The sequence below is a fragment of the Ochlerotatus camptorhynchus genome, unplaced genomic scaffold (genome assembly GCF_037179485.1).
Source record: "Ochlerotatus camptorhynchus isolate MF236.1 unplaced genomic scaffold, CSIRO-AGI_Acam_v1.1 ptg000302l, whole genome shotgun sequence".
Lineage (NCBI taxonomy): Eukaryota > Metazoa > Arthropoda > Insecta > Diptera > Culicidae > Ochlerotatus > Ochlerotatus camptorhynchus.
The window spans coordinates 456181-528269 of record NW_027040790.1 but is presented as its reverse complement, the minus strand read 5'-3'; the positions used below and the strand labels follow the sequence as shown (position 1 = coordinate 528269).

The window sequence follows — 72089 nt, the reverse complement described above, 5'->3', positions numbered from 1 at the left end:
ATTTGTTTACTGGGAGCTGAACATTCCGTAGTTACAAATGTAGTTACACTTCCTATCTATCGTCAAGTAATGTCATCTCGTAGAAATGAACCATATTTTTTTAAACACATTATTATTTAATAGTAAGCAACAGGCAAAGTGAAGAAAGCACAAAAAAACCAACACAGTTCTGATGTCTGTGCTGGTTTATAATTCCAATAAAATTTACTTTTGTGTCACAAGAATGTAAAAAACTTTTAAGAGTCATGAGAGTCAAGAGCAAAATAACTGTTTGTTTAGACTCAAATGTTTATAAAGCTTAATACAGAGATTTTTAAAAAGAAAAAAACATGGGGCTTCTGTATTTGAGTTCATTTCTTCCCGGGAGGTGACTGCTTTCTGCTTACTTTTTTCAGCTCCTGCATCTTTCTTCTTTCTGAACTTTTCCTTATTTCCCTCCATTATTGCTTTTTCAACATTACATTCCAGCTAAGTAGGGGAGAACAGCCCATAATGCACCCCTGGGATAAAATACCCACTTGTAGAAAAACAACAATAGCTTTTCCTCAGATACTTTTCCGGGTAACGGATTCTGCTTGTCGTCATCTGGAGGTTTTAATAAATAATTCAAGCGTAACTATTCAAATCGACGTATCTGCTTTTGTAAACAATCAATTCAATCGATGATTTGTCTTAACTGCTAACTCACCCACGCAAACACTGTCACCAGGTAGGGGAATCTTTCCCCTACTAGCTGGTGTTGTTAGTTTCTGTGAGTGAGCTAGCAGTTGCCACAAATCGCCGATTGAAGTGATTGTTTACAAAATCAGATACGTTGATTTGAATAGTTACGCTTGAATTCCTGAAAATGAAATCATAGGGGAAATGCAGGTAATGTCGGCTTAAGTGTCCCTAATTTGGGCCCATACATAAATTCAGCAATCGACTAAATTTTCAATAGCAACCAAAAATATCCATTAGTAACGTCCCAATAACGCGTTCATCTAGATAAAATTGATAAATAGCAGATTTTTAGCGATGGGCCCAATCTTAGATTCATAGGCCAACATTAGAGACATTTCCCTTATATTGACATAAGGGAATTTACGTATTCTCGACAATCTAAGCAGCGTCCATGCTTCTATAAGCTTTTTCTCAGCGTCACGCACACATATGACGGGTTTGTTTGTTGAAATGTATCTGCTGCTTGCTTCTCTATCCATTCCAATCGACAAAATTATTCAAAACAGTTTAAAAGCGTTTTTACAACGCTCAAAACTTCTCAGGTGAGTGTGCTTATTGCCAGCATTTGAATTGCGTGTTAACCAACTGTTCTATTATCAGCAAATCTTATTCAACCACATTTTGTTGTGCGTATGTTTCATTAAAAAAACTGACAAATTGCGTTTGCACAGTCATACAAATATAATCAGCTTAAAGCTAAAAGCCTAAGCAATTGTTTGAATACATTCAGGGAAGTGTTTGATGGGAAAATACAATGAAACTAACGTTTGAATTTTGGTTCCCGACTACATTCAATAGGTGCTGAAGCCGGCATTTACCCTACTGATTTCTTTCTAAAATTATAATTTGTCCAAAAGATGACACACTTCTTTAAATCATCGACTACAAATTAAGCATACATCGCAAAAGAATGGAATGAATTTACTTTTCGTAAATTTTATAGATGTTTTAATTTATGAATATCAGTTTAACTCAAGGTTGCAAAGACTCATTTCAGCTAAAATAATGTTTTTCGGAATAATAAAACCAAAAGATGGTATGATGGCATGTTTTACTTGTAACTTACAAGAAGAGGTTACAAAGTATGCGTTGGAAACATAAAACCTGTAAATTTTGCTTTCTATGAATCACACTTTGACTGTCTATGACGGCAGTCATAGATTTTTTGACTCTGCAGATAACGCATAAGCAAAGCATAAGAATAAAATTAATTTAGATCGAAAAGTTTGAGAATTCATGTTTAACAACTGAAAAATTTAGTGAAATCTGCAGGCTGATAAAATCGGGAAAATAGACAAAATCGGGAGCTGACAAAATCAGGAAAGCACTGAATTAGATCTTGAGTTATGTTGGGATTATTGATTCAAATCATATTCATCGGGGTATGCATACACAAAATAGAAAATATGGCCAAAATTGATGCACTCACCCTACTAAATGATCCTCAACGGGAACAGGAATCTATTCCACCACTTCCAACATGGTCTTACGTTACGCTTGTACTGACTTGCCTAATGGAAGACCCTAAGAAAAATGATCTACAGACGAAAGCTACGTGTTTTGTTTTGAAACTCGAGTCATATGGCTAATGATGATTGCGGTTTAATATCCAAAAAAACATTTCCAAAGCTATTCACGACTGCTCGCAGCTGACTTTACTCCCACAATATTAACAATAAATATAACCTTCTCAACCGGTACAGTAGTCACTATTCGTTGCCATCGCAATCAGAATGAACGCAACGTCGATTCATATCATCTCACTGGCTATTTCATTGAGATTAGTTTGGGCAGTGATCGTCAACCAAAGATTTTGCCCAGAACCAATCGTTGAACAAGGTTTATCTGGTGCCGATTGTGATTTTAACGTTTTATATTGGGAGTTGGAGGCAGTTGCACAAATCCCTGCTGCAGGAAATACCATCAATCTTTTTCACATTCCGTATGGACCGATGAGCTGCGTGCGATTTAGATTCTACTGCCGAAAGGAGCAACAAGCTTTCGGTGATTTATATGTCGTACCGATTGAAAATCTATTGCTAGTTTGTCCAAGTATGACCATCTCTAGAGAGGACAATAAATGGAGGGTCGCCATAGCTAACAATCCTTATTCGCAAACGTGTAACGAGGTGGACAAATGGTTGAATTTCGATTTATTTATCTATAGTCAAAATGATTACATTTTGGCTTACGGATGCAGAGAAAACATGGAGTTTTCAAGCACGGAATTCGCAGCATGGATCTTGGTGAACGTTGACAGTACCAAAGAGCGTAAGATGGAAGTTTTGAACATCGGGATCGATATGTTTGAGCAAATCCTGGGACTAAACCGACAATGGTGGATTTACCCGGAGCAGAAATCGGATTGCTACAAGGAACCTAACTGCTCCTACTATGCAGACTGCCTGGTGCAGAATACAACAAAACAAATGGAACAGCTGGGTATGGAAATGTTTGAGTATCATTATATACTATTGGCTCCTGTGACATTCGTTCTGATTACTGCAATTGGGTTGGGCATAGTCAAAATCAACAAAATGCGCGATCAAACCAGAGTGATTCCTTATAATGGCGATACACCGTAATCAAATAATCGTGTAAAACGTGTCGTAATTTGAATTTGACGTGAAATGTTAACAATAATGTTATGTTATGTTAAGTGTTCCTAGACGGAAAAATATGCTCCACGAACACATATCTTACATTACATCATATCTTAGTTTTAATCAACTGAATTTAATTCTGAGTCATCAGTTATGCTTGCATGTGTGTTGGTTTCAGAGCACTGAAATGTAGATGACTTTTTCCTAGATTCTAGCTTAAGATAAAAGTGTGTGACAAAAGTGGTTGTATTACATATTGCTTATTTTGCACCAAAGTAATCATTTTTTTTTCACTCAGTCCAGGCCAAATAAAATTAATGATTTTCAAACTTCATTCACCGCTAGAATGCCTATTTGAATAATTACGAGGGATTATTTCTAGCGCAGGAGTCTTCTTTGGATCAAAATGCGCAATAATTTTAATAATTTTAAAATAAGTTCATTTGACACTAAACAAATTAATTGTTTTGAATTTTTGGAACTGGGTGGTTAGTGGTATTCTCATGAGCATTACCGTAGCTAATGGGGATACTTAGGGTGCCTGGCCCCTCTCCAGAATGATTCAGGTCGTCTTTAGATTTGTTTAATGATTCTCATACCGAAAATGTAAATTATATTAATCTTTTAAAAAATCAAAATTACACGTGGTTTTTAATTTAATAATTTTGGAAGAAAAACCTTTGAAGAAAAAAAGACTACAGAAGCACAAAAAATTAAGTCTGGTAGAACAGACAAATAAAAAACATAAAAAAAAACACATATGCGATCAACTGGAATTAGCCATCAGTAATGAATTTGAAGAATTGAATTCAAAAACTAAACATGAAATAAAGTCCTGTCCAAAGAACTTCTTCAATTACATAAAAACCAAATTAAAATCTGACAATTTTCCATCAATAATGCATCTTGACGAACGTGTCAGGTATACCTCGGAAAAATTGTAATATCTTTGCTATTTTTTCAAAAAATCAATACGACATTTTCCGAAGAAGATCACGACCGCTATTATTTTGCATTTTTTCCAGAATTTTCAAGGGACATTGGTGTCAATCCACTTCAAGTGCAGGATATTTTGCTGGCTTTAAAAAATTAAACGCTTAAAAAGGTCCTGGATCTGACGGAAGGAATTCCTCGAGTATTTTTTAAAAAGTCTAGCAATGGAACTCACTGCTCCATTGTTTTGGATTCTAAATATGTCAGTGGAATCTGGAAACTTCCCAAAAATGTGGAAAAGCTCATTTTAGAATAGCTATTATCTCTTGCTTTCCGAAGCTTATCGAGGCAATTGTAAAAGAAACATTATTTTTTCAAACCAAAAATAGAATTACTGACATGCAACATGGCTTTTTCAAGGGTCGCTCAACCTCGACAAATTTACTTGAATTTATAGACTATCCAATAAATGCAATGGATAATGGAAACCACGTAGAAGCCCAATATACGGACTTGAGCAAGGCATTTGACCGAATTGACATACCAATGCCACTCTTCAATCTGAAAAAAATTGAACTGAGCCAGGAGTCCTGAAATGGCTTGAATCATGTTTAACTAACCACCAACAAATAATTAAATTCAACGGAAAGAAATCTACCCCAATTCAAGTCACCTCAGGAGTCCCTCAAGGCTCTCATTTGGAACCTCTTGTAAACGACATTTCCTTCATTATCAAAAAAATAAAATTGCTAATCTATGCCGAAGACATAAAGCTCTTTTTCGAAATAAGAAATGATAAAGACATCAGTATATTCTAGAGTGAAATACACATATTCTACACATGGTGTAAAAAAACTATTTGAACTAAATGTAAAAAATGCAACTTAATATTATTTAGCAGAAAAAGAACACATTTCTATTGCATTAGGAAATCAGAATGTAGAAAAATGTTGAAGAGTTAGGGATTTAGGGATTATCTTAGATTATCTTAGATTATCTAACATTCATAGACCATTACAATACATTAATTCAAAGGGCAAATAACATGCTAGGCTTTATAAAGCGCTTTTGTTATAACTTTCAGGACCCATACACAATTAAAACACTATTTATTGAATTTATTGGAATTTTGCAGCATTGTATGGTCTCCATTTTTAATCACGCACGAAAAAAGATTAGAATCAGTACAAAATCAATTTCTATTAGGATATACCCTCCGTAAATTATGTTGGACATCATTTCCTCTTCCATCATATGAAGCACGCTGCATGCTTATTAACATACCAACATTAAAAGAGCGACGTGAATATGCAATGGTTTCGTTTGTAAACGATATCGTTTCGCAGCGCATCAACTCAGTAGAACTTTTATTAAAATTCAATTTTTATGCACCTACTCGACGACTCAGAAAACAAAGTTTATTTGCCATAACCCATCATTGCACAAATTATGTAAAATTTTGTGCCATTAAATCGCATGATGCAAGCAAGTTTGGTCAAAGTAGTCGATCGCGTTCAGAAATAACGTCAAATGGAACTCGAAAGAAGAAAAATAGTGTGAAAATCCGGAATGGTCCGGTTCCAAGCTGGCTAAAGTGCTGAAGATGCCGAAAACAATAGTTTGTCGAATGCTGAAAACCTACAAGGAAACCCTGAGTGTGGAAAGGAATCAGCGGACCTACGAAAAATCTGGAACCAGGGATCGTCAGCTGCGCAGTAAGGTGTTGAGGAGCGTTAAAGCCAACCCCAGTCTTTCGATCCGAGATGTGGCCAGAAGGTACAATGCCAACTTTCAAACGGTGTGAAACATCCTTGCCAGGGAAGGATGCAAAGCCAGTAAACAACCAAACCGGCACATGAAGCCGAATCCCGTCCTCACAAAGCGTGCTAGGCTCTTGTACGACCGTGTTTTGACGAAAAACAAGGGCTGCACTTTGATCGATGACGAAACATACGTCAAACTCGATGTATAATTAATAATATTTTTTTCCGAATGGATCATAACTCGTAAGAAGTAAACATAGAATAGCAGACAATATTATTTTTATATTCTTAAGAAAAACAATCTATTTTTTTTTCCTTATTAGAGATTTGAATAGATTTTTTCTCCTTTACTTTACTTAAATCTTTGGTTATTATTAGTAGGTTCCGATTCTAAACGTTGTAGTTTCATTTTTAAACCTGTGATATTGACATTTTTACCTAGGGGATGAGTACTTAAGGGGTTTAGGTTTTTTGATAAATCTTTAGTGGGAATGACTGCACATTGTAGTCGAAACACGTATCTGTCATGCATACCAAAATTAATTAAGTGGAATTAAATGGAAGATAACCTTTTTCGCTGTTTTATTTAAGCATTCCGCTAACAACCCAATTTCATTACTTCAAGAAAAACAAGTTTGTTTATGAGTTACCAACGGCCCCATCATATCATGCATCTCACCAGCCATCATACCAGCCAACAATTTGACAATGAGCATGCATAAGGGCGTAAACACGATGATCGATTCTCTTCGTCGATTTTCTCTTTTATTAATAACTCGCTAGAATTAACGTTTCTTGGTTCGTTTGCTGTTGCTTTTGATAGCCAATACAACCTGTTACAACTCTGCATTGAACAAATTCTAAAAAATTGTTTCACTTAGCTGTAGCAATATAAAGAGAAAATCGACGAAGAGAATCGATCATCGTGTATACGCCCTTATGCATGCTCACTGTTGAATTACATCAGTCAACACACCACTCTGCACGGTCAGCACTTCGGCCAACCACCCGATCATCGCACCAGTCAGCAGAGTCAACATTCTAGCCAACACCTTGACTGCCGTTCTACGCATATCAGTCCCATGTTTCAAGAGTTGCTTCTGAGAAAATCACGAATAATGTTTCGAATCATTTCTGCTCATTGGAAGAAATATACGTTAACATAAGTTATATTTCAAAAGAATCAATATTTTTTTGTGAAAACTACAGAAATTACCTTCAATGAAATCAGTTAAGCCTATTTGTATACGAACAATATTTAATGGGACTGTTATGCCAAGATATTTGCAATGAAGTAGGATATTCTACGCATGTTAGTCCCACTAGGAACTGTTACTTTCAGTATTGCTTTGATGGCCACGTTGCGTTTGACGTCTTTAATCTTGCGCTTGCATGAGCGTGCTTGCGTTCTCCGCGAAGTTTCGGAAGATCCTGGATAGTTTGTATAGCTTTCCATCATTAAACTATACCAACAATACATTTGTTGACATTGCTACTTCTATAAAACTATTGAAAGTATGGGCATTTCAAGAAACAAATGATGAATGCACTATTTAGAACATAAACTTCTTAACATCTTGTTGAAGTCCTTAGCGTAGACCTAAACAACAAGGAACAAGATTATGTCCCTGGAATCTGGAACCTTCCCAAAAACTTGGAAAAGCTCATTCCTAGTGCCTATCTTTAAATCTGGCCGAAAATCTGACGTACGAAATTATCGTGGTATAGCCATTATCTCTTGCATTCCTAAACTTTTTGAGGCAATTGTCAACGAAAAATTATTTCTCCAAATCAAAAATAGAATTACTGACATGCAACACGGCTTTTTCAAGGGTCGCTCGAACTCGACAAATTTACTTGAATTCATAGACTATTCATTGAATGCAATGGATAATGGAAACCACGTAGAAGCTCTCTATACAGACTTTAGCACGGCATTTGACCGCATAGACATACCAATGCTACTTTTTAAATTGCAAAAAATTAGAATTGAGTCAGGGCTCCTAAAATGACTTGAATCATATTTAACTAACCGCCAACAAATAATTAAATTCAACGGAAAGAAATCGAGTCCAATTCAAGTCACTTCAGGCGTCCCCCAAGGCTCTCATTTGGGACCTCTTCTTTTTATTCTATTCGTAAACGACATTTATTTCATTCTCAAAAAACTTAAATTGCTTGTTTATGCCGACGACATGAAGCTCTTTTTGGAAATAAGAAATGAAGAAGACATCAATATATTCCGGAATGAAATACACATATTCTACATATGGTCTACTAGAATTGAATGTAAAAAAATGTAACTTAATATCTTTTAGCAGGAAAAGAACAACTTAAAATTTTTCAATTGCACTAGGAAATCGAAATGTAGAAAAATGTGAAAGAGTTAGGGATTTAGGAATTATCTTAGACTCTAAACTAACTTTCATAGACCATTACAACACAATTATTCACAGGGCAAATAACATGCTAGGCTTTATCAAGCACTTTTGCTATAACTTTCAGGACCCATACACAATTAAAACACTATATATCGCCTGTGTGAGGTCAATACTGGAATATTGCAGCATTGTATGGTCTCCTTTTTCAATCACGCACGAAGAAATCCGTACAAAAACAATTTCTATTATACGCTCTTCTTAAATTAGGTTGGACATCATTTCCTCTTCCATCATATGAAGCACGCTGCATGCTTATAAACATACAAACATTAAAAGAGCGTCGTGAATATGCAATGGTTTCATTTGTAAACGATATCGTTTCGCAGCGCATTGACTCCACAGAACTTTTATCAAAATTAAATTTCCATGCACCTACTCGGCAACTCCGAAATCGAAAGGTATTTGCATTAAAACATCATCGCACAAATTATGTAAAATATGGGCCTCTTACAATCAATACTGCGAAACCATTGACTTCACAATGTCTCGGCATAAACTTAAACAATATTTTACTCCATAAGGCATTATAACTCATAAAAAATAGGAAAACATACACTGTTTAATTTTTATTAAACAAAAAATTATACTCTTAACCTTTTGTCCAAAGTTGACGAAATAAATAAATAAATTTAAAAAAACAAAACTGTATTCTAATATGTATAAGTCTACGTTGGTTGACGAAATAAATAAATAAATAAAGGAGATTGTGCTTAATCATTTTGAGTCCAACCGTAGATTTATGGTGGCTGACATGCTGTGGACCTGGGGACCTCCCTTAGCTCAGTTGGTAATGCCGCAGCTACAAAGCAAGACCATGCTGGAGGTGGCTGGGTTCAATTCCCGGTCCGGTCTAGGAATTTTTCGGGTTGGAAAATTTCTAAACTTCCCTGGGCATAGAAGTATGATTGGATTTGCCACATAATTATACCAATGCAAAAATGGTACATGCATCGAAAGCTCTCAATTAATAACTGTGGAAGTGCATCTAGAACACTAAGTTGAGAGCACGTAATAAGCTAATATGCGATATACAATCAGCTTGAAATGCGAAGAAGAAGAAGAAGAAGACATGCTGTGGACAAAAGATCAATACGTTACACGATCGTTGATCGTGGGCTTCGATGATTTCAAAAAATACTTTGGATGATTTGACATGCAGATGCAAATTTCTTCCGTACGGAGTCGACCTTTATGCTGCGTAATATCATATTATAAAAGGAGCTTTTCATGAAACACGTAGACACTATAGGGGAAGTGTGGGTGTGGAGAGTGTCTAAGTAAGTGTATAATAAGGTATTGTTTGAAATTATAAACTGGTGTTTTAATATGAAATCCCGTTTTTCTAAATATTGATCAACATAAAATAAAACTTCCACTTCCTAAAATGGTGTAGCCGACACTGGCCGATCTCTGTTAAGCCTGTGGCTTAAGCGCCACTCCGGTAAAGGAGACCGCAGGCCACGTTGTTTTTGCCCGGATGAGACTGCCCCAGGGCGAGTCCAAGTGAAAATCTTCTTAGAAAGAAGAGATCGAGCCAGCTTGCCTACTACCGAATTTTATCGATTAGAAACCTCTATTACGAAACAGCATAATCTCTCACAACCTCGAAATGACTCCAAAAAGCTCCCGGTAAGAGAATACACAAACCCTAAACGACGTTCCACGTCAAGTTCTCCTCATCGGTAGTTTCCCTTAAATTCCGCCAGAGGCGCAGCTGCAGTAAAAGAGGTACGCAACATAACAGTCAAATTCCGACCATGCGGAAGACAACAACATAATTAAACGGACCCGAAAACAACGTAAAGATACTTTTTTCCTCCCATTCTAATCTTTGATAGGACTGATCAACAACATTACATCAATTTCAAATCAAACATTTATTTCACAACGGAAAACGGTAAGTTGAGATTTTATTATGAACTAATGCATGCTTTTACGAAATTTCCATTGTTTGTATATTTTCTACTCCTCTTTATTCTATTTCTCTATCTCGTCCTATCCTTGTGTGCGTAACTACCTATCTGTGCTGTGCTCTTGTGTCTCATCTTGACGAATCCCACGACGATGCAGCAAGCGGGGAACGGCAAAGCTTGGCACCCGGGTGTCTAACATTGATGGGTTGGGTGGGCATCCATGTATGACGTTACGTGCGCACGTTTCTCTTGCCGACACCCAACCTTACAATTCTTGGACTTCTCCTAATGTTAGCAATTCATGCTCTTCGACCTTATGGTCGGCAAAAAATGTCCTCCGTGGCGCCCTCGCCGGACGCCACACTCAACGAAAAAAATAGAATGGACTCACCAGTTGGTTTAGCTGCTGATGATTGCTGCGCTGCTGTTACTGGCGCGGCGACGATGCTACTTCGATCGATGCGCGTTCGACCGTTGGTGTTGAACGGCCAACGATTTCCACGTGGGTGGATGAACCACAAAGCCCCGCTCAGCGATGTAGATGCGGATCGCTTTCCACCGGACAAGGTGACGGTTGCCGGGATTATTCGCCCCGGGGATGCAGATGCTGACGTTGGAAGCGTAAACGTAGCCGTTGGCTGGGGAAAAGAACATTAAGCACAATGCACAGATTTCTTTTAACGAGCACATTACCTGGTCTAGCTTATTTTTCGCACACACAAAGCCTAGCCTAAGACGCACACTACGTTTAGATTTATAACTATAACTAAACAAACGACGAGGAGAAATTAGAATTGAAGTATAAAAGTACAACCACGTTGCTTTAAGGTTCAATTTACTTTGAAGCATTTTTAAAAAATTCAAAAGCAGTTTTTTTCGAAGCATTATTTTATATTGCAAAAAGCTCGCGTCATTTTGTGTAAAATATCAAAAGGAATCGAATAGTGTGAGCTTTTTGCAATCTGAAATAATGCGTCGGAAAAAACTGCTTTTGAAATTTTCCAAAAAGCATCAAAGTAAATTGAACCTTAACTCACTTTACAAAACGAAAGAATCACGCGAACAAAACGAAACACTTCCACTGCAATCTGCGGTTCGGACGAAAGTGAAGCGAAGCCGTGACCTCAGATTAGGGAAGGTGACCTCGGCCGAACTTAACGGAAGTTCGATTTTCCCGCGAACTTCTTCGAACGAGATCGGTAATGCGAGAGGTTATTCCGATCGCTGGTCCTTCGTACAAAGTCGGGTGTAGCCACACTCTCTCTTTTCCCAACTTTCCCGAAGATTTCACTGGACTCGGCCTTGGGAGAAATTGTACAAGGTCGAGTGGCTTTACTCACGAGGCATTCTATTTTTATAGTAAATCGACCAGTGTCGTTTTGCTACTGGCATAGTTTTTGGCGTATGGATTAGATCTATTTCATTCTTATTTTAATTTTTAATTTCACTATTTACAACATGTACGTACACTTGGTGTACCTGCTACAATGGTTCATACCGTTTCTTTCGATTATATAAATCCTGTTTCAAAAATTTGTGTACACAAATAGATTTGTTAATGATAGATTCAGTCAAGAAAATCTTTGTGGGACAGTTCTGCGCAGAATTTCAACATGGGACAATTAGGCTTGATATTGTTTTATACAAACCCAGAACAAATTATATGTTTTTCTATTTTCATTCCAAAGTCTACCTAAACAAGTACTGTTTTATGAACAAAAGTGAAAAATGTCCAAAAGTAACATGGGACGGATATGCGTGGAACGGCAGTTGATCAGTCCACCAGTCAGCGCAGTCAGCATTCCGGCCATGAACCCAGTCGACATTTTGTTTTCAATTGTTTACGTATAACTAATATAGTTATCAAGCTTGAAAAAAATTGTAATTAGATGAAATGAAAGAATATACAATAATGCATGGGTTGTTCAAATCTGCCAATCATAGTTCAGTTATCAGCGTAATATCAAATCGATTAAATAATTTGACATTTGATGAAAACATTTGCATAGATCACAGGATTTGTTATCAAGATGTTTTCAATGATAACTAAATCAGTTATTTTTTATGATATCCAAGGAGTACCGAGCAGGAACGAATACTTCGATTCCTTAAATTGGTATGGATGAGCCTGATATAAGAGGTAAAATACCAAAAATAATACCAAAAAAATGTTCCCACAACGTTCGAAAAATTCGTGTAAATTTCTGCGAGATATAGCGCACATAAAATTAACGCTAGATTTGGCATAAATTTACGTGATATTTCGTGTAAACTTAAGCGCGTTACCAAAAATTAGAAATGCAAGCTTATAAGCGATTTCACTGTTTATGCCAAGTATAGCTCAAAATTAAACGAAGGGAGATTTTACGCGATAGTTAGAATCCAGAATTTTTTTCTGTGCATAATTCCATATCAATACCAAAATATTTTGGTTTGTTTCTTTGGTATTTTACCTCTAATGTCATGCTGATCAATACCATATGTCGGTATCAGGTACCTTATTCAATAGTTATTTTCTCCTGCTTGGGGTATTTTCTAGTCATAAATTTTGTTATGTTGGCTGTTTATTCAACCACCGGGTATCAAAACTTGTTATAAATTTGGTATAATCCTTTGCTCGGGAAGACAACCAACCAACCATTTCATGGATCAAAGGGTTTCCGAGGAAAGTCCAGCATCAAAATGACAGCAAATTGAAATCAAATTTTGATATCAACATCAAACTGAACTCATAATTTTATTTGAGTTTAGGCGATTGACAAATTTGATGACACATTTTGTTTTCATTTTGCTGTACATTTTCTCTTGAAAAATATATTTTTGTAGTTTTGTTTTCATTGCCATCAAATTGGATACTAGATTTGTTATCAACAGGAAAATGTACATCCAATTGAGTTTTCAGTTTGCTCTCACTGATAGCTGCAAAAGGTTTCAATTTGATGTCATTTTGATATTTTAACCAGTAAACCCGAGCATTGAACGAATATCTCGATACCTTAAATTGGTATGGATGAGTCTGACATAAGAAGTAAAATACCAAAGAATAATACCAAACATATTTTCCCACAATATCATTCCAATACCAAATCAAGCAACTTTAATATCTCCCAAAGAGCAAAAAATTCCCTGAAATTTGGAAATCGTCTCATTTGGTGCCTATTTTCAAATCAGGCAAGAAATCTAACATCCGTATTTATCGTGGAATTGCCATTATCTCTTGCATCCCAAAACTTTTTGAATCAATCGTAAACGACTAAATGTTTCAGCAAGTAAAAAATCAAATTGCAAACAAACAGCACGGCTTTTTTAAACGTCGTTCAGCTACCTCTAATCTTCTTGAATTTGTAACCTTCATTTTTAACGCAATGGACAATGGCAAGCACGTGGAAGCTCTTTATACTGACTTCAGTAAAGCATTTGACCGAATCGACATACCATTATTACTCTTTAAATTGCAAAACTAGGAATGGAATCTAGACTTCTGAATTGGCTCCAATCATACTTAGCGCAACGCAAACAAATAGTTCGTTTTCTGAATAAACTTTCAGAACCTATTTCGGTCACCTCTGGGGTGCCCCAGGGCTCTCATTTAGGCCCAATTCTTTTTATTTTGTACGTAAACGACATTTCCTACATGCTTAAAAAAAATAAAAGTTCTTATATATCAAGAGCCACATGTGAAAAGGGCTGTCGATATCAAAGTAGAGAGCAGTAGAGGTTTCAATTTACTTCGGGCACTTTCTTCACAGATCACTCAATCTTCAGTTTAGTTCAGTTCATTTATTAAATTTTACTTCGTTTCACTTCATTCACTTTATTTGCAGTTCAATTCATTTTACTTTTAGGTTAAACTAAGATAATCTACTTTTATTTTTGCTTAATTTTACTTAATTTCAATAATTTCAGAAACTATGGACTTGGTTCACTTTGGTTCTTCACAATCGGTTTCGTCCTCGTTGTCGTAGTCGAGAAAAAAAGAGTTTTTCCCATGCGGGATGGTCCTTTTATACAACGGGGCTATTCATCGGCGGCGGAAAAAGGAAGTAAACAAACGACAACACTATGTTCAATGAGTTACTCTGCTCCGTTGGGACGACAGCGGGGATGACATCTTGTTGGGACGACAACTCGTAGAAAATCGACGAACGAGGGATCTTTATTAAGGGTGATGATCATTTTCGACAACTAGGCGGCGCTAGTATATTCGTACGCGAACAAGGGCATACAAGCTTTTTGTAAACAAACCTTTGTAGGCCCTTTTCTCACCAACCGACGGTCGTCCACGCAAACAAACAACATCATTGGGAAGGGGAAAGCTTACTCTACCCGCTAATGCTAATGGTTTGCGTTGGTGTCATATGATTGGCGAGAAAATGGCATAAGAAGGTTTGTTTACAAAAAAAGCTTGTATGCCCTTTTCACATGTTGTTCTTGATATGCAGACGACATGAAGCTCTTCATGGAAATAAGTAATTCTAGCGACACAGAAGAATTCCAGAATGAAATCAACTTATTCAACACTTGGTGTAGTAAAAGTCTACTCCAGCTCAATGTAAAAAATGCAACGCCTCTCTTTGAAATATTTTTAGGTAACCAAAAAGTAGACAAATGTAAAATTGTAAGGGACCTAGGTGTTATCCTAGACTCTAAACTCACTTTTGTAGAACATCATAATACAATCATAGCGAAAGCAAATAGTATGTTGGGCTTGATTAAGAGGTTCAGCTATACTTTTCAAGACCCATACACTATCAAATTATTATATATTACATACGTAAGACCTATTCTAAAATACTGTAACCTGGTATGGAATCCGTACATTGCCATACACGGGGAACGCATAGAATCCGTCGAAAAACAATTCCTTTTATATGCCCTTCGGAAATTGAATTGGACCGCATTTCCTCTTCCAAATCACACAGAACAAATTACGCAAAAAATGGCTCCTTTAATCGAAAGATTCGACAGTATAATCTACACTGTGAAGTCATTAGCATCACTATGTCAAAAGAAGAAATTAAAACCAAACTAAAACATTATAAAAATAATGCATATTATGTAAGTAAAACATTGTAACCATTGTATATAGTCTACTTTGCTTGACGAAGTAAATAAATTGCAACCTGAAATTTTTAGCAATAATTAAGCTATACTCGATGAACAAAATATCAAAATTTGAGAGAGGTGTATTTTGATGTTTTTTTTAGATTTCTTCATTTTAGTGGAACATGTTTTTTATTGCTTTGAAATGGCGTTTTGAAGGTTTGATGACTTTGGCAAAGTTGTTTACCTTGATAAAATAAACAACACTTCTAGAGACGCCAAAACTCCATAGCCTACTGTCTTTGAGTTTAAACAATATACATATTTAAAATTAAAACTCTTGATTTCAAATTTTTTTTCTGTAATTCCATATAACTCGAAAACAGTACTCTGTGCAGTTTTGACGTCTTAAGAAGAGTTGTTTGTTTAATCAAGATAAACAACTTTGCCAAAGTCGTCAAGCCTTCAAAACGCCATTTCAATGCATTAAAATAGTTATAGAAAAAAAAAAACATGTTCCGCTAATATGAAGAAATCTAAAAAACACCAAAATACACCTCTCTCAAATTTTGATATTTTGTCCATCGAGTATTGCTTATTTTTTGCTGAAAATTTCAGATTGCGATTTTTTGCGCTATTGGAGATATTACAGTTCAAAAATTGTTGTTTTTTAGGTTTTTTTCCAACAATATCTTTAAAATTTGAAGCTTAAACCAGCATGTTTCTTTACAAAAGTTATTTATTTAATACATTTGCCTATAAGAAAAATATAGCGTTATATGGTTGTAAGCAAAAAACCGAAACAGAAAGAAAAAACCATATTTTCGACATTTTTTTTTTAACTCCATATAACTCTGAACCAGTAGGCTGAGAAAATTTTACGTCTTCACCGTCTTCACCGCCTTCACCAAGTCGCGGAAATGCTTCGTTTCGGAGTTATTAATTTTCCTCCGCTAGATTGCATTCCTGGCCCAGTGTGCAATGGCGCGTTCATTTATATAAAATTGATAAAATGCAGATTTTTAGCGATGGGCCCAACCTTAGATCCGTAGGCCAACATTATAGCCATTTCCTATATCAGTAAAGTTCAAGGTTATCTAAATCGCTTTGACTGTCAACGCCCGCTGAACGCAGTAATCCATTTTTTCCCAGCAATCAAAAAGTCGCATCAAACCGTACATTTGGAATTTGAAATCAATAGCTTATGTATGACAAACATGGCCTAATGTTGATAATCGCCATCCTGGAATCTATTACGAATGGTACGTGCCACTCGCGGATGTCCAAAATACCCGCACACTCCTCGCATGACAAATCTACACACCACGCGATTATCCGCACAACCTAACCGATTGCACCGGGGAAGGCGGTTTGCGTTTAATGTTTAAAACTCAATTGACCGTTGATTATCACTCTTCCCCCCGGGCTCTCTGTTTTGTCACAGCGCAGCGGGTTGCTCTTCAGAAATACCAGTATGATTTGTCGCACATGGCAGTGTGGTAGATCAAATCGATTAGTGGCCTCACTCCAAAAGCCATTTCCACCATTCGTCCGGCCGTTCGTTATGTAATACCTACATTGTGCGCGAACCTTTACTAACAACCGTGTGACCGAAAACAGCTCACGCACCTGCTGCCACCGAAACGGACGAGCCTGGTGCCATTGTGGTCCGCTCGATTTAGTGTGCCATATGATGATTTTAATTGTGTAAATGATCGCTTTATCGATTGATTGACAATGACACTTGCTGCTCCGGTTGACGGGTGGAGACGTGTGAGTGCAGTTGCAGTTGCAGCGCTGCCGACGTGAAGACGCGTCGATTCTGTGCTGCAACACTTGACACCGATAGTGTTGGGGAAATTTTGGGCGTGGGTTTTATTTCGGAAATTTCACAAAGCAATTGACCATTAAAACTAGCCCGTCCGTGGCCATCTTGATGATGCAGATTTCAAATTTTTGCACGGTTTGGATTTGGGTTGACATATTAAAATGCTTCTATTTCTCATTCAAATCTTTTTTCGATGATTTTACGGGGGATAAAGACTAAAGTGCTTCTAAATAGACGTATTATATTAAAAATTCAACATTAATAAAAAATGATGAAGTGGTTGAAATCTAAAGGTAGATTTCAAATTCATATCCCCTACAGTAACAATCAAATTAATTTAAAGTAGTTGATTCGATAAATATAAGTGTTTCAAAACTGCTCTCTCTTGAAATCTACATCATTTAACCGATTTTCAATGTATAATACGAGAGGCCAAGTTTTAATGGCCTTTTAACTAAAAGGATAAACTATGACACTTGATTGATGTGCCCTTAAAAAAGCCTAACGAATGTTGTAATCATTATAGAGGATTGTCGGCCTACATGTCCCTAATTTGGGCCCATACATAAATTCAGCAATGGACTAAATTTTCAATAGCGACCAAAAATATCCATTAGTACCGTCCTAATGACGCATTCATCTAGATAAAATTGATAAATAGTAGATTTTTAGCGATGGGCCCAAATTAGGGACATGTAGGCCGATATTACCTACATTTCCCCTATTACTTTGTACATTTTTTTCGGTCATTAATACATGTTTAATTTTCCCTCGAACGGCACTCGCTATCAGAAATGCATTCTACTGTCAAACCAGTTGTCAAATGCAAATAAAGTGCACCACAGATGACTTTTCTTGACATTTTGATATTGCACACGTTTGATAGGTTCTTCATTATTACCACCGACGAATTATCACGTCCCTGCTAGGACTTTACGCCAGCTCGGTTTTTTGACCACATCTACAGCTTTCCAAGCCAGTGCCATTTTTGCATTAGTACAGTATAAGTTCGATTAAGGCAACAAGCCCGCAAATTTAGTGTTGCCAATCGAACGGTTCTATTTTGAAATTTAATTGATGATTTCGTTGATTTTGGACCGCCGTAAATAATGTTTTATTTAAAATTGCAATCACAAGGAGCAAAAATACATTATTTTCAAAACCTATGCATATTACAACATATTACATATTACTTAAAACATATTCTATGTTCAGGGAAGTCGAAAAATGTTCCAATCCCAAATATTCCTAGACCAGACCGGGAATCAAAACCAGCCGCCTCCAGCATGGTATTGCTTTATAGCGGCGCCTTTATCGACTGAGCTAAGGGAGGTCCGGAAGCTTGAAAGATTATAATTTTTGTACTAAAGTTTGTTAAAGTGGACTTTCATTTCATTTAAAATTTTGCTAATTTGATAATTCTTATTTAAGACATATTTGGATTTTTATATACCACACGTTTGGATGAATTTTCACTATGAATTATGTTTAATTTTTTTAGCTTAAGGTGTTTCGCTGTGAGATCATTATTCTAGTAACCTTTCACTGCTTCCTTCGCTGGTTTGCAACGGACGTGTAACAAATTCGTTCCTTACGGTTACAAAATCGATCGTCGGTGGACATGAGTATTTGACGAATAAAAAACACTCTAGTCGTCGATTTCAGTGTTCCCTTCCGAAACGCCCGGATGCTGGAGAAGTTCATAAATTCCTCGCAAATAAAGTGGAACTTTAACTCGTGGACACGACAAACATTCAGCTACACAATCTGCGTAACTGTGTATACATCAAGACAATCGATGGTGAAATCGCCTTACGCTATAAAAGGGCAAATCACAATAAGCACACTATTGTTTGCGATAACAAGGAATTCAAGGTTCCTGTGTATGTTGAGAGTGAAGCCACACGCAGCAATTTCATGAGGCAGTATGAAGTTGTGATATCTATCACACGGGAACGGTGGAAGTACCATTTCCCGGGAATCTACAATGGTGTACGAGTCCTTCGGATGAAGCCTAGTCGCCCCATTCCATCATGTGTGACCATCGATTGCGAAACAACGCTGGTGACATACCGGAATCAACCCAAAACATGTCGTCACTGTGGAAAAGCAGCCCATCCCAAACAAAAGTGTGTGAAGACTCCGAAAACAGCTAGTAACTCCAAAACACCACCACAAGCAGCACCCAGAAGGTCAAGTGATCCAAAGTTGAATTGAGACGAGTTTCCACCATTATCATCAGCATATAAAGAAGAGGAACTGAATCTGGAGCCAGACTCTCCACTAACAAAAACCACCGAAGAAACCGAAATGCAACAGAACAAAAAAAAAAATAACAAGAACAACACAACCAGTGATAACGACGATGACTGTGATGATGACTGCAGTGATAATGATGGCGGTGACGATAATGACAGCTCGGATACCAACGATTTCATCGAAGCCAGCATTAAAAGGCGACGGATGTCAACAAGTGAATTGACTCAGAAGGCAAATGAAATGAAGAAAATGTGTTCAAGCCAGGACTGCCAGAACTTTTTTTTTTTTTTTTTTTTTTTTTTTTATGAAGATATAAAAAAAAAGTAACCGCTTTCAAGCATTAGAAGAAATTGATTCAAGGATTCCGTTCTAAAAATAAAAACAAAAAGTACCAAATTTTCTAGTATTTTTTTTTAAGAGAAAGTCGATGAAGAGATTCGATCAAAATCACTTGCATCCCTGCTTCCAAGTTTGGTTACAAGATTACAACTCTGGAGAGCATTTTGTGTGGTCGTTGGGGGCATGTGGTTCTGAGTATGGACCAACAGGCAGATAAATTCTATTCTAACTTTTTACTGTAATAAACTTGTTGGCCCTAAAAAGGGCCGTTTTGTTGCCAAAGTTGGTGATGATTTAACCTCCGAAACTGTACAGAGTTCGTCTGTCACTTCAATGCGTAGACGACGTCGATGGCCGGAGACTCGTTTGACATCGCCACGGCGCTCTGATCGCGCCTTCCTTCTGAAGGGAAGTAAAGCCGTTGGTCCCGGATCATGAATTGATGGATCGAAAGGTAGGGTTCAGGTGTGGGAGCTGCCTCCCTGGCGTCGGTAGCATTGGTGCTCAGCACGGAAAACAAGATCGACTGAAAACAAATCTCGCGTCACTTTTCAATAGGTCCTATCTACATTGATCGATTCTCATCGACTCTCTCTTTCGTAAATAACTCGGCGTAAAAATTTTTCCGAGGAGGCTGTGCGTGTGATCGAACCTGACGTTTGTTTTTTTCCATGGAGTTTTTTTTATCTATAATCTGTTGCTGATTTTGCCAAAACCAGGCCCAGGAAACAATTTCTAGTTCCTCAGTCCCTATTATTTGCCGCTGAGAAGCTGTTCCGAAGACAAGTAAAACCTCCACGAGGCGTCCCATTATTCGTTTCGTCCCATCATTCGTTTCGTCCCATCATTAGTTCCATCATTCGTTGAGTCGCAGCGTTGAACCTGACTATTGGCCACGAAAAGGCTTGCCAAAGAAAGAAAGAAAGTTTGTCGACAGCCAGGAAGTCTGGATCGGGGGGAAATCGAAAACCGGAAGCCGCTGAGACGACAAAGAGAGTTGCCGGTAGTTTCAAGCGAAACCCTAACCTCTCTCTCCGAGATGCCGCAAATAAGCTGGGTGTATCGTCTACAACCGTGCATCGAGCCAAAAAACGAGCCGGACTATCGACTTACAAGAAGGTAGTGACTCCAAATCGCGATGATAAACAAAATACGACGGCCAAAGCGCGATCCCGGAGGCTGTACACGACGATGCTGACGAAGTTTGACTGCGTGGTAATGGACGACGAAACCTACGTCAAAGCCGACTACAAGCAGCTTCCGGGACAGGAGTTTTATACGGCAATAGGAAGGGGAAAGGTAGCAGATGTTTTCAAGCACATGAAACTGTCAAAGTTCGCAAAGAAATATCTGGTTTGGCAAGCCATCTGTACCTGTGGCTTGAAAAGCAGCATTTTCATAGCTTCCGGGACTGTCAACCAAGAAATTTACGTGAAAGAGTGTTTGAATAAACGTCTGCTGCCTTTCCTGAAGAAACACGGTTGTTCCGTACTGTTTTGGCCGTATTTGGCATCTTGCCATTACGGTAAAAAGGCCATGGAGTGGTACGCCGCCAACAACGTGCAGGTGGTTCCCAAGGACAAGAACCCTCCCAACACGCCAGAGCTCCGCCCAATTGAGAAATACTGGGCTATTGTCAAGCGGAACCTAAAGAAGACCAAAAAAACTGCTAAGGGCGAGCAGCAGTTCAAGGCAAACTGGCTTTCTGCGGCGAAGAAGGTGGACAAGGTGCCTGTACAAAATCTGATGGCAGGGGTCAAGAGTAAGGCCCGGCAATTCGGATTTGGAAAAGCGGAAGCCTAACTGAATATTTTTCCTGAATTTTAAACTAATTGAACTTGAAAAAGAAATTTAATTTGATTTTTTAAATAAACGATTTCACCGATTTACACGCGTTTTCCCTTGACCAAATTTTGACCGTATCACCCTTTAAATGCACATCAAAAATCGACTACATACATCCGAATATGTATTTATCTCAAATCAACGGAAGACATTCCGCACAACTACCATAAACCGGACTAGTTCATATTGATCTTTGTCAAGCTTCGTCTACAATTTGAACTTCTACATCAACACATGTCAGCCAGCCTTCAGTTCAATTGACTAAACTTGGTGAGTTCGTTCCATTTTGTAAATTTTGATCTTTTCAACCCAGTAACGTTGGGAAATCACCTTTTTGTGGTGTGTTACTGATATAAGATCTACCACCGAATCCTAGTCGTGACAACTTCAAACTAGGGAATCAGGATTTTTCAGTAATGAAAGGATTACATTTTAGTGCTTGTTACTTTTTATGACTTGATAATAGTGACAAGACTCGGGTAGTGACCACCGCTGATATGCAAGTCTATATTGTATATTTCAAATTAAAATATTGATTATGTTCATAGAGTTTACATAATCCTTTTCCCTTTGTCCTTCTCCTTTTCCTTTCCCTCTTTTAATTTCAGAAAGCGAGTAATGGCGCTATAGCCATAAGCCATAAAAGGCTAGGATAAGAGTTAGTGCTCATGTCCCAACCGTCAGAAGAAAATGGAGCATAACTTAACCTTTCTAGCTTTGATGCTTCCAACGACCTACCAATCATATAATTACCAAAATCGGAACGTACGGTACAAGTACGGTACGTTTCATCCTTTTATTGGATTTTGAAACATCGTGTTTAAATTTTCGATTTAAACAGGCCCGATGTTTTCTGAATCATCTTGCCCTTTAAATGCTGCACAGTAGGCCTGCCCATTTTGATATGTGTGACGCATCTTCGATTTGAAACATATATCAAATAGACAAGCAAAATTATGGAGGTATATCCATTATTTTCCAGGATGCTTTCAAGAACTGGCTGTGTTGGAGTTAGATTAGATTGGATTAGATAACTCGGCTTCAAAAATGTTTCCTGTCGTCTTTGTCGAATTAGATGCTAGATTGTTGCTTCTTCCATCGAACTGTGTGTTGAAAATATCCGGCCGTGGCAATTAAAAGTTGATGAAGACAATCGATCAAAATCATTTGCACCCCTGCTTACAAATTTGGTTACAAGAGCATTTTGTGGGGTCGATGGGGGCGTGTGGTGCTGAATATGGACAGGCAGATAAATTCTATTCCTACTCTTTACTGTAATAAGCTTGGTGGCCCTGAGAAGGGCCGCCAAAGTTGGCGATGATTCAACCTCCGAAACCGTACAGAGTGCGTCTGTCGCTTCAAAGCGTAGACGACACATCCATGACCGCTTACGCTTGGCGTGTTCAGTGTAGGTGGCAGCATCACGGATAGAGCTTCCATCCCGGGATGTCCCGGGATGAAAATCCCGGGATTAATACATTTCCCGGAATTTCCAAATCCCGGGAAAATAATTTAAAAATCCCGGGATCGCGTGTACCCCAGGATTTTTTTTTATTTGAGACTCTTTTACCACTATAAATCTTTCTTGGAATATCTGTAGTAGAATTTGAATCCAGAACTTTCACATCTTATGAAATATATCTCTTCCCTTCGTTTGCCATTCATTCTGATTTTTCGAAAGAATTGCACACAGACATCACTTTTTGAATATGATCGTTGTACAAGAAGCACTCGTGAAAAATACGATCTAGCAGTGAAACAAACCGTGGACATTTTGATTCAATCAGGTTGAGCGTCGTGAGATGACCATCATTCATAGTTGATCAAAAACCATTGGAATGCATTGTTAAGATGGTTGGAAGTACGTAGTACTAGTCTAAAGTGATGAAAAGGCTCAGTATTTGCAGTTTTTAGAGTCACCGACTTCTATCTTGGCTTCATTTGTTACGTTGAAAGGTATGCATTACCTTTACCCGTTAGTATATAATCTAATCCTAAAGCACGGCAAAATAGTTTTTATAAATACATTCATGAGAGAAATCATCCACCATAATCATCATGATCTGCACGGACTATTGTGAAATTTGGCTGACAAACATAATATCACGTCCCATTGGGGAACTTCTAAGATGTCAAGAGACATTCATTTGATTTCAGATAACTTCATAGAAATTCGTGCAACCTCGTGAAACTTCAGGGACCATCATAGATCTTCAGGATACTTCGTAGAATGTTAAACAACTTCGTGGACGATGATTACGGAACATCGCATGAATTATTTAAAATTCGTACAAGTACAACAAGCTGGGCAGAAATTCAGTTGTACCTATCGAGAAATTAAAAGATGTAAGCTATGGAAAAATCTTCGAACTTCGAAGAAGTTGACGAAAAATCCCAGACTTTCGTAGAATATTCTACATATTCAGGGAACTTTATATAGGCTTTGAGTTCATTGAACTGAGTTTAAGTTCAAGAACCTTCTTGAAAGTACACGAATCTTCGTATAACTGATATTCACGAATTTGTGATGATATCTCTGGATATTATTCAAGACTTTCCAACTTAATCAAGTAATGTTCTGAAGATATGAAAGTGTTCAAAAATTCAAAAGACGTCTTGTAGATATCCTTCCCAGACGGAAATGTTATTAGAGAGCATTTAAAGGATATACAGCTGGTCGGAGATTTAAAGACCTGTGGATATTTTTCAAGACTCCAGGTCAATCAATTATTATCCTTAAGATATTCAACTGTTCGATAAACTCAAATAACGTCTCTAGATAGTCTCTCAAGATTACTGGTTGGTCAGATATGAGTAAATTCAGGTTGATCAGGAAATCTAAAGATCTTAAACTGATCAAACATTCAATCGGCTCTCCCAAGATGGCAGATCGGTTAGGAAGTACTTAAAAGGTCTCCAGCTGATCGAAGATTTCAATTAGGTCCTCTGGATATTTTTCAAGGCTTCAGGTTGATCAAGCACTATTGTGAAGATATTCTCCCAAAACTGAACGTTGATCAGGAGGTATTCTAAAGATCTCCAGTTAATCGAATATTTCCGTGAAGTCCTATGCATATTCAATTGGATCAAGTTTTATTCTGAAATATCCGATTTTGGATACATTATTCATATTCAACATATTCAGGAAGAAGCTTAAAATATGAAATCAAAAACTTTATTTATTTAACAAAAATCTTCATATGTCAGCTTAAAATTAAAAAAAAATCCATCGGAAGTCTGCGTCAGCTTCCGCATGTCTTGAAACAACTTCACATATCATGAAATGTTTTCAAAATATCTGCATGAAAAAAATACCTTCACAGAATTTTAAATGTCTTCAAAATGAAGACATGTTGTTAAATCTGGTGTCCCTAGTATTGAATAAATCTCCTTTTTTTAATCATTCTTCTAGGGAGATGAAACATAGATTTCAGAACATCGTTTAAAGAAACTACGATCATACGAATATTAAAACAATATACTATCTTTATTGACTTCCCGGGATCCCGGGATTTCCCGGGATATCAAATAAATATTTACCCAATCCCGGGATAGTGGAAACCACCGGGAAATGGAAGCTCTAATCACGGATCTCATTTTCCAAGAACACTTTCATCACACCTCGTAGATCAGACCGGAGACACGTTTGACACCGCCACGGCGAGCCAAACGACTGCTTTTGCTGCTTCTGCTGTCTGCTCACCACGGCGTCCGAAGCGAAAATGAGTTGAGGCTAGACAGCAGCGTAGTTTTATATCTTTTCAGGTTAAATCCGAATGATGTGCAACCAAGTGGTACTCGATTATGACGACTGCGTTTGGAAACAACGTTTATTTCATGAAAACAAAGAAAAAATATCACTTTTTATTTGTACTTTGGATAATGCTTGACATTACCAATTTTTCAATAGTTTCTTGTTGAAAATCATCAAATGGAAGCATTACGTAAACATATTTCTGATCGATTGGTGATAAAATTATTGAAATTGATCCAGAGGCAGCTGAGTTATTAATGTTCAAAATCTTTCATAATTTTGTTTCATGTTCCATTTTCGGTTTTCACAAAGTGTACCCCAGTATAGAAATTAAAGCCGTAGTCCTACGTCAAAAGTGTAATATTAGTAATTAAATTGAACTGCTATGAACTACAGTCACAAATGACCTTTAAAGTGTTAGAGTGACTATAATAAATACACTCAGGTCTTTTTTTACACGGGGCATACGTACCGTGTAAAAAAACCTACGAGATTTTGATTTTTCACATGCTTAAATGTTTTTAAAAAATCGGATTTTGATGCCATTTGTAATCATAGTACATATGGAGATATTTTTAAAATGTCTGTATTTACACCAAAAATTGTGATTTTTTTTAAAGTATGCCATTTGATTACCTATAGCTTGAAACGGATAATGTGATTGGAATCAAGTCGATGGGTTGTATCGTTGTCGAGAAATCGTTAAAAACGTACCGTGTAAATCGCGAAAAACCGTGTAAAAATAACCGTGTAAAAAAACGCGTAAAATAAAACCGTGTAAAAAATGACTTCAGGGTAAATAAATAAATAAAATAATATAATATTCGCGTAACCACTTCGAAACTTTAAGTGCACAAAAACCAGTTTCTACGATACGTACCACAATGAAACTGTTACTCCACGTTTGCTGTACTGCAGCATACATGAAGTAGCAATTTCAGGTGAAATGGGGCATTAATTTCCGAGATGTGTGTTATTTAAAATTTGAAGTGGAAGTGCATGTATAGCCTACGTGATGGCCATTTGTGGACTCTACAAGGAATCACCTTAAGTAAAGGAAGTGAAGTTCAATTGGCGCATTGTCTAGGGGCCATCAATATGCCTTTTGGACATAAAAAAAAACATGATTTTGACTCTCCCTCCTCATTCGTGCACGAGCAGGGACGTAGGCTCAATCCCAGGCACGTAGCTATGGGGAGGGGGCTATGGGGCTGAAGCCTTTCCCTGAAATTATTATCATCATGAGAAAAAAAAAAACTGACTCAAGATAATGGATATCTGTTACCTGGATGAGTTTTTTTTTTATTTTTCACATTATAATAAAATAATTTATGGAAGAGGCCTTATAGCCCCCTAGCTACATGTTGTGCGTGAACAATTTGCAGTAATTCTGTTAGAGATCATGAGACCATCGAGTTTTTATGACAGATCTGCCTCGTTTCACTTCCGTAGGAACTAGAGTGTGGACCCAATTTGTAGCCTACTAAACACAATCCGCACTTTACCCCTCTTTTTCAAGCAGGATTTCACACAAAATAGAACGTTTCTACAAAAAATGGCTTCTTAATTAATTTAACTTTCCATATGTACCACTGGATTTAATAAAGAGTCACACATTGTTTCAATATTGTTTTTAGCTCTTTATTTGTTTAAAATTCAAAATAAATTACGTTTCATTTTAACCTAAGTGCTCCAGCCACTACAGTAACTTACCAGCTATGGTGTTTTAACATTGTTCCTGCTTTGGTAATTCAATATTTTAAACAGGTTTTCTAATCCTGCATGTCAGTATAACAATTGACAACTAAATCTTATCTTTGTATAAAGGGAACTAATCGTTGCAATTGAAGATTGCAATGTTTTTTCCGCTGAAATTATTAATTATTTTGTTCGAAATTTGTTCTAAAGTCTAAACCTTCAAAATGTTCTTCGGTAGTTCTGTACCAGGGACCTCCTGGTCCCTCAAAATCATCTTCAGAACTTTGTTCTTAATCATTTGAAGTGCTTTTTACTGGTAGTGCAAGATTTAGACCATATTGGCACAGCATAAAACAAGGCCGGTCTAAAAACTTATTTTAATATTAGAAGTTTATTCTTCAGGTAAAGTTTGGATTTTATGTTTATAAGAGGATACAAACATAATGTTGGCAACAATCAATCTTTTGTTGACGATTTTGGAGACACTCCTGGTCACTACAGCCAGTGTGAAGAGATCTTTCTCCACACAGAAACGAATTTAAACTAATGGGAAACCAGTGACTTTCTGACTTGAATATAATATCAATTAACTGGGATTATGTCAATGCCCCGAACTACGTGTTTGATATGCTACACAGATAAAAATTCTGAATTTTAATTGTGATGTAAACATTCATTCACGTAAACTTTTATTTCATTTCATGCAACCGAGCAACTTGTAAACAATGTTGTTTACAAATATGGGCTTTTGTATACAATATTTGCTACATTGCATGAAATGTCTCAGAACTTTACATGATTTATAATGTAAAGTTATATGATATGTGACGCTCCATTTATGTGCATCATATTGAACAGAAATTTACACTACTTTTCCCTGTGTTGCAAAGAGTAGAGCTAGAATATTACTTCTGTAATAACCAGGTTTATGTCCAGGATGTGCCCCTACGTTGTGTTTAATTTGTTGCACAGTTTTCTGGACAGCAGTTTGGAGATCCGTAATTGATTCAAATGAAGTAAAAGAATACATTTCACTTTCACTATTAGCTGCCTCCGTCAGGCAGCACCCTGATCGGATTTAATTTAAGCTTAATCTAATTACATTAAATATTTGCACTCATCAATATAAATATCAATATCACAGAATAACGATCAAGTCAAAAACAAAACAAAAACACAGCGATGACTAAACAAAAACATAAAAAGCATACAGAATGATGAAGGCAACAGTAGCCACTGTTCTCTTCGTGTGGATCACATTGCTACCACTACATCGAGGGACGTTTGTTTTTACCGCCTTCAAAAATTTAAATGAACTAGGATGCGGTGCCGATGGTGCGATTCAACATCATTTTATTTGTAAACCTTAAAATAATATTTTTTCTCTAACAATTTGTTTTATTTTACTTCTGCGTGAAGTCAAAGATTTGCATAGTTGAGGATGCTAATTTCAAATAACAGACTATAGTGGTAATTTTTATGCGATAGATGAGGTTTTAAACTAGTTGATTTAACATCATATACGATTTAATCTGTAATAAAAAAGTTAATTCTAAAAGTCTCATGATGTAATCCGATTTAATGTGTGATACAGTATGATGAAAAAATGATGAAATATGTTGGAAATTTGCATTCTTTACGATTTACCTTAAACCTAATGGGAATATGTCATTCTTATGTGCGATGTTGACTTAAACTGTGGAAATTTACGATAATGTATTTACATTGTTATACAACTTCTTGTTATATGGGTTGTTTCAAACACCCATCAAGTACTGGTTCCCGTCGAAACGTGAACCGGTGCATAGCTCTATCAGAGGCACAAACCTTTCTGAAAATCTCCAGATCGGTAGATCAAGTCGATCGTCAGTTGTGTGTCAGAGAAAATGCGAAAAGTCAATAATTCTGGAAAGTTTTTTTGACGGAGGACTACGTCAGTGATTTCTATATGGGGGTACACTTTGTGAAAGACAAAAATGGAACATGTAACAAAATTATGAAAGATTTTGAACGTTAATAACTCAGCTTCCCCTGAACCAATTTCAATAAATTTATCACCAATCGATCAGAAATGTTTCTACGCATCTGTTTAATTTAAGACGTTATCAAATTTCAAAATGTCACTATTGAAAATTGCGCAAATGTGCAACTGTTGCCATGATAATTAAAATTATCAGCGATTTCCTGCGATAGCGATTTTCCTAACACAGATTTCAAAGTTGAATTCCATCCGGTCTCACCAAACGGTGTTTATTCAATCACCGCGTGGTGTTCTCCAATACATAACGAAAGGTTCCCCGCAAGCAGCTAGCTACCAAGGCTGGCCTCAACCGCTGATCGGATTCAGTTGCAATCATCGTGTGTGGTAGTGTCCGGTCGTCGGCATCAGCTGCAGCAGCAGCAGCAGTGCTTTCGGCGTGTGGGGTTGAACATGGTTCTTCAGTACACGACAAAAAGCTGCCTGCAAGCAGTGAGCTGCAGGCCACACGAGCATCCATAGAAGGATGAAGAAGCCGCACCGCTATTGATCAGAATCAGTAGCCTTTCGTGAGTCGCTGTGGGCCATCCATGTCAAGCGCGTCATACTAAAGAGCATAAACAGAGAGAATCCTGCTCAAATTCCTATTCTTACACAAAACACAAGCTCCTGCTGCAGTTAACAAGTAAGATTTATTATATAAGACCACGTAGTCCTGCGTCACTATTGCGTACAACCCCATAGGGCTGTCCCTTGTAGTTTTTTTTTTTTAATTTTTATTAAGGAGATACTAAAAAGAGTCTCCATAAACCAAGTTCTTAAAACGAGAATCTTTCATGAAAAGCTTTTCAAATATTCATCAACAATTGCTCCATTACAAACTAGTATGCCTCTACATTATTGTTCACAAAAAAAACATCCTCATTTACATTTCATCAACGCAGGACTTGTGACGCATAGGTGACAATTGATGACTGACGACGATGACGATGATCATGATACCCTGGATACGTATGCATGTGCGGAGCAGTCTAGTTATACATACATGCACTTCAACTAACTATTTGTCGCTACATGCAGCACCTCGTTGTCGTCAGCATGCGGAGCAGACTTAGCATGGTAATGGTTTCGCGAATTGGCTGAATTGAATTTTAATATTTAATTGAACCGTACCTGTATTATAATCAGTTATTATTTACACTCGATTACGGTCGGTCGCATGCATCGTTGAGAGCGATTCTAGAGCTCTGGGCAGTGTCGAAGGAGATGACAAGTGCTGTTTGTGTTCTAGTTGAGCGAGGTACAAAGTTGAGGGCTGCAAAACTTCAAAGCAACACACCTACGTAGGACAGTCCTGCATCACCCTGCATCGTCTACAACATAGTGTCGCCTAATGCACATGGTGAGCGTCCCCCGACAGTGAAATGAAATTGAAAGTAAACATTGTGCAATTTTGTGTGTGGGTTTTTCGGACGTGTAGAATGCGTTTGATGCATTTTGGTGCAGCCTAAATCCAATGTCGCAGAGGAATCGAACACATTGCGTGACGTTTGATGTGCTATGGCCGATGTGGTGGTTTGATTAATAGAAACGGCATCAATTATTTAATTTCCGAGCGATTATCGACGCTTCCTGGACATTAATTTAATTAGTACTATGTTTATCTAAAAGATTGGATGCACGTGATATAAACACTATGGTGCCATGATTGGTGTATCAAAACGAGCTATGAATTTTTCAGTAAGCGTTTTATGATTTGAGTCTGCGAGTTGTTTTCCGATGCTACATTGGAAATGATTGTTTTTTAAATACCAATGCTGCCACATCAACTGGTCAACAAGGTACTACCTAATATAAAACTGTATAGCACGAACAAATTATGGTTTATCAGAAACTTTGAATATTGATCGTACGACCAGTGATACCCTATCACTAAGGATCTAGTGATTAAACAAGTTTTATTTTTATTTCACATGTAGGCTCATGAGATTCCTATAACCAAAGTTAGAACTATATAAGATATTAGAAATATTCGACATAATCTCCATACAAACTTCGAACCGTTTTCGTGGCCTCTAAACCTTAATCAATCTTTATCATTTTTTGCACAGGCTTATATTTTTAGGTTATGGAGTGATTTTTTTTTTTTTTTTTTTGTAAAATGAAGCACATTCACTACTATGTTGGATAGAATAACATTTGAACAACAAAAGGCGACGTACCCGAAATCGACAACACTTCCTTAATTTTGTATATTGTTCCGTTGTTGAAATAGTGAAGGTTTCTGGAATATCAAAGTGGGTGGTTTAGCATTACTCTAACTAACACACTGTGGAACCTACAGCATTGATCTGCTTGTGTGTTTCAAATGCATTCGGTTAGATCGATTTCGCATAGAGCTTTCCGAGGCATACAAACGCATCGGCAACCACTGCGTCCCTCATGGCTGGTGCACCTTCTTCCAGTTCTCCGTGTAAATAAGCGGTTTTTACATCGGCCTGCTTTACCAGCTTACCTAGCTGGCCTGCAACTGTCAATGGAGTTCTCAAGGTGACGGGCGTATAACCTGTTGGAATCTGGTCGCAAGTAGGATCTAATAGAAAAAAATAACAACATGTTGGTTCTAGGGTTGAAGTCTAACTTACTTACATTTGTATATGCATTATGGATAGGGAATTCCCAGATACGATTTTAAAAAGGACCACATTAGTTTACCATCTGTAAAAAGCTAATTAAATTTTATTTCATAAGTTATACAGAGGCCTCACACTCCTATCGAAACTCCTGACTAAGCATTATGCAGTTGCTAAGTGTATGGTATGTGTCGGTGCCGGTACCTGTTGACTCTGAATTCTTGGTGCCGGTACTGACGTTGGTATCGCATTCCAGGTTGTTTGTTAGATTTCCTTTAAGCTGTTACCAAGCCGTTTGCGTTGAATGATTCTAATGATGTCAATGTTGTTGCTACTAATTGTTGTTGTTGTGTAGCCTCAAATATTTCTGGTAGGTGTTGCTCCTGGGATCCTAAGCTGGTATCCGTTTCTTTCAAGAGGTAAGACAACTGTACTCAGAGTTAATATATTTGCAGTGAGTGTATTTGAGTAACTCATATTTACTCAAAAATAAACAAAGTAGTCTAATAATTTCCATCAAATTGAATATGATTGATATGAACAATCGCCCCCTGACAGAATGTTTTGATTTCAAGATTTAGTTTTCATTCATTGAAAGATCCAAGTTAGATTGCTCTTGTCCAGGCCAGGGGATGTTTAGGTTTCTTTTGCTTTCTAGGGATGGATGGCTAAAGTGTAATATCTAGGGATGGATGGCTAAAGTGTAAAGTTTTTGGTAATGTGCCGGTGTTAGTGTTTTCATTTCCCAGATATTTCTAGCTACCCTGGAATCTTAAAATAGCTTAAGACTCTGTCCGGGAATTGGGAAATATTTTTATTCTGTAACCAGTTATATATTTCGGTAGCTATTTATTAAAACTTGAACTTCGTCAGGATTTCCCCCGGAAGATTTTTCAGACAATTTCTGGAAGTTTCTTCCAAATTCCCCTTGAAGATTTCGACCAGCTTCTTCTGAAGGATTCTTATGATTTCTCCGGGAGGTTTCGTCTAACTTTGCATGAAAGTTTCTTCCAACATCTCCTGTAAGTTTTTTTTTAACTTCTTCCCCCTTCTCCCGCAAATTTCTTCCATTGTTCAACGGATGTTTTATCAACTTTTCGATCCAACAGTATCTTCAGATTACTCTTAGAAGTCCTACTGGCTACCACTGGACGTGTAAACTATTTCCCCTTTTCATCCGGACTTTCCACGGAAAAGTTTTCTGAATTATTTCTTTTTTTTTCCTTTGGTTTGTTTTTTCCGTCGATCTTGTTTTCCGTGCTGAGCACCAATGCTACCGACGTGCCAGGAAGGCAGCTCCCACACCTGGACCCTACCTATCGACCCATCAACTCATTAACCGGGGACCAACGGCTTTACTTCCCATCCGAAGGAAGGCGTGATCAGAGATGTTATGCCAAAGAACATCCCGGCGGTGCCGACTGGGATTGTACCCAGGTCTGCTGGGGTGATTTCTGAATTATTCTGAAAGTTTCATCCGGCTACCTAAACTTGCATGAAAGTCTCTTCTAACTTCGCCCGGGAATTTCTCACAGATTGCGTCAGAAGCGTCCGGTTTCGTTTGGAAGACTCATCGCCAGGAAGCTTTCCTGACTTCGCACTAAAGATTCGTCAAACTTTCTCCGGAAATTTCTATCAATTTCCACCAAAAGATTTTCCAACTTTCTCCGGAAGTTTCTTCCAGCTTTCCTGACGGTGGTGTATTTCTAAATCTGGATAGGCTCTTACATTTTCGCCAAGGAAGTCCTGGGTTGTGTGGTCATTTTTAATATAAAATATGTTTAACATGGTTTTTGTACAAAAAAAAACTGCTTCTCGGGAAGTCAAGCTAGTTTCCTGGGAATCGGGAAATGATAAATCTGGTAAATTTCTCGGGCAGGAAACACTAGATGGGGTGATTTTAAGTCCAAAGAAGTAGGAATTTGGCCAAATGATTTCAGAAGTATAATTTTAGCTCATGAAACTTAGTACTCAATCTCTCAAAATCGGTCAAAGAGGTTTCAAATTTTGTTGCACTACATGCCTGAAATGAGAAAACTCATAATTAATAATTATAATTATCGTGTACCGTGATTAGCAACATTTTACTAACCAGTATTCATGAAGGAAGAGGCATTTAAATCTCTGAGAATATTTAGCTGGAAAAAGTCAGAGTTAGGGTCAACTTTTCCCAGAAGCGTTCGTTGTTTCCCCTGATACTCCTGCAAAAATACATCAATAGACACGAGTTGAAAAAGGTTGAACAGGAACGGGTTGAATTTTCATCGTCTGATGTTGTTGTGATGCTCAATATTTAGCACAAAAGGAGCATTCTTGAATGCGGTCTTTTATTCAACTTTTCATCCCAGGTCAAAATAGGTTAGTTCTGGCCAACTTCATAGTTGATTCTATTCTGAAACTTATCTTATATGAAGTTTGTTAACGAGCGATTGTCGAAGGGATGTAGGAACCACCACATTCCATTTTTTTTCATACTGGGATTTTCCAGAATCCCCATTTGGATTGACTGGATTATTTTAATCCCCCTCATTATTGAATGCAATCCTTCATGTGATTGTGTGGAATCTCCCCTGGGATAGTCCATATTCCTTCTTTGGATTTTCCAAAGTGCACTTTGATATTGTTGGGAAGCCGAACTAGGATTGTCTGAAATTCCCCTTAGGCTTGTTTGGAATCTCTACTGAGACTGTCGTAAATCCCCTTTGCGATTGACTGGAACCCTCCTAGGGATTGTACAGAATCCCCCCTGTAATAGAATGTCATCGGCATGGCAGTACAGCAAGACAGCTCCGACATTCAGTAAGTTCACTATAAAAATCCTCCATCGATTTTGAGAGGGCAGCATGTAGTTCCTTTCGTACACGTGCAATTTCCCTTCCATTGCCGCAAGATCTTCCCGGTTAAGCATTGCAAGCGCACCGTTTAAAATGTTGTTGCTTTGCTTTGCTTGACAGTATCGGTTGCTATGTGTATTTGATGTTGAGCGAGTTACCCAGAGCTACTCAAAATTAACTCATATTTTACTCATGATCAAAAGCTGTCTTGCCCCAAGGTTTCTTTGATAAACTTTTTAAAAAAGATCATATTGACAAAATGATAACACGCTGGACTCTTCAAATCCATTCAGGGCATGTTTCTAAGCAATCCCTACGAAGAGAAAATCTAAGAGTCTTATTTTAGTAAAAAAAAAACAGCTCCGGAACTCATTTTCTAATCATGGAAAAAATCCAACAGTCATGCACACGCAAAAACCACACTATTTAAAAATAATGTTTGTAATAAAATTCCTGTATTTTTTTTATAATATTCGATTATTACTAGAAACAGGAAGAGTTGATCTCATAAAAAATAAAAACCTGATTAGCTTAAAATGCAAGAGTTCGTTTTTTTTAGTAATTTATCGCGACTGCTCTTGAGTAAACGATTTCTTATGCAAATATCACTTTTTATATTATAGAATTCAGCAAAGAGCGGCACCGGTGGTGTAGTGGTAAGCGTGATCACCTCTCAGCAAGCCTGGGTTCAATCCCAGTCGGCGCCATCGGGATGTTCTGAGGCATAACATCTCTGATCACGCCTTCCTTCGGAAGGGAAGTAAAGCCGTTGGTCCCCGGTTCATGAGTTGATGGGTCGATAGGTAGAGTCCAGGTGTGGGAGCTGCCTTCCTGGCGTTGGTAGCATTGGTGCTCAGCACGGAAAACATGATCGACGGAAAACAAATCAAGGAAAAAAAATGGTTGTGATCTCGCGATAATCTTCACTACATTTACGTTGCAGAACATTTTAAATTTCATAAATGTTAATTTTGGGTCAAATTGACCCCAAGGTACGGACAACGTGAGATTTTTTGACGTAGAACTACGTCTTTGTCGACTATACTGGGGTGAAAATCAAAAAATATGTGTGGAGTCATTTATAGATGAAATTAAAATCCAAATACGCCAATCGATAGGAAATTACATTACAAACCTGATTAAATAAATATTTTTTCCTATTTTCCGTAATAAAACTTTTGAAAAATGTACAAATGATAGTTTTATCACTGGTTTCATGAAATAAGCATTTTTCCCAAACCCAGTCATCATAATCGAGTACCATTTGGTTGCACATCGTTCTGAAAAGATATAAAACAGCGCTGCTGTCGCGCTTCTGCTCATTACCGCTTTGGACGGTCAGTGGTTAAATGTGATTTGGGTCCGGTTAAACTAAGGGGCTGTTCATTAACTACAAGGGGGGGGGGGGGCAAGAGTCCCAAAAATTGTCTACGTAGTTAATGAACAGCCCCTAATACGAAACGCGGAAAAGTTATTTATGCAAAACACCCCCTCCCTGTCCCCCATAACGACAACCCGAACCTGAACTACAATGTAACAAATAAAAGTTGAATTCCGTTAATTTTTTTACCTTTTTTTAGAGCTTTGAATTTGAGAAAAAAAAGTCGCCCACAATATTTTGATTTTATTCTGTGGGTTTTTTTTTTTTTTTTTTTCTTTATGATAGAGTTTTTTTAGCCATGGGCTAGTTCATCTCTTGATTATTATTCTGTGGGTGATTTACCACCAACTGACTGTAAAACATATCTGGTAGCAATATATATGCAATTGGATAAACATCCGCAGTCCATCCTTTTTTTTACATATTCTGCAAAAAAGATACTTTCTGCCACGCCCATTCATAAAAAAAAAAAAAAAAAAAAAAAAAAAAAAAAAAAAAAAAAAAAAAAAAAAAAAAAAAAAGTTGGAAATCTTGCCAGGGGCGGGACTTAGAAAGTATTTTTTGTGCAGAATATGTAAAGAAGGAGGGAGGTCGGATGTTAACCCAAATGCATATACCGTGCATCATTGAGTAAGAAGCTCTATCTGCTGTTAACAATTATCGCAATTGCTCAGGAATGTTTGTGTGATTACGAACTCACGTTTCAATAAAATCCTATTTTGAGAATATTGTTCATTCTTTAGTATTTTTAAAAACTAGAAAGTTAGACCTTTTCACCAAACACACCTTTTTCATGTCCATATGTAATATTCTTAGAAAAAACACGGCATACATTTAGACGCAGACGCGAAAATGACATGAATAGGTCCAACCAAAATCCATTACCCTACATCGGGGCAAGTAGAAACGCGTAGGGAAGTGGAAACGGTAGATGTAGCTCTTAGCGGAAGTGAATACTCATTGAGATTATTTCTAATATAGTTTTCGGTAGTACACAATGCCTCTCAAAAATAATTACAGTGAATATTCACTTCCACTAAGAGATACACGTACTGTTTCAACTTGCACCGGTGTACCTTAACTATGATGTTTACTATCAAGCATTGCTCTGACTTTGACATTTAATAGCTGAATCCCCTAATTTTCAATTAATGTTGCATTAAGCACCTGCTTACTGGAAACCAAGCGTTAAATTTGAGAAAAGTCACAGTATTCTATTTTGCAATCATTCTACGAACACTCTGTAAAGTAGATAATGATGATGCATGGTAATTTTATGTTTGGGTTGTCCTCCAAATTGGAGAACAAAGAGGTGTTTAAACCTCGTACAATCGTTATACCCCTTCCTCCCCTACTTCGTTGACATATGAACCAACATTTTGTTCAATATTTAAAGTACCGTCTTCTGACAGGTTATCATATAATGCAATCTTCACTTTCTTCTCTGCTTCAGAAACCTAGCTTAAAACTAATGATGGAGCTACTGAAAAAAATTAATGTATGTATTGGCAATTGTTTTATCTCACAACATGCATGGCGTTTTTGTGTACTATACTGAGGTGCAAATCAACAAAAAATGTGTGACGAAATAGTGTCAGTTCCTATTGTAGCCGATGTCGATGTCAAATTTAATGTACATTGATCACAGCAAAATAACTCAACATTGATCAACCCAAGGTAGATATGTAGGGGAAATTCTGTCAATAGTTAACCATTACATTAAATTTGAAAACATTATCTCATGCGTAAGATGAACCGTGGTCTGATTATGCTAACATGAATTGTCGCGAATTTTGAACTACAACCGAAACATTGAAATACTTGAAAAATTTAAGATAAAGTATAATAATCAAAAATGCATGACATACATCAATTTTCCGTACGTCATACTGCGAACATAATCCTTTAATTTTTTTTGGCATAGACGAAGGGTTAAACTTACTCTTGCCATGCGAGTTTAGGCAGTATGCGCCTCGAGTGAATGGCGGCAGGATAATGGAAGCAGCAGACACAAACTCCCCGAGAGAAAAGGAGAGTGAAATCAAGCGAATGGATGATTTGACGTGACGTGCGGTTTTTGAGGCTTTGGATTACTTTTTTGTTCGAGGCAAGGGGCTCGGAGTGCACCTACGTTTTATTGAAAATAAAAAAAAAATGCCCAAAAATCTATCAATTTCTCAAAAATTCACTAAACTTCCCAAAACATCTCGGAACAGTGCTGAAATTTTTAAAAATTTCCTAAGAATTATTAAAATTTGGTGGTAGTTCCTGTAAATTACTCGAACATAATTGACCTTCCCTGAGGTGCTCTGATTGTCCGTGATTTTCTTGAAGCTACCGTGAAGTTCCCGTAATTCTCCTCAAGTTCTTGGTATCCCCCTGAAAAAATTGGAACAATTCTTTAACTCTTTAAACTTTTCTGGACTACTCAGGAGTTATCTGGACTACTCTGGCAATTCTGGATCCTCTATAATTTTCTCAAAATCGTCCTTGAGTTTATGGAACTGTTTTGAATTTTTCGCAACTAACTTTTACAGATATTTAAACTTCTCCAAAAAGCTCTTCCAGTAGTTATTAGAACTGCCCTTATGATCTGTGAGCTTCCCTGAAGATCTGTAGACCTCGCTCCCCTTGAGGTAATTGGATGGAGATACAATTTTCTCAAGTTCTCTGAACTTCAAAAAGAGTATCCGTAAAGTTCTTCGGATTTCTTAGAACTTTTGTAAAGTTTTTGCAGTTTCCCTGGAGCTGATTTATCTGAACTTCTGTTTCAAATGTTTTTTCGTAAATTTCTGAGATGTGCTCTAGAACACGGACAGAAAATTGTTGGCATTGAACAAAAAAAAAACTTTATTTGTATTTAAACAAACAATTTCAGTTGAAATTAAATTGCATTTTATTGTTTCGATAATACTTATTCATATAAATACAAAATAAGATTCTATTTGTTTTAATAAGCCACGCTTCAACTGCAACTATTGTTAAAATAACAATATTCTTTTATTAAGCCAACAATAGTTAATTTTAATTCAGTACTAATTTCTCATGAATGCAAAAATAACTACCAACCATTCCCTCGTTCTCGGACAAAAATGTAAACAACAACACTAAGCTATTCTCGTTTGATTCAGCTCTTTTTCGCGTTCTACGTAAATATTGTTTTTAACAGTTAATTTCGGGAAATAAGTGCAAGATTTCCGAAAATCTTGAGACTTGAGGTAAGTAAGTATGCTGCAGTTGCTAAATATAAACAGTTTTTCTTTATTTTTTCCGTCGATCTTGTTTTCCGTACTGAGTACCAATGCTCCCGACGCCAATAAGGCAGCTCCTACACCTTGACCCTACCTATCGACCCATCAATTCATGAACCGGAGAGATTTTATGCCTCAGAAGGGTTTTTTTTTTAATTCAATTGGAATTCTGTTTGTTTCTAAAAGAAACAAAACATTATTCAATCAATAAACATATTTTTATTTCTACTGCGTATATTTTCAGGCTTAATAAAATAAATATGATTGAATCAACAAGAAATCTCTTTTAAACACAAACATATTTTGTTGTTGACCCAGCTGCCAAAATTGACATCTTACGTCAAAACCATGAAAGCTCTTCTAAATTCGAAAAGATTTTCTTTTTGATTTCACAATCCATGGGTTTTTAGAAACAAAGATACTGGATTGTTGAAATAATAATGATTTCTTTTTGCAGCCCAAACAAAATGAAATTCTTATTTATTTTACGTCGATTATTATTGCGTTTAAAATATTTTTTTTCTGCGTGAATATTTTTTATTTTAAGAATGACATGAAAGTTCTTACTATTCATCTGAATTTAATAAAATTGCTCTAAAATTTTCGAAAATTAAATTTACTAAGTCCAAGTAGCTTTTCCTAAGATCATCAACTCAACTGAAGTTTTGGCAACTTCTGTTAATTGACCTGCTCTGAAAATCTCAAATTTTTCAAAACTGATCTTAACAGTTTTGAATTTCCTTTACGTTTTCTGAACTTCCCAGAACTTCTATACAGTTCCTGTAATTTTCCTGATTCAATGTAAAATAATAATTTAGATGGATTTAAAATTGCGTTTTAATAGAATCGAGTTTATTCCAAAAAGGCACATATTTTTTTAAAGATCCGGTTATGTACAGTACACACAGCAATCAGTAAAGGGTGGAACGGTCAACAATTGTAAAAATGATCAAACTGTATTTCTTTTTTGATGTTTAACGACTACAAAATACAGGAACATTATTTGGTTAGGTTTCTGATTATCCAAATGCAAATTGTCGGGCTTTTCGTTTCACACCATCCATTAGATTTTTTACCGCTGTTGAATCAACCTTATTTGATGCTAAACGTCAATTTGCTTTGAACTATTTCTCATTTCCAACTGTTTTCTGAGTTTTCTTGAGGTTCCGCCTAACGATTACCCAATATTTTTCAATTGCGAACTTTGACAACTTTTTTTGGTTAAACTCTTGACCTGGGAGCTGCCTAAAATCTGCTTTGATGTATATTTCATCGTTCATTATAAAGGGTGTATTCGATAAAAATGGCACATCGAAAATTTTATGTAACTATTGAACCGTATGAGTAAAAAATCTGAACATTTGAGTAAATCTTATTCATAGTGTATTGTTTACATCTGTCAAGTTTCCCAGTTATTCATACAGTAGTTCCAATCATGGCTTCGGAACAAGAAATTGTCCGTGAAAAAATGTTGTACACTTACAATCAAAATCCAGAGGCGTTCCACCGATGGATCGCTTAAAAGCTTGGAATTGCAAATACATCTGTGTCTCGTGTGATAAGAACCTTCAAGGAGCATCTGAGTGCTTCAAGAATGGAAGGGAGTGGTCCAGTAAATGGCCCGAAGAAAGGAAGGGAGTGGTCAATTAAAAAGGCCAAGAAAGTGGTGCAACAGTTCAAGAACCGTCCAAACATGTCAATTCGAGATGTCACTAAAAAGTCCAAGGTGTCAGTCGGTTTTGTGCAAAAAACCATGAAACGTGTTGATTACATGTTTACAAGGTGCAAAAAGCCCTAAACCAAGTCACCAAATCGTGGTGCATCGTGATGGATGACGAAACTTACGTCAAGGTCGACCTCTGTCAACTTCCTGGGCAAGAATATTTCGTTACCAAGTCTAAGTTTGATGTTCCGGAGGATGATCAAAATTTGCAAAGAAGTTCCTGATCTGGCAGGCGATTTGTGGATGTGGTGAAGTAAGCGCTCCCTTCATCGCTTCCGGGACAATCAACGGTGCGATGTATACGGAAAAGTGCCTTAAGAAGCGTCTTTTGCCATTCATAAGGAAGAACAAAAGATCAACTCTGTTTTGGCCTGATCTAGCATCCCGCCACTACGCTTGAAACGTGTTGCAGTGGTACCGAGCCAACGGAGTCAGTGTGTCAAAAGATATGAACCCACCATATTCACCGGAATTTCAACCAATTGAAAAATTCTGGGCAATTATGTAGACGGTACTTCGCAAACATTCCAAAACTATTAAAACAGAGTTAAAACAACAAAAACACCGGGAAAATCGGATTTACAAAATTTGAAAGGTGGAGTGAAAAGGAAGGTGCGGCATTCGGGATGGGAAACGAAATTGAATAAAAAAAATTTTGTAAATCATAATTCATTAGTAGTTTTTCATTCCCTGAAAATTTCAAGAAAATCCGTTGGTTTCTTTTTGGGAGCAAATATGTGTGTGTAATTTTAATCAAATACACCCTTTAGCGCAATCAAATTTCTGCGTGGGAATAATTTGAATTTTGCTTATGTGCGAGCAGAATTTGTATAGAGCTTTTTGACGTTTAATCGGCGCACTCTACTGTACCATTAAAAACGAACGAGTGCGAGCAAGAGGGAAACAGATTAGTGGGGAAACAAACCGTCCATTAATTCATGTGTGCTAGATAGAGAAAGATGATTAAACGTCAAAAAGGTCTATACGCTGCAATGACGTTTATATAAGGTCTGGGCCAAAGGGCTTATTGGTGTTAGTGAAATGTGCAAATGGTTAGTGGTGTTCGTATTATATTGCAATGTTTATCTTTTTACACGAAACAGCTGTTGGCAGTGACGTATTTCTATCTGTTCTCAGTATGTCGGCAGTGACGTATATCTATCTGTTCGCAGATGTTCAGCAATGTTTACAACATTTTTGCTTCTAACACCAGCAAGCTGCCTGTTGGTGCAGACCTTATATAAATGTCATTGTATACGGTGTCCCTCTTGCTTCGACCATGGTGGGTATATAAATGGTGAAACAGCTTTGTCACTATATATGCGAGGAGGTCGCGGGGGGGAAAAATGCGGTTTAAGAGCAAATTGTAAACAAACTCGGTCGCTGTCCCATACAAAAATCCAACATGGCTGAATCACGAATTTGACACATTAGAACACCTATATGTAGCTACCTTGGCTTCGACGCCATTTTGACAAATGAATGGAAAATGTCAAAAACAAAATAGAAGAAACATTCCATACGCACAGGCCTACAAAATGAGGGGTGATCAAGTTTTTAAAATGCACGATTAAAAAAACAAATCGCCTAATTTCAGTCGACAAAATTTTTTACGGTGCCGCGCTTTGTTATTAAAATTAAAACATCAGAATTTTAATAACAAAAAATCTACACTCTAAGTTTGAGGTTAACATTTCCTTTATTTTTGAGTATGCAAACATTGCAATTTGATTTTTATGTTGACTGTTCATGTGTACCTGTTGTATACAATTAAATCATCGGTTTCTAACAAACAGTGGCTCAATCATCCAAATGGATACGTCTTGTTAGCTTAGTGATAACCGTTTCAGCATATTGAGCAGAAGGTCGGGAGTTCAATCCCAGGTCCGTAAATTTTCTCGTATTTGCCAGTTTGCCTAATTAAGACTGAGTGAAATTTTTGTCAATTTTCCTCATTTTCCGGCAGATTTTTTTAGGATTTGCACATGAAAACATGAGGTAAATTTACTCATCGTTGAGCTCCTGCACTTTTTGCGGTTATGAGTAAACTGAACTCAAATATGGATTGATCTCATTGGCCGTGCAGAGGTAAACACGGTTGTCATCATTTAAACCCTTCCCTAAAAGACCGTGTGGTGGCCGACGCCGGTGCTGATTTATAAATAGCTTGATTTATCACGTTGAAGATGCATAAGCTAATACCAAGCGCCATCTATGTGGTTCTCTGTGCAGGACTGACTGGTCGATTGGAAGAAATCGGTGATGAAATACTACATCGAGGTGTATATTTCATTTGAAAAATAGTTTGAGTCGCTTGAAACAGCCATGAAAGTGCATCTACGCAACAAAGTCCTTAAGTGTTCTTTTCAGTCGCCCCACAACCGAGAACCACGTACCAGATCATGAAACTATTCAAAACTTCTACGGTTTCAATTGCATGTACGAATGTTGAATGCCGAATACCTAAATGCACCGCACTCGCAGTCGATCTTCTCAATGAAATCCACGTATAGGTTTGAACTTGGGTGTCATTTGCATCCCAGTCACGTCGGCAGCGTTCTCCCAAATTTGAACTAAATAATTCACGTTATGCACCTGGCCGAAAACTGAACCAAACGAGACGCCAACGGTAGCGGTTTTTGGCGCGTCGAGATCACGTGCCTGAATCGCGGTCCGGAAAAATAGAACCTCGGTATGATAAATTTAGCACTACCAGCTCGGCCTCACCCGATGCTGAATATTGAAATCGCATCCGAGCAGGGAAATTTGAATATTTCAATTTATGCTATATCTTATTCCTTGTATGCCACTTTCACGTGCTGGCGCTGATTGCATGACATAATTTTGCAGATGGAACTCTTCGGGAGAAAAAAATGGATTTTTCCTGCGCTGCTGGTTCTGGCATTCTGGTTGGACAACGTGAGTGCACAGAACCGGATCAATCGGCAGAGGGGGAACATTTTGAAAAATTTAACCGGAACGCACGAATACGACAACCACATCGTCACAAGTCAATTGGATGCATCCTCGGGAATCCGAATGTTCTACCGGGGCTTTCGTGAGGTTTACAACCGGCTGCTTGGCCCTACCGGAGGCAGAATCCAGGGTCCATTCCTCCAGCCACACGTGATGCCGAATGTTCCCTTCCCATGTGACACCAGAGGCTACCGAAGCAGTCGAGTTCCGACCAGTGTTCATCAGCTGCGACCCGGTGACATCGATGTCATTTCTGCTGTAGGTGATTCGTTGACTAGTGCCACAGCAGCCAATTCGGTCGCTCTGTGGGAATTACTTATTGAGAACCGCGGACTTGCGTGGTGCATTGGAGGACAAGGCACTTGGCGAACGCACCTGACATTGCCCAACATATTGAAGGAATTCAATCCGAAGCTCTTCGGGTAAGCTCCAGTAAACTATGAGTGAGCTAAGAACATTCATTGGCTTCTTTGTAGTTACTCTTTATTCGACTCGTACAATGTTCATCACACGGCACAGTTCAATGTGGCTGAGAACATTGCCACCACCACCGACATGCCGTACAATGCAGCCAAGTTGGTCGAACGGATGAAGCTAGATCCAAGGTAAGTTGAATTGGAATCTAGTTGAATGTTCTGCTTGAAAGAACGATTCTAGTTAAGGGTATTTTCTAAGGCATTTAATTATTGATTTTGTTTTTATAAAACTACAGAGTACAATGGGAAAAGCAATGGAAGTTGCTTACTTTCATGATTGGTGGTAACGATTTCTGTTCTGATGTGTGCTATCAAACAAATGCCACCGAGTGGATCAACGAAGTTCAGGAAAAGTACCTTATTAAAACGTTGCTCTACCTCAGACACAACATGCCAAGGTGAGTATGAACAGTAACCGAACTATTAATTATTTACCGTGGCATTAAAAAGCAACATCTGAAAAACTCCGGACAGTGTGCTAAAACTCGGTTCGATGTCCGATTTTTAAAGCTGGAATTTCTTCGACTTCACTGGAGTTTTTTTTTCTTTTTATACCAAAAACACGTATACAACACAGTAGGTACCGTAAACAGTTATTTGACCGAATACTGTTTGGCTGAATGCCGGTTGGCCGAATATTTGAAAAAAAAAATGACAATTGACACCGTCTTCAACCAGCAGTTGCACAGACTGAACAATTAACACTGAACGACGCCTGAACGACGGTGACGCGTGGGGTTAGCGGAACCAAAGCCCACAAAATTCAATATAGTTTGAACAATACTGTATTTCAAGCTTCGTCGAATTTTGCAATCTAATACTTAAAGAAATTTCAGCAGGTTTTCTGATGATTGGAAAAATGTCGCAATGTATTCAGCAAACTAAAATATTCGAATTATATTGCTTAACATAATGTTGATCAGGTAATAATGATTTCGTATTTGCATCATAGTTTGTTCTATTTCTGATGAAATTTAAACTAAAGCAACAATAGAGAAATTTCCATTTGTAGAAATATGGATTATGAACCGAACCTTCTCTTCGTGTCTTCGTGTCCACACTGCAATTGGCTTTTGAAAATTTCTGCGAATAAGAATTCAAAAGTATGACAAGTGTTTTAAATTTTAGTAGTTCTTCGGCGTTTCACTGCTCCTGTGGTTATATTTATCCGTATCCTACTAACAAACTTTTACCCTTCCCATGGCACTTATGTAAATTTATAGAGTTCTCTGCATCTCTCTTAACCCTTCAAGTTGCCGTATCTCAGCGATATTTCGATGGATTTTTGAAGTTTGTAGCAGTAGCCAATTTCTTTGAATAACATTTGAATTTATTATATATGCTTAAGTTATTCGTCGTTCAATTTATTAATACTATGTAGATTATATATGAAACGAACTGAATTCGAGCTAAATTAATAGAACATTAGTTGTATGCAAGTCAGTTGCCTATGCGAATTGAGGTCAGCCAAAACGTATTGCTTATGTAGCTATCTCCGAATAGTTTAACTATTCGTGCTTTCGTTACTTTGAAAACCGGATGAGATGGCTCTGGATTTTGCTAGTAGAACAGGGCGGGCAGACTGAGATCGACTGAAGAGGGAGGATGATATTTGCACCTGGTTTCTCACGATCATGAATAGCAAACTTCGTTGGAGTTCCATTTCCAGGAATCATGCGTTTGGGGAATTTTCGTAGGGGATTCAGTTATTGCCTCTTTGAATTTGATCCTGACTGTGGTAGAAGTATGAAAAAATTGCTTTAGTTTGTTCTGCGGTGTGATTTTGACTGTAGCAAAGTAAAGAGATTTGAAGTGCGTTAATTGTGCGATTTGTTTTAATACGGCTTTTTACTTGCGAAAAACATACCGGTTTTTATACATCATCTGAAATAGATTCATTTTCTTAGCACAATGATATTTCTGTCGATCCGATAGACATTTATCTCGATGTTTAAATGAAGATTTAATTTAAAAAAAAAACCAATAGTTGACAGCTCGCTCCCACTCAGTGATGCAAAATATCATGACACTCACTCGACACTCGTCAACGCCGCATCCGACTATCGCTGACAGAACGTTTTGTCACGCAATGAGAGGTAGATCCATGGAAAACAACAATCACCAGTAATGGTCGCTGCTCTCAGACAAAACTCGCTGCTGATGTTGTCAATCACAACGAAAACAGTGCGATGATGAGAAAAAGCGAAACTGGCAAAATTAAATGGAAGCTGTTGGGCTCATTCACCAACACACTCATTTAAGCAAGTAAAGCAGCAACTGCCTCAAAACGAGCACAGATGAGTGTCGTGATTGTCGGAAATGACCAGATCGGTGATGGATCACCACCGAAGACGACATTCACCAGTTCCTTTTTACTTCTTTCGTCAACTTGATGGATGGAGAATGCTTCGACAAGCACATTCATAGGAATGTACCAAGCGTTACTACCATCAGCTGTTTTACGATCGTGATTGTGATAGGTCACAACTATGGCTCCCACACAAAGTCCCATCGTGGGGTGCTATGATGGTGATTTTTGCTAATATAATCGCATTTATTCCCACCCCCTTTCCACCCGTGTCACGGTTTAGAATGTTCAATGTTGGTATTTCAATTTGGTAAAAAGCGGGCTTAAAAAAAAAATGACGCTCAAATTCACTACGTAAAAATAGTTAATTTTCAAACAGTCGTATCTTTTTTTGTAGATTCTAACGTCACTTTGTCATCATTCATAGCTCACCCACGAAAACTAACACCACCACCAGGTAGCGTAAAATTTCCCTAACAATATGATGGTGCTAGTATATAGAGGTAACTCTAAGACTAGAATCACCGACGAATCGACGTGACAGTTCATACAAGCTACTTTCAAATTTGTACCCATGACGCCATATTTAAAATACGTTAAACAATACCGACATCTACTCATACGATCGCGTCATACCATGAAAAAGGACACGAACCCACGTATAATTTATATTGCCTTGGTTTGCGTTTCACCTCATTTGACAGATATGATCGCCCGTTTGAAAGTTCGAATCGCTCGTTTGACAATTCGAATTGTGGACAAACGAAATGCTCCTGTGGCATGTCGGTTCGTCGTTGCTAGAAGGTCCCGAAGAAACGTGCTCAACTTTTTGGCTCAGCTCTGGTACGCTCTTCGGTCTCAAGCTAATCGATGGACCCCTCGGAACATAGGAAAATCCACGAACCCCTCATTTTATCTGTCAAATGTTCATAGAGTATCAAAACAAACATATTGTAGTACTAGAATGTTGGCAAGAATGGGGCAACCGGTGGAAACTAACGATTTTAAATTGGCTCACTACTTGACTAGCCTATTGGTCCCAAGCAAATCGATAAACGTACCCCATTCTAGTCAAAATTCTAGTACTACACAATGTTTGTTTTGATTCGATATGAAAGTTAGACAGGGGTTCGTGGATTTTCTTATGTTTCGAGGGGTGCATCGATTAGTTTGAGACCGAAGAGCGTACCAGAGCTGAGCCAAAAAGTTGAGCACGTTTCTTCGGGACCTTGTAGTCCTAGAGTTACCTCTATGAATGGGGTACGTTCATCGATGTACTTGGGACCGATAGGCTACTGAAGTAGTGAGCCAATTTAAAATCGTGAGTTTGCATCGGTTGGTGCTAGTTTGCGTGGGAAGCTAAAGGTTTCGGCAGATTGACATTTTTTTTTTACAAAATTTGATACGGCTATTTTAAAATCCACATTAACATTTTTTTTCTAACTGATCAAAATAAAGCTTAAAGTTTAATCACCGACAAGATTTTTCACTTTTGTTACAAGTATTTGACATAAGCATGGTTAATAAAATTTGTGCAGGATTATTCAGAAATGAGTAAACAATGTTTTTAGACAAACAGAGGAGAAGTTACTCACTTTACAAAATCAATGTTACTCAGATTTTGACATTTTGTACAGAAATACCAAACTGAGTAGAAGCTACTCACTTTTGAGTAACATTGAGCGAGCGTGCAGGTTTCCACCGGTTGGTGATAGTAGCGAATTAGTTTCCCTAGCAGCACACTTGTCATTTAACAGTTGTGGTTACTTGTATGCACCTTATTTCAGTCACAATCAAGTTGCAACAACCTATTTTGACAGATGTGTGTTGCTTGGGTTATTTGGCTCCCATGGCTAATATGCTTGGGGCGTTTCAAATAAGACGTACACAAGTTTTTCTATTTTTTACCGCACTCTCCAGTGCCACGTGTTTTTCCATTCTTATTACACGTTCTGGCTCAAAAAATAGGCTCCTCCCCCCTCAAGAGTGCACATCATATTTGAATTTCCCCTTGTTTCTTAGCTATACAGACGACCTAAGTGTTCTGTATTCTAAATAAATCCGTTTTCTATTTCCAGAACCATTGTCAATCTTGTGCCGACTCCGCTCATAAGCTTATCGTTCTCAATGGACAAGGCGCAACAACTTCCTTTTTCCTGTTATCTTTCGCGACCAATTGAATGTTCCTGTCTGTTTGGGCCCAAATATTCCCACCGAAGAAATCTCTATCGAAAGTTGGAACGAAACTTTGCCAAGATCATGGAACGGGTCAGCTATCTTCCCGATTTACACAGCGACAATTTCACCGTGGTGTATCAACCGTTCTTCAAAGAGGCCAGTGTCTTCTATCAAAGAGACGGTAAACCGGACATGTCCGTCATGTCCATCGACTGTGTCCATTTAAGCCAGAAGGGTCATGCCGTGTCTGCCAATGGACTGTGGAACAACATGCTGGAACCGACGGGAGCCAAGACTGTTGGATTTAGGAGACTGTTTGAAGATTTCAAATGTCCATCGTCGCAGAATCCTTACATTAAGACTTATTTTAATAGCTAAGTGTTGATTTGGGATACAATGAGATTTTGTTGTCTGTTTTATTTTTATCAATAACATTTATTTTATTTCAACAATGAGCGTGAAAACAAGTGCAAAATGATTAAATTAGCTCAAACATATAGACTGACTTAGAATTTGTTTTCGTTGAGATGACAGCATTTAGTGGTGATGGGGTACTCCGTAAACTGGTCGTGGAGCAGAGTACACTGGAGCTGGTGCATGGTAGCTGCTAGCTGGAGCATGAAAAACTGTTGCTGATGGACGGAAGGAGCTGACCGAGTGGACTGGAGCACTGTAGACGGCAGCTGGAGCACGGTGGTGGCTGCTGCCGCTGCTGAAAGATGGGGCACCGTACGATGAGGATGGTGCAGCGTACGAGGAGGATGGGGCACCGTACGATGAGGATGGTGCAGCGTACGATGAGGATGGTGCAGCGTACGAGGAGGATGGGGCACCGTAAGATGAGGATAAGGCACCGTGCGAGGAGGATGGGGCACCGTACGAGGAGGATGGGGCACCGTACGAGGAGGATGGGGCACCATACGAGGAGGATGGGAGCGAGAAAGAGCCATGCGAAGAGTGCGAGTGTGAAGACAGGGACGGAGCAGAGAAGGAGTGAGAAGAGCTGAGAGATGGAGCTCCGTATGAGGAGGATGGAGCCGAGTAGGAATGAGAAGCGAATGATGGAGCAGAGTGCGAGGAGTAAGATGGTGCTGAGTATGAATGCGAGGAATAGGATGGTCCTGCTTGAGCCTTGTAGTACTGAGCAACCTGGATTCCCTGACGGACATGACCAAGATCGATTCCAGTCACGCGCGAAGAATGTCCTCCAAATGATGGGACACCGTAGACTGGAGATGGTGGTCCGTATGAATGTGATGGTGATCCATAAGATGACGATGGAACACCGTACGAGGTTGATGGCACCGATACGCCATGCGATGAGTGTCCACCGAAGGAAGATGATCCGGAATGGGTGTTCTCATGTTCCAGAAGTACTTCCTTCACTTTGTGCAACAGATGATGGTCTACATGGAGGCCTTCCGAAGATTGATGTCCTGGGCTGACGGAGATGTATCCACCATCGGAGTCACCGTGGCCGTGGCTGTGACCACCACCTCCACCACCACCACCTGAGTAGGAGTCACTGTGGCCTCCAGAATAGGAGTAGCCTGCGCTAATTGGTGGTTCGGCAATGACTGCTCCTGCCACTACCAGAATGGAAATCTGAAAAAGAAAAAAAAAAAACGAACAAATGTTAACGTGATGATTGATTTCGTGAGAGTTTGTAACACTTCAATCTATGCCATGACATGCATCTTTCAAATCAACTAATCTCTGGGTGGCACGCTCACTTTAAAACCCATTGACTTGATGAGCCAGTTTGTACTCCACTAATAAGCTCGACTTTGTATTTTCTGCACATTTCCGTTCAAGATACATCTCTATTTCTCACCAAGAGTCTTAAAACAGCTTACCTACCAAGCCACACAAGATGCACTAGACTAGAGGAAGCGCTAGCTCAAGAAAAGGAAAAACCCCCTAACATTAACATTATTATATCACACTCTCATAAAGGCAAAACACGCAAAACCATTGCGTTGCGTTGATGAATGAACATGTCACGAGAGCTGACTGGCTCTCTGCGCAACATGCTGTGCGAAAGAAATGCTTGTATTACTATGATTCACAATTGCCGAGCCGCAGTACGGAACGAACGTAAACCTTCTCCTAACTGGACACACTCCTACTCAAGCCAGATGGCCATCGTCGTCGGTGACGGAAGAAGATTGATACGAGACATGCAATGTTCAAGGCGATCGTTCAACAGTCTCCGTGGGGGAAGACGACTCTACTGTCAAAAAATCCTGAAGCATCATCACATGACCATTACCGGCCGGCCGGTTTTGAAGTGCAAACAGTAAGGCTATGGGGATGACGATTAACGATGATTAAGAAAAATAATAATCCGGTGAAAGGAACTTACATTCATTGGTGATAGGGTACCAGCACGGTTATGCAATAAGTGGTTCGGAATTGTTTGGATTACGATTGGATGCCGTTCGAAATGTGAACCAGTCATTGGTGTTATAGAGGTAAAGGGGTGTGGACTCGAGGAAGACTTGTTCTCTCTGTTGGACTCTCTCTCCTACTGTTGCTGTCTGCAGCTGGTGGTAATGGTCCAGCCTTAGCAGGTAAGTTGTCTTGATAGGTAGGCGGTATGTTATGCAACAGGAACATGTTTTGTACGTTATGACACGGTACTTTCATTTTAATTCCGACGATAAATAAGCAATTTTATGGAACAAAAGGTTGAAATGGATTATGGTGCGGCTCCAGGCATTGGGCAGTGACTGCAGCGTTTGGAAATTGCCTTGATGATGCTTGATGAGGGAGCAACATTGTAGTGATTAGACTTGGTGTTTGTAAGAAGATTATAGTAGGTGCAGTCATGAAAAGGAGATTAGCTGGGTGAGCCAAAGCGGGTAGTTTCTGACTTATCTTAATCTTGCTATGGTTATTATAATCATCTCAGGGTAGTTCAAGAAAATGTGTAATGTAATAGTAATAGTAATTGTTTCTCGACCTCACTTCATCAAATTGCAGGTTATAAAAGATCCTATAGATGAAACAACGAGGCATTTATAAATTTGGGTTCTCTTCGTTTTTTTAGATAGTAGGTAGCCCAGGGTGGAAAATTGGGATAATGAATAATTTGTTGATCCACCATTTGAAACTTGCACAGGATTGCATCATCAGTGTTGTTATTTATTGATTTTGGTTTTCTACCTTTTAACACTTCGAACACGATGCTTCCGTTAAAATATGTAAAGGAAAACTGGCAATGTTTGAAAAATCATAGCTCAGTCATTTAATGCTGGATTTCAAAACTATTGACGTTTTTTGAAACTACGGACTTTAGTTTTTTTTTTTCTTGTATCAATAGATTTATTAAATAAATTTATAAATTGCTGAGCAATTATTTTTCAAACATTGCCAATTTTTCGTTAGACATTTTACCGGAAGCATCGTGTTCGGAGCGTTTATCTCATGAAAAGTCTTCTAAATGTTCTGCAGTAAATATAGAAATAAATAAGACAACTTTTTTCAAGACTTATTAGATTCTCAATTAAAAATAGATCTTTTTTTAACAATCTATCTAGCAAGTGTGAATAACCCCAAATGACAACATGTATCACATTAACAATTTGATCCACTCTTGCGCATAACTGGCGGACCAAATAATTAGCAATAAGAGAAAGAAAGAGAGAGAGAGCTTCTGTGGCCAAAATAGCTACCGATGTATTTGTTTATCTACACGAAGGGAAAACCAAATAAAAATTTGGGTTACATAATAAAGGTGTGTGTATCAGCCAAGTACAACAGTGAAACGTTAGACAAATTTTTTTGTAATACACAAAATGTAATTAATGAAAATAAATTAACTTCTAATCTTTGTAATAAGTGGATTCACGCCCCTCGATTGTATGCTGACTGATGCTGACAATTTAGATTGGTGAATAAATTCTATGTCCATGGTGATAAATTTAGACAATTTAGACAACGTTAGATGGTGTGAGAAGCAATATTTTTCGGGTCGCCATTGTACTGTATGGAAAGGGCCAGAATGGATCATAACCAGAGTGTATGGCAGAAGTCGTTGGGAGCAGATTACGGTCGTCAAGGCCGAAGAAGTGGTCCAAATATGGAAAGTGGCAGGCAAGGTTACTTTCACTCACATACAATAAAATAATGTTTTTCGGAGTTGATTAGATGTTATAAAGAAAATTAATATTTTTAAGCTACCAAAAGAGGTTATAAAATATGTGCTTGACACATAAAACCTGTCAACATTGCTTTCAGAGCGCTACAATCATCGTTTTTACGATTCGTGAGTTCTCACTCTGAGTTCATAAAATCGCTGATTGTGACGCTCTGAATGCGAGATTGACAGGTTTCATGAGTCAAACGAGTAATTTTTAACCTCTTCCTGTAATGATTTTAAAATTCCAAAAAACCATTTTTTTATAGCAAGTGAGTGAAAGCAACTTTTGCTGTAGGCAATCGATGCTGTCTTTTGAATGAAATCGCGCTGGTGTAACTGCCAAATAATGCGTGTTCGACGGATTATCCATCTAATAAGCTTTGAGTAGCTGAATGGAATCCAAGCTAATATCGGGACTTCCAAATCAGACCAAAATTTAGTATTTACCAAAAAAGGAAGCAATCAGCGATTTTACGTTTAGTGAGTTCTCACTCTGAGTGAACGAACACGAATCATAAAATCGCTGATTGTGACGATCTGAAGGCGAGATTGACAGGTTTTATGAGTCAAACGAGTACTTTTTAACCTCTTCCTGTATTGTTTTTTTTTTTAATTCTGATAAACCATTTTTTATAGCAAGTGAGTGAAAGCAACCTTGACTGCAGGCAATCGATGCTGTTCTTCTAATGAATCGCGCTGGTGTAACTGCCAAATAATGCGTGTTCGAGGGATTATCCATGAAATAAGCTATGAGTAGCTGAATGGAATCCAAGCTAATAGCGGAACTTCCAAATCAGCCCAACTGGACGAGAGTGGACCCATGTGGCGAGAATAAAATTTAGTATTTAACAAAAAGGGAAGAAACCTGTGTGCAAGGGTGGCCAGTGAATTTGTATTTTATTATAATATATTTAATATATTTTCAATATATTTATATTTTATTTTATATCCCTGTTTTCCTGGTTCAAATCTTAAAAATTTCCCCGATGTTGATATTCAACAAGAAACGAAATTGTACGCATTATTTAAAAATTTTCGGAGGTTATTTGTGGGAAAAATAAAAACAAAACTACAAAAAGTATTATTGTAAGCTAGAAGTATGAATTCAACTCTAGGAGTCACTTAACGTGTTTAAAACAAATCATTGATCTTTCAAGACACTTTGAAAAACCTATTTCTATCACTTTTTATGCTCAGTACATCTTATGATTTCAAAGCCCTAAAATTTTTGACTTTTTGGATTTGGCTTTGAAATCGCTAGAATATTTTTGAGTAACAGTTTAATCTCTAGGCTAGAAGCAATGTGGATGAATACTATTGAATAGGTTATAAGACAGAATTGTGAATAATAAGAGATTTAACTAAAAAAATGTGTCTTCATTCCGTTGTACTAACATAAATATTAACCTTTCAGTACTCGCACTGATGTGCAAAGTTAAACACGAAAAACAAATGTAAAGCCTACTAACGTTGGAACTCGCTCTACGTGAAACTAAACATGGTTCATTAAATTCCACCCACATCCAATAGACGACACATACTTGAAGAATATGAATGAAAGGTTATTTACTGAAAGGAATTTACTGAAAGTATAAACAAAAAAGATTTAAGAAGATTCCCAAGATTCTAGGGCTTTGACAGTTGTGTAGAGTTTGAAACTATAATTTTCCTTCAAAATTTGTGATTAATAACAATCTTTGTGATGCAAGATTCGGAAAAACAAATATTAAAATGGGAGATTTTGAAAAAATTTCAGGTAAGAAAAAAAGCTACAAGGGACAGCCCTATGGGGTTGTATGCAATGGTGACGTAGGACGACGTGGTCTTATATAATAAATGTTATATGTTAACTGCCGCAGGAGCTTGTGTTTTGTGTAGGAATAGGAATTTGAGCGGGGCTCTCTCTTTTTATACTCTTTAGTATGACGCGCTTGGCTCTTTAGTATGGCATAGATGACCCCCCGCTTGGCATAGATGGCCCACAGTGACTCACAAAGAGCTACTGATTCCGATCATTAGCGATGATCATGTGGGCTGATTGAATAAACACCGTTTGGTGAGGCTGGATGGGTTTCAACTTTGAAATCTGTGTTGGGGAAATCGTTTTTCGCAGGCTATCGGTGATATTTATTATCATAGCAACAGTTGCACATTCGTGCAATTTTCAATAGTGATATTTTGAGAAATGATAAAGTCTTAAATTCAACAGATGCGTAGAAATATTTCTAATCGAATGGTGATAAAATTATTTATATTGATACAGGGGCTGAGTTATTAACATTCAAAAAATTTCATAATTTTGTTACATGTTCCATTTTTGGTTTTCACAAAGTATATCCCCATATAGAAATCACAGACGTAGTCCTACGTCAAAAAATCATACTTATGGGTCAAGGAGTCATAATTATCAAAGCTCTGAGGCTTGGAAGGATTTTAAGGGTCATTAAAAATTACAGGACAATCTTTAGAATCTTGCGGACGAACCCTGGAATTTTTAGTAAAATTTTAAAGTATTCAAAGTATTGATTTCAAACGAAAATTGAGGAGAATTCCTGCATAATTTTCGGAGGAGAAGTTCTTAGCAGAATACCAGAATTATTGTGACTTGAAGTCCTTAGATATTGTTAGATGAATTTAGAGGGATTTCCGGGGAGAAGAATCCAAGTTAGGTTATTTTAGAAGATTTCAAAGTTGTGAAAAAAAAACTTTAAGGAAAATTTCTACGTGATTCTGAGGAGATTTGTATGGGGATCGTGAAGATGACAGATGAATTTTAGGAAGAATTCCAAGAGAATAATGATGAGAATTCAACAAAAACATAGTTCTGAATAGTGTTCTGGGGATAATTTCAACCCTAGTGCGAAAGATTCATCACAGAGCTCCAAAAAAATTGATGGCAAAAATTGCTGATAGTAAGAAAGTAATTATTTAAAATACTCCAAAATTATAAAGTAGAAATTCAAAGAAATCAAAGTCTTCGAATAGGTTCAAAGGAATTCTATGAAGGATTATGATAAAACTCTTAGAAGGGATTTCAAGAAAATGCCAAACAGAATTCAACGGTAATTATAATGTAGTGTATTTTCTTATTAATTTCAGAAAGATTCATGATAATCCAGAGCAGAATTTCTAGTTAATTCTGGAATTCATATCATGAGAATTTTGAATAAAGAAAAAATTAATTAACCCCAGAAAAGAATAGTTCAGTTTCGGTTTTTACAAATATTTTTTCCAGCATCTTCAATATTTTCTTTTAATGTCAATGTATTTTAGATCTGAAATTAAAACGGCACCAATCAATTTGCCAGCAAAAAATTGCTGAGTGATTCAATTATTAAAACGGAAAACTGAAGATAATTATGCATCAAATAAAGTAAGGCATTCATTTGGTAAAGAATCACTCTGTTTTAATGGTTTATTCTTACATTCTGGTGTAAATATTTATTCCTGTCCCGAGCAGGAGAAAATAACTAATGAATATCTAATTCTGACACGATAGCAAAATTTACTATTGAGCAAACAGCATCCCGCACAGGAACGAATATCTCGATACCGTAAATTGGTATGGATGAGCCTGACATAAAAGGTTAAATACCAAAAAATATTACCAAAAATATGTTCCCACAATACCGTTCCAATACCATGATTATGAAAATGCAATACTAAAACAATACCACACAGGTATTCTTTTGGTATCCAAATATCAAGTTTTCTTATTTCCAAAGTATATTTTGGTATTATTCTTTGGTATTTTTTCTCTTATGTCATGCTGATGAATACCAAATTTTGGTATCAGGTCAGAATTAGGTATTCATAAGTTATTTTCTCCTGCTCGGGATATGACATCCCGAGCACGAGAGAATAACTTAATAATACCAAATTCAGGTATGACGCTTTTTAGGATGTCAGAATACCATAATTTGTTTTTTAAACGGTCTTCTACTACCATTCCAATACCTCTTTTGAGTGTTATTGTCTAAAAACTGAAACATCAGCCCGAGCAGGAACTGATAACTAACCGATAACATATGAATATCTTAATGTCGTGTGATACCTTATTTTGGTATGCTTGTGGCATGAAAACTTGTTTTGATATTATTAAGTTATCGAAATGTTTTGTAAAATATCAAATAAATATCAAAATAACAAAATGTGATCTTTCAGTTTTAGACAATAACACCTCAAAGAGTTATTTTATTGGTATTAGAAGACCTTTGAACTAGCAAGTCATGGTATTCTGGCATGAAAAAAAGCGTCTGTTATCCGTCAGTTATTATAATAACTAAATTATTTATTGGTTCGTTATTTGTAGAACATTTTTAGGGTATTAATTTAGGTATTTTACCTCTTATGTCAGCCTTGTCAATACCATATTTAGGTTGCCAGTTATGCTATTTTCATACCTGGATTTGGTATCCATAAGGTATTTTCTTTTGCTCGGAAGGTTTTGTTATTTTGGTACTTACCCGAGCAGGAACGAATATCTCGATACCTTAAATTGGTATGGATGAGCCTGACATAAGAGGTAAAATACCAAACAATAATACCACAAAAATGTTCGCAAAATACCATTCCAATACCAAATTATGATAATGCAATACCAAAACAATGCCACCCAGGTATTCCTTTAGCATCCAAATATCAATTTTTGGTATTTACAAAGTATTCTGCATGTAATATTTTGGTATTATTCTTTGGTATTTTACCTCTTATGTCATGCTGGTCAATACCAAATTTGGTATCAGTTCAGAATTAGGTATTCATTAGTTATTTTCTCCTGCTCGGGTATTAATTTTTTTTAAATATTTAGATACCTGAATAATAGCAAAACAAGGTTTAATACCACAAGCATACAAAAATAAGATATCATACCACATTAAGATATTCATATGTTATCGTTAAGTTATTGGTTCTTGCTCGGGATAACCCAAACAGGAGACAATTACTAATGAATACCTAATCCTGATCTGATACCAACATTTGGTAAAATACCAAAGAACAATACCAAAAAAATTGCATGCAAATTACTTTCTAAATAACAAAAAAATGATATTTGGATACCAATAGAATACCTGTGTGGTATTGTTTTGGTATTGCATTATCATAATTTGGTATTGGAATGGTATTGTGGGATTTTTTTTTATTATTTTTTAGTATTTTACCTCTTATGTCAGGCTCATCCTGCTCGGGATGGTATGGTTAATTTATTTTTCCCGGTTCTCTCGTCGAATTCCCGGGTTTTACCCGGTTTTCCCGGTTACTTTTCAAATTCCTGGATATTTCCCGGTATTCCCGGTTTTCCTAGCCACCCTGTGTTTGGAGGATGTTGGCAAAAATAAACGATGGTTTTTGCAGTTAAATGAACATTAGGCCTCCGAAGGGAATGATTTCAATGGAAAATATTTCTCCTGCTAGTTCAAAGGATTGTAGTCCAAAAAGTAAGAAAATAAGATTCTGAGTTGAGAAAAAAATTCACACGCGCCACTGATGCTCTGTCAACGTAGGCATGAGAGAAGATTATTCACGTAATCTATTAGTAAGACGACATTAGACTGGCCCACACAAATAAAAGTTCTGATTTTCCACGGAAGAACTCCTAGATTTGTGCCTTTAGGTGAGAAAACCATTCTCTGAAAGGTTTAGCTCATTTGATTGTAGGATGAGCTGGTGCTTTTAGTTTGAATTTTGTATGGGGAATTTGGATAAAATACATGCAAAAAGGACACTGCTGCACTCTATCAATCATAGAAAAGTTTCCACATTCTTGATTTGATTTAGATTTTCAAAACGTGTAGTTCAAACAATGAGTAACAACTTTGCTGAAGATGGCATCATGAATCCAGTTAGTTTGATGGAGAGATTGGTTTTTGAAAAGATATGAGCATTTCGTATATGAAAATTTCCACAAAATCTTCTATATAAACATTAAACCAAAAGCGCCAGCCCGTGTAACATCAAATTGAGCTGATAGATTCAGAGAGTGGTTGTCGCACCTTAAGACACGAGCCTGGATGTTGGTCTGTGGATACGTTGCATTAACAGCCTGTATTTTGTTGCTTTAAAGGAGCAGAATGCACATAATTAATTAATATCTCCATAATACTAACTTGAAACGGGATGCTATTTTGACCGAAGTTGTTCCTTGTAATTTGAGCTACGAGTGCTAAAATTCTGAGCTTTAATCGAGTTTGCTGAATCAGTCCTATGCACGAAAGAGTGAAGGAATATTATGTCTCCATACTTTTCAACCAATATCTCCATGTAACATTTAAATCAAAAGCGCTGGCTTGTGTTACATCCGAATGAGCTGAAATTTTTAGGTAGTGGTTTTCTCACCCAAGGGGAAACAGTCCTGTTTTTGCGGTACGTTTGTAGCGTTAGAAGCCTATTGCTGTGTATGGAGGTCTCCATACACAACAATAGGCTCCTAACGCTTCTAACGTATCACAACAATAGGACTGTTTCCCCAATGGCACAAATCTAAGGGTTGATCCGTTGAAAAAAATTATACAAAATTTATTTCGAAGTAAATGTGGATCAGTCCAATTCAAAAGCAAAATATGTTCAATTTTAATAAATATAATAAAGCAATATAAGGAGCAATCTCAGTCAGCCTAGTAAGTAAAGGAACGATACCACCAATCCGGGGCGGCGGGTTCGATTCCCGATCTGGTCGAGTTGAAAATCTTTTTTTGGGCTTGCCACACAATATACAAATGTTTACATTGGTTGGTATTCAATGTTCTCAATTAATAACTGTAGAAGTGCATCTAGAACACTAAGTTGAGTGCCGGCAAAACGTTTGCTACAGGAGCGAAAAAAAAACTTCGAAGAAGAAAAAGAAGTTCAATGCTAGAAAAATTCACAAAAGTTTAAATTACTGGCATCGTGCTGGAATGCAACAAAAATTAAATCGTTGCTGAAAATTAACTACGTCAAAGCAGCAGATACGTAGCGTAATAAATTTCATCTAGTTGAACACAATGTATCCCCAAGAATTAATTTAAAAACATTTTAACACTTCACAAGCAATAAGGCCAAATCAATGAACTACAGACATTCCAGTCGATGCCTTTTGGTCAGTTCCTACTCTTTCGAATTTCGCCTCAAAATCTTAGGTTTTTACTCAACAAGCCCTGAACTTGTCTGCAAAAAAATTGTTATGGCAATTGTGCCACTTCACACTAATCGCAGCAAAACAGCAGTTTTTTCAGCATCCAGCATCCTTGTTAGGTCAGCGCTAATGAGTAGTAGTTTAACATTCGTATCACTTTCACTGCTTTCGGTTACACAACCGTGTAGCCGGCAGGCAAAATGCACGCTTTGGGTTTCTATACCTTTTCCCACATGCCGAGCACTCAAGTTCCATGCACTTTTTTTTTTTTTGTTCAACCGTACATTGCATTCACTAAATATTCACTCGTACGGGGTAAACATTCAACCAAATCCAAATTCTCCCAACAGTTCCGGCTCAACTTCTACACATGGGCTTTGTTCTGAATGTCTTTTTTTAATTTTCACTTACCACACTGAACATAATCATTGCTGCACTTTTTGTTCTAGAATCAATCGTTCAAAATATTCAACAAATAGAATTCACGTTAAAAGTCCACAGTTTAAAACTTTGCCAACCGAGCACTGACGCGAAGTCCTGAGATGCTAGTGCTCGAGATCTGCACGGACACACTGCGATGAGATTAATAACGAAATTGCTTACCCGAGCAAAGTCTTTTATATGATTACCTTCTCTCAGTTGGCCCAAAAGCCATCGGCGGCGGCGTCGACGATGACGATGACGACCACGACGACGACGACTCGCGCAACCCTGCTCCAGTGAGTTTTCGGGGATGCTTATCTCACTTGCTGCTGCTGTTTGCACCAACCGGTGCTGCGCGCGTAAACGAGCTCTTCTTGGAGTTGGGCTTTTCTCTGTCACTGACTAGCGTGGCATTTCAGCGGAACAACTCGAGCAAGATCACGCTGCGCGCGGTGGGTTTGATTTTCCGATGATTTTAATTATAATGTTGCACATTTTAGTACAGGATCCACTGTCGTCAATTTGATAGAGGTCCAGTGATAAGGCGATAAAATCCTGCTTGAGATGGCGCAGTTTATACGTGTAGTACCAACAGATTACCTACATCAGAATATACAGATATAGTTTACAAAGTTTCATGCTAGCCACATTTATATGGGAGAATGTAATTCATCTTTTTCAACAGGCTAATTCCTTTAGGTGAGAAAATCACTCTCTGGAATGTTCAGCTCATTTGACTGTAACATGATGTGGGGGTTTTAGCTTGTATGGAGGTTTTAGTTAACATTTATGGGGAAATAACACTCCTGAGCAGTTCCAGGTCAAATAACGAACAACTTTTTTTTACCACTCAGAATTCGACGAAGCTTTGCATAATTGTTCGCTAGAGGCAATGCAATGACGCATTCAATATGTTTTAATAACTCGTAGCATGAAAACGGCTCTTCTCGTCGAAATGACGTCTGGTACAAAGTTACAGGAAACAGGATTACTTTTTCAAATATTCACTAAAAAATGTTTAAACATCATTTATACATAGCGGCGCCGGTGATGTAGTGGTAAGCGTCCCAGCAGGCCTGGGTTCAATCCTAGTCGGTGCCCCCGGGATGTTCTAAGGCATAACATCTCTGATCACGCCTTCCTTCGGATGGGAAGTAAAGCCGTTGGTCCCGGGTTCATGAGTTGATGAGTCGATAGTTAGGGTCCACGTGTGGGAGCTGCCTCCCTGGTGTCGGTAGCATTGGTGCTCAGAACGGAAAACAAGATCGACGGAAAACAAACCAAGGAAAAAAATAATTTCATAGATTTTCCTTATAAAACATAATGATGACAAAAAATTATTATGTGAGCACAGACTGGGATCGAATGTTTTAAAGCTTATCGGTATCAAAGGTTTTAAAAAAATCGGAATTTATTATTTTAATTAATTATATATTTTTTGCCGTTTTTGAAAGCAAAAATTTTGACTTTCGGACTATGATTGGAAAATTCCGGAAGAAAACTCCGGGGAATGTTTGAATTAGCTTCTGAAGGAAGCTGAAAACAACATCCAGAGAAAGAAGAAAGAAGGAGGAAATTTTAAGAAAGCTCTGAGAGAAGTCTGAACTTCCAAGACATATATTGATAAACTTCTGGCGAAAATTTAAAGAAACTTTCAGAAAAAAAAATCGGGTTTCACATTCAATGGAAGGCAGAAAAGTTTCGAAAATCGGAAGTAAATTCCAGAAGTAGCCATTTCCAGGGGAAGCCAGAAGAAGCTCGGAAAAACCTCCCAATAGAAGCAAAAAAAAAAGCAGCTGGACAAAATTCCAGAACTAGACGAAAGAAATTTCTTGGAGAAGTTTAGTTGAACTTCCTGGAGAAGACGGAAGAAACTTTCTGGAGACACTGGCAGAAACTTCCTAAGGTAGATTGGGAAAAAAAATATGGAGGAAGTCGGAAACCAGAGTGCTAAGGGAACAGTCGAAAGAAGCAAGGATATAATTACGGAAGAAAGAGCTCTTGGGGGATGTTCAAATGATCCAGAAAATTTTCCAAATGGTCATAAAACATTCCTGAAGACCCCGCAATGCCCCTGAAGTTTTTCGAACATTCCTGAAATGTACTTAGGAATATTCCATATTTCCTCGGAATTCCTTAAAAGTTCTTGTAATTTTCCTTAAGTAAATAGGGCTGTTTTGGAGTACTCTGTTGAATGTTGCTAAAGTTTTTGAAAATTGCTTGAGTTTCTCGGAACTCCTTTTAAATTTCAGCAATTTCTTTGAAATTTATTGATCTGTCCTGATGTTCTTGGAGCTTCCTAAAGTTCTCTAGATTCTCCTGAAACTAAGCTGTCCTGAAAACCATTGAATTTTCCAGAAGTTCTTTGGACTTGTGAAGTATCCAAAATATTTATGATGTTCCTTAAGTTCAATGGAGTTCAATAGACTTTCCTGAAATTTCCGGGTTTTAGAATTTTAACAGAAGTTATTGAAACTTACTCAAAAGTCTGGACTTTTCTGAAGTTTCAGAACTTCTTAAACTATCCTGCAGCTAGTGTGGATCCACAATCAAAATCTGGAAGCCTCCCTGAAGTTCCGGGAAGGTTGAAAAAACTGGCGGGAGAAGATGGAAGAATCATTCAAGTGAAGGCTGAAGTTTCCGAGAGGAATCGAAAAAAAAAAATAACGATGTGAGGTAGAAGAAAATTCAGGAAGTTAAATAATGTTTAAACAGATTTCCCGATTCATCCAGAATTACCAGAAAGAGCCATTAGCGCCATTTAGCGATTCATGCACACTTAAAAAAATTCATGTACATTTAGGTGCTCTGAGACTGACATATACGAGCGTCTTTTTTGACATAAAATTGAGTCGTAATAGACGCAAAACTCAGCTCAATCAAACGTACTTTTCGTCGAGTACCGAACTTTTCAGTCTTGGAGCACTTAATTTTACATGACATGTTTGTTTACGTCTCATCTTTTATGTCAAAGATGGATTCCGTCACGTGTAAAAATAGGTATTTCTAAGTGTGTGGGTAGCCAAAAAGGAAATTGAAACATTAATCGAAAGAGATCACTTAATTAATTTTGGTATCCATGACAGATACGTATTTCGACTACAATGTGCAGTCTTCATCAGTGTCATTCCCACTAAAGAACTTATCAAAATCTAACCCCCTTAAGTACTCATCCCCTAGGTAAAAAAAAGTCAAGATCATAGGTATAAAAATGAAACTACAATGTATTGAATCGGAACCTACCTAACTAATAAAAACCAAAGATTTAAGTAAGCTAAAGGAGAAAAATTTATACAACTCTCTAATAAGGAAAATCCCCAGTAGCCTTTTTCTTATTAGAGAGTTGTATAGATTTTTCTCCTTTAGCTTACTTAAATCTTTGGTTTTTATTAGTTAGGGGATGAGTACTTAAGGGGGATGAATACTTATTAAGGGGGTTAGATTTTGATAAGTTCTTTAGTGGGAATGACACTGATGAAGACTGCACATTGTAGTCGAAATACGTATCTGTCATGGATACCAAAATTAATTAAGTGGAATTAAATGGAAGATAACCTTTTTTGCTGTTTTATTTAGCATTCCGCTAACAATTCAATTTCATTACTTTATTATGATGGCTACCAAGCCTTTGGGGATTTTCCTAATTAGAGAGTTGTATAGATTTTTCTCCTTTAGCTTACTTAAATCTTTGGTTTTTATTAGTTAGGTAGGTGCCGATTCAACACATTGTAGTTTCATTTTTATACCTATGATCTTGACTTTTTTTTTACCTAGGGGATGAGTACTTAAGGGGGTTAGATTTTGATAAGTTCTTTAGTGGGAATGACACTGATGAAGACTGCACATTGTAGTCGAAATACGTATCTGTCATGGATACCAAAATTAATTAAGTGGAATTAAATGGAAGATAACCTTTTTTGCTGTTTTATTTAGCATTCCGCTAACAACCCAATTTCATTACTTCATCCACAAGATATTTTTAAAGATTTTTTTTTTAGATTTTTAAAGGCTCAAAAAACTTGAGGTATTCAAAAAGTTTCAAGTCTTTCACAAAAAATTTCTCCGAAATCCGAGCGCTGGCAGGCAATAATCATTTTTATTATTTAAAAAAAATCGGTATAAATGGGTATAAACCCCTCAAAAATCGGTATTCTGAGGAACCTTATCTGTTTATCGGTATCTAGTTCGGAAATCGGAATAAATACCGATAAATCGATATATCTGGAACCGCTGCCTAAGAGGAAGAGGCTTCTTTTTGACTGTGACGTGTTCTTCTTCTTCGCGGAAACGACCGTGCAAAAACTATCTCATTATGGGCAATGCAGTCGACTGTCAAAATACAAGATCATAGATTCCCTGTTGTAAAAATTCTCGCGTTTAGTTGTCGTCGTCGTATTCGCCGTCGTAGTCGCCGTAGGCAGTACCGTTAGTCAGCCGCTGAAACTATATGAATTATCGCGTTGTTCATTACATACCAAGTGAAAACTTAGTCATATTTTGTCGTAGAGTGTTGTGGTTTTGAGACACTCGATAACTCTGGATGGATCGGTCAATGAGCAGAATATTATGGGTTTAATACCAAGCTCTCCCACAACAGAATAAACCACCATCGTTGGATTCCGAGAGCATAAAGCGCAGTTAATTACCAAAAGTTGAATAGTTTAAACCATGAATTTCGGAAAGGGTGTGCGTGTGATAAAGTTTGGAAACTTTTTGTTGAGTCGGTAATAGATTGTGGTAATGTAAGGGGCACGGTGGCTATAGATCAACTGTTTTTGCTTAAGGAGTAGAAGTTAAAACCCTAGCAGTGTTGGAAAAATCATTTTCAAAAAAAGTTCTATCACAACTCATTGCAGAGATAAATCCCAAAGGAACTTCTCACAAAAAAGTTCGCGAACGAGAGATGATAAAAAGTTCATGAAAGCGTAGAGCGAGAGAAATTTTCATTTCGTATCGCGAAAGATCTTTCGTCTCTCCATCTCACATCATTTCACACGTACTCGTGATTCGAACCAACCAAATATCCCCTCAGCTTTGTTATTTTTTTCCAGCGAGTAAAGGTAGGCGATGATCACGCGAGAGTGTCTGTTTGTTTTCTTCTCGTTCTCCGATATTTTCGCATCCTTCCCAATAAATACCATTTCCAGAGAACTTTGAGATTTGGGCGTAATTGCTTTTGTAAACAAACACGTCATTCAACGATTTCTCACGAATCAAAGCACAATCTAGCGAACTATACTATACCAAATGAATCATTCCTCTACCTGTCTGTGTTGTTAGTTTTATAGATTGAACTTTAATTCACGAGAAATCGGTGAATTAAGCGTGTATTTACAAAAGAAATTACGCCCTAATCTCAAAGTTTTCCGGATTTATTTATAGTTTTAGTTCTCAATGCAACCAGCTAATAATAGATACTTGTAACTATTCACCAAGAGTCTAATCTTTGCTGACTAAATCATCATTTGTGGCTGTACTCTTCGACAAGAAGAACTATGCTATTAGTGCGAAGTACAGTTAGACCACTGAGATTGGCGCTTAGACATGTTTAGTGTAAGCTAGCAAGCATTCTGTTGATTAGTCTTACTGCATTGAGAACATGCTTATTAGGGTGGTTCAAAATATCGGCTTTGCTTCACTAAGCTTAATCGATTTTTAATCTGGTCCATATAATTCTCCCAAAATTTGAGCTTATTGGGTTGTGATCCCATTCTGCACTGGCCATCTAAAATTTATAAAGGTATTACTATGGGAAAAGTGATTATTTTGTTCACCTCGTCTTTAAATTTCGCCATAATGATCTACCAATAAGTTAGCCTTGTGTACTCATAGGAAATTTTCTCAGCTACATTTTTTTAAAGACCACTTTTTAATTGAACGTTGAGGAAATTAGTTATTAATTGATTCCTAATCTGCTAACTTTCAGATTTGATCACTCGACTGCATTAGGTAGGCAATGTAACACAGTAGCTCGCCCTCAAACTGCAAAAAAATCTATTAAACATCGATTCTAAAAAAATAGTTTACTTGTTAATTTTTATTCAGCAGGTTTATTCCTTGGGAATCCATCACTTCGCAAGTTGAAAGTATTTTGAGATTGCGTGTTAATTTCAAGTCTTGAAATACTTGTGGATGAAAAATTTAGATCGTTCTCAATCTGTCACTATATATCAAAAGCTCAAGGTACATGGTTACTTTGATTAAGTCTCACTTGCACTCGTTATTGTTGTCAAAAAAGGAACGAGAGATTCGACCCAACGATATAGTTCAGTAAATTGCATATTCTTAAATTTACGTGAATTAAACTTAATTTTGGGTAGAATATACTTAAGAGTAGTTAATTTTTTTGCCGGTGTTAAATGGAAACTACTATATGCGATTTACTCAAATTTGGGTTATTGGGCTGAATCCCAGAATTGAGGGAAAAGTACTTAATTTTGGGTAGTTTTTCATTTCCGTGTATAACAATTTTTCGTTTTCTTTTTTTTCTGCCTATATTTTTACAGTTTTAATGGATATTGAATAACCTGTTTAAATTTTTTATCATCCTAAAATGCACGCTAAAAAGATGTTTTTTGTCAGATCCTTGGTCAGCAAATAAAGCGTTTTGAAGTTCAGCAGTGCAGCAGTCCCGCATACCTTATGGTTTTACATAGGGAGGGTCTAGACCCTTTCTAGTTTTATTCCCAACCATCTCTCCCCCTGCATATAATTACGGAACGGTTTTAATATAAAAATTGCAAGTCACAAAATCTTACACTACCCTCCCCGTTCCTCGTTAATGTTGCGTTGACACTTGTGCTGATTCATTCATTTTTTTTGCCAGAAACCAATGCACCAATCAATCAACTGCACAAAACCGTTCACATCATCCTGATAACGGTTACTTTAAACAACAGGCGCCAGTAGACAGCCAGCAAACAGACTATCAGGCTTTAGAGATTGTATTGATTTACTCGGGATAGCTTTCTGTCTATAATCTTTCCCTTGTGAAATGTGCAGTGCAATTTTCAAAAACGAATGTGGTGTAAAGAGATAGAGAGAAAAAATGATCTGATATTTTTCGTATCCTCGCGTTGGTGATTCGAGTTAAAAAAGTTCGCGATATCACATTCTCTCATCCCAGAAAGTTCACTCAGGAAATATTGGAGTGTGAAACTAGTGAGGGAAAGTTCCCAAGAGAAAACGTATCGCAAGCGAAAATGATATTTTGGTGAGAATTCCATCACTGAACCCTAGCCTCATAACATTACTAAGTTAATATATCCAGGCCTCTATTGTAGAAAATCGTTAATAACAGAAATTGGAGGAACGATTCTGAAAAAAATATTAGTATATTAAGACAAATGTAACGTACGCCTGAATCGGTTCGGAAGACATTATTAAATACTTTGGAGGATTTCATTTTATTATAATTGCTTCTTGTAACCGATAATGAACGATCGTCGGTCGTAGCTTGTTGTGATGTAAGGGACACGGTGGCCTTAGAGTGACCGTTTTTGTTTACTGAGCAGAAGAACGTGGGTTTAAAACCCAAGCCTCTTTACATTACTGTTGTTGTGAGTGTGCTACACAGTTCGATATTGTTGTAAAAATTATCAAACTTTATTTCAAAAGGAAGTTCAATAACTACAAAATACAGGAAAATTATTTGATTAGGCTTCCGATTTTCCAAATGCGAATTGTCGGACTTTACGTTTCACACCATCCATCAAATTCCAACCTCATTTGATGTTCAACGTCAATTTGCTTAGAAACTGTTTCTCATTTCCAACTGTTTTCTGAGTTTTCTTAAGGTTCCGCTTAACGATTGCCCAATATTTTTCAATTGGGTGCAGGCAAGTTTGGAGGGTTTTTGTCCTTGGATACGACATGCACGTTGTTGGTATTACCGTTACCGTTCCTGAGCCATTTTCCCGTAGTGACAGGAAGCGAGGTCTGGCCAAAACAGTACGGTTCAAGTGTGTTTCTTGAAAAAAGGCAACAATCGTTTTTGCAAACATGTCTTTTTATAAATATTTTGGTTGGAAATGTCAATTGTCACGAAAATTTCCCTTTTCAGCTCACAGGTGCAAATCGCCTGCCAAACAAAGTATTTTTTCGCGGAAACTTTGACAACTTTTTCTGCTAAAACTTATCTTAAATCATCCTTTTCTGGTAGTCATGTAAACTCTTGACTTGGGAGCTGCTTGCAATTCATCTTGACGTATATTTCATCGCAATCAAATTTCTGACGCAATCAATCTGCGTGGGAATAATTTGGTTTTCGATTATGCGCGAGCTAAATTTAGATACGCTGTTCCTCTTTCTTCTACGCCATTTTGTCAACTGAATGGAAAACAGGGATGCCAGATGTTTTTTTCAAAAGTCTGTATGAGTGTCAAAAAATATGTCTGTATTTATCTGTACACTAGAAAAAATCGCCGCATTACTGATTATGTATTCACCACATGTATTTTGGCTCTTTCATTGCTCGACAAGTACTAAACTGAATAAATAAGTATTTTTGTACTTGATGTGTGTGTGTGTGTGTGTGTGTGTGTGTGTGTGTGTGTGTGTGTGTGTGTGTGTGTGTGTGTGTGTGTGTGTGTGTGTGTGTGTGTGTGTGTGTGTGTGTGTGTGTGTGTGTGTGTGTGTGTGTGTGTGTGTGTGTGTGTGTGTGTGTGTGTGTGTGTGTGTGTGTGTGTGTGTGTGTGTGTGTGTGTGTGTGTGTGTGTGTTTTCATTCCTAGTACAAAAAATACGAAGTCAAAACTTAAAAAGCATTTTGCTGTTTAAAATCACGAGATTTAAAAAGATAAATATCCCATTCAAGGTCTATGTTCCGAATCATCGGAATAAAGTGAAAACGTAAAAAAGTTATATGTGGGTAAGGCTAAATAAATGAGAAACGATCTGAACCTATCGAACATATCAGGCATAACATATGATAACGGCACAAAAGCGTTTGTAAACAAACTTTCTAAGGCCCTTTACACGTGAACCAAAGTACGCCCACGCAAACCAACAACATCATCGTATAGGGGCAACCATCACCTTTCCGAAATTGGTATTGGTTTGCGTGGGCGTACTTTGGTTAGCGTGTAAAGGGCCTCAGAAAGTTAGTTTACAAATGCTTTTGTGCCGTTATCAAATGTTATGCCTGATATGTCATTATTTAGTCTTACCGTACATGTTACTTTAAAATAGTCGAAAAGCTGTTCATTATCATAACAAGATGCATACACTCAAAAATAATTTTGTTTATTTTATGTTAAACTTCAGGAACCAATTGGTAAAAATCTGTATTATGTTTCAAATATCTGTATTGTATTGGGTCTGCACGAGAATCTGTATAAATACAGACATATCTGTATGTCTAGCACCACTGATGGAAAATGACAAAACCAAAATAGAGGCGCACAGCCCTACAAAATGAGGGGTGTTCAAGTTTTTTAAATGCACGATTGAAATAAATTCACCAAATTTGAGTCGATTAATTGTTGACTGTTCCACCCTTTATTTGGCGTGGATGTGTTTGGATTCTCAAGTAGTTTGCGTTTTAACAATAATTCGATCATAAGGCTTATTCAAAATTTCACTTGCTCTGCTTGCTCTCACAAACATCATTTTTATTTATAATTTATTTATTTATCATTAAATGAGTTGTCTATATATTCATTTTGCTTTCGCCCTTGTTATTTACTTTTTACCTCGCCTAACCCCTCCTGTAATTAAATTTAATTAATATTTGCATCAGCCAAAATGGAGTATTGTGATACCAGGGGCTCGGTGGCTTTAGAACTACCGTTTTTGCATACTAATTAGAAGATCGTGGATTCATCCCAGGCTGCTTCACATAATAGATTATTTAGTGCCGCGTCACTTTCTTTCTGAACATGAATACATTAGTTTAATTCATCGTACCGTTTACCAAAATGAACCCCACTGCAAACCGGACCCTTGTATCCGACATCCCAATAATTTATCGTGGAAGTTCAGAGGATTTCTCGCCTTTCAATAAAGCAAGTATCATTCTTACGCATTCAGATGCGGCCAGTGCCTTTTATTTAGCATATAATCACCCGTTTTTACACATTGAGGATAAATCCTAGTCTCAAGCATAATCTATTGGCTCTCTGTATAATTACAGCTGCTCTGGAAATAATGCAGTAGCAACCATGGGTGATTAATCACGCTCATGAATGCTAGATGTTCTTAAATATAATGCCATTTTCCCAGAGCATCAATAAAAATTTTGATAATTGACATAATTCCAACGAAAATTCAATCATTTAAACCTTTATCAAAGCATTCCCAGCATGAACAGATGCAAAGCCACCTCGCTAATGCTTAGTAAACAATCCCAAACGCGATCAAAGAGAGTTGCTATATACCAACCCACTCAACAGCAGCGTCGTTTGCTACCGGCAGGTTGCAAATCAAGGTAATCGGGTGTTATAGGGCATCCGTGCACAGTCAAATTTTGCTCTCACTCTCGTGGGTACCGGTTGCTTACGTGCGGAATTCCCATTTTCTTCAGTAACACGAGCCGATACAAGGGAGGATTCCTCTCACCTCATCGAGCCCAGCCTTATTTTGTTGCGTGTGGCTGTGATCGATTTAGTGATCTAAACTCAAGCTGAACAATGCATTTGGACCTAAGTAGCATTACTCGATTCTCTTCATCGACTTTCGCGTCGTATTTGTCGTATAAAATGCTAGATAAAAGCTTGTTTCATTGATCTGTGCGCTGACATTAGCTGGGAATGTTTTAACATGGCCGTGAGGATGTAGAGATAAAGTTGACGAAGATAATAAATCAATGTTACTTAGGACCTAATGCATTTTCAGCTTGAAATTTTGGCAATTCATTGTCAACTCGTGGGGTGTAGTAAAATGAAACTGAAATGATGCCTTCTCGACGACTGCCGAGCTCTGATGGATCCTTTTTTATGGTGACATAATCTTCATATTTTGAATGTTGATATCGTTTTGTTTTTCATTTCTGGAGCTGAATTACCAGTTTGCTTCGAGTGGTAAATGGATCACAGCAGTGTTCACAGACTGGTTATGCAATTCTTATGAAGTTTAGTGATAAATAGTAAAGCTTGTGGAATTTTACAGTCGTCTTAAAACATATTCTTATAAGCGAGCAGAATCACTTCACGGTATAACGTAACGAACAGTTTGGCATATATGTATCCGCTCACAGTCAACGTTGATGCCGCTTCTCGTTTGCTATTTTTCAGTGGATAGTTCCTCAAGCCGGCGCCGGTGGTGTAGTGGTAAGCGTGACTGCTTTCTCACCCCAACGGGTCTGGGTTCAATCCCAGCCCAGCCGGTGGGAATTTTCTGAGACACAAAAATCTCTGGTCACGTCTTCCTTCGGAAGGGAAGTCCCGGACCATGTGTGTTGAATGGGTGCGATATCCTACGCAGGTGTGGAAGCTGCCTTCCTGTACATTCGATTGCCGTCAATGGATGGCAATCGATGTCCATCGTTAAATAAAGGAAAGAAGAAGAAGAAGATAGTTCATCACACCGTTC

At 37.5% G+C, this 72089-nt stretch overlaps 2 protein-coding genes across 3 annotated transcripts; one reads left to right on the top strand and one right to left on the bottom strand.

Annotated features, from left to right (window-relative positions):
* Positions 1 to 30335: 30335 nt before the first annotated feature.
* Positions 30336 to 49491, top strand: LOC135707037 (phospholipase B1, membrane-associated-like). The gene is made up of 5 exons (XM_065228760.1): positions 30336 to 30522; positions 43793 to 44340; positions 44395 to 44523; positions 44631 to 44792; positions 48781 to 49491. Exons 1-5 carry the CDS (start codon positions 30514 to 30516, stop codon positions 49256 to 49258), a joined length of 1326 nt encoding a protein of 441 aa, XP_065084832.1. The 5' UTR covers positions 30336 to 30513; the 3' UTR covers positions 49259 to 49491.
* LOC135707042 (pro-resilin-like) lies at positions 49334 to 60739 on the bottom strand. Of its 2 annotated transcripts, XM_065228766.1 has the most exons (3): positions 60550 to 60738; positions 49782 to 50485; positions 49338 to 49592 (listed from the first exon to the last, which is right to left on the bottom strand). In XM_065228766.1, the coding sequence occupies exons 1-3, from the start codon at positions 60565 to 60567 to the stop codon at positions 49418 to 49420; spliced, it is 897 nt and encodes a 298-aa protein (XP_065084838.1). In that variant the 5' UTR covers positions 60568 to 60738; the 3' UTR covers positions 49338 to 49417. The 2 variants fall into 2 exon arrangements, with proteins under 2 accessions (XP_065084837.1, XP_065084838.1); XM_065228765.1 differs by having other exon boundaries at positions 49334 to 50485; positions 60550 to 60739.
* Positions 60740 to 72089: the final 11350 nt, after the last annotated feature.

Bases quoted from the DNA above. Each gene is read 5' to 3' on its own strand.
- LOC135707037 (XM_065228760.1), top strand. The intron at 44,341-44,394 runs GTAAGCTCCAGT...GCTTCTTTGTAG, and splicing joins TTCAATCCGAAGCTCTTCGG to TTACTCTTTATTCGACTCGT. The intron at 44,524-44,630 runs GTAAGTTGAATT...ATAAAACTACAG, and splicing joins CGGATGAAGCTAGATCCAAG to AGTACAATGGGAAAAGCAAT.